Here is a 60,948-nt window from a genome sequence, read left to right on the forward strand (position 1 = left end):
ATACATTTAGGTGAACCTATATTGGGTGCATATATGTTTACCAGGGTTATATCATCTTGTTGGATCGATCCCTTTAGTATTATGTAGTGACCTTTGTTGTCTCCTATGATTGCCTTCATTTTAAAGTCTATTTTGTCAGATATGAGTATTACTACTCCAGCTTTTTTTATTTTTATTTTCCATTTGCATTGAAAAATTTTTTCCATCCCTTCACTTTCATCCTGTGTGTGCCTTTTGTTTTGAGGTGAGTGTCTTGTAGACAGCATATAGTTGGGTCATGTTTTTGTATCCATTCAGCTATGCTATGCCTTTTTATTGGAACATTTAATCCATTTACTCTTAGGGTTATTATTAAGAAGTACTTATTTGTAGCCATTTTAATTCTGTATGGCTAGGTTTCTCTCTCTATTCTTCTCAGCAATTCAGGCTTCTGAATTCTTACTACTAAAAATGATTCCACAATAAAGGGAAAATTCAGTGAATGCATCAGATCATGATCTTTTCCTGTTGGCTAAGCTGGCTTTCTTACCTTGCAACTCTTTTTACCACAAATTTCATTCCCATGTGAGCGTGTTACTTTGCATTGTTCTGTCTTCAGAGTAAAAACCAAGGCTTCTGATCAGTCAGACGAACAGTCTGCCTTTACTTCCATCTCCTGCTACTGCCATATGTCCTTCTATTTTCCTAGTAATCATGACTTCCAATGAGTTCTAGTTAATTGTTTTTCCAACTAAAATAAGTCACATGCTTTAATAGTTCCCTGTACTTCAAAGCACTTACCTTAATTTTTAACTTTATATTTATGAGGTTGTTGGATTAATTTCTATCCTTCTTGCTATACCCTGAGCTCTATATAGTCAGCACCTTTTATCTAGAGAATAGGTCTGTGCCCAGTATATACTAGGTGCTCAATAGGATTCTTTGAGTAAATGAATACTTTTTTCTTTCCAAAACTACTTAGGCTGAAAAAAGGTCGACCCCATTAAAATGAAAAGAAATTTTAGAAATTTATTTTTCAAAACATTGTGTTTGATTTTTGTCAGATCTTAGAAATCTTGACATCCAACTTAAGAAAAGTGAAATTATTGGATTCTGTGACTCAATCAGTACAACAAAGTAATCTTTAAGAACCCCTCCCCAGCAGAAGATATAATCTCAGTCATGCATACAGGGCTCTACTAAAGAAATATTTCTAGATTTCAACTCCTATTTAACATTCCAGACCCTCTTGCTGTGTTCCTGAATTTCAAATTCCTTCCCAGTTGACTCATACCTGGTTAACCCCCAATTCTATCTGATGGATGTTAAAGTCCATTTGGATTAAATCTTCCTGAACTCCCTGCCCCCTTGGACACATCTTTCAAAGGTCTGTCCTCCCTACCTCCACACCCACACATACCTCTAAAATCCTACTGAATTCCAACATCCTGATTGCCAACATATTTAGACACAGCCTCATTCAGCTTTGGGACTCCCCAAACTGGAAACACAGATAAGCAATTGGAATCCAGAATTTTTTTTTATTCCTGCTTTTTGTTATGAAACATTTTAAGGGTAAAGAAAATACAATGATAAACTTTGATACACCCATAATCCAGCTTTATTATCAACTCATGACCAATCTTTTTCCACTCATACCCTCACCAACTTCCCCTCTCCCCTGAATGGATTTCATTATCTCTCTCCAAATGATAAATACTTTAAACAAACACAACTAAAATACATTATCATGATTAAAAATGCTCTGGGAACTCAACTACTAATTTTCAGTTTGAAAGACACTGACCATAAAGCACCATAAGTTAGTCCTTTTCTCCTACTGCCCTTCCCACTGCACAAATGAACAAACATGTGCACTCTCTAAAGTATAGAATGATACATTTCTGATGGCATCCTTTATTGTCCCATGTAAGACATAGTACTAAGAGACTATTATTGGCTTTAATTTTATTTGATATTTTTAAAATATATTTTTTATTGATTTCAGAGAGGAAAAGAAAAAGAGAGATTGAAACATCAATGATGATGATGATCTCTCCCACAGGGCCCCTACTGGGGATTGAGCGCGCAAACTCTGGTATGTGCCCTTGGCTAGAATCAAACCAGGGACCCTTCAGTCCGCAGGCTGGTGCCCTGTCCACTGAACCAAACCAGCTAGGGCTGGCTTTGATTTTATTAATGCTCTTCAGACAAAGATCACCACAAACACCTGTACTTGAACAGGTTTGGGTTTTTAAAGGACTTAGTGAGGGGGAGCCTACTCTATGGGAGAACCATAGAGCATCTCAGTAAAATAGTGTCAGGAAGAAGCTAATAAAGAACTTGGATTTTGTCTGGGTAATTTGGAAGAAAGTAGATTAGAAATTCCAATAAATCTTTTCTGTAGGGGGGGGATAGACTAGAGGGAGGTTAAAGCTGTCATTGGTGAAGAAGTCACAGTCACCCATTCAGTGAGGGAGGGGAGTGTTTGATATTTTGTTTTGCACAGTGACCTTGTTTTTGACTAACTTGATATAGATATTCTATAATATTATTTCTGTACAACAGGAGAACAAAATGACACTGTAAGCATCAGACCAGCTTGTAATAATATTGATGTCTAGAAGAGGGAATAATGGCGGCGGAATAGACAGATGTGTTCCGAGCCTTGTCCAGGAGCAGAAAGAAAGAACAGCTGAGGGTCGCACAAGGAGTGTTTGTTGGCTGGTTGGGAGACAGCTGAATTCCAGAAGGAGGTGGGGGACTGCTGAACGGGGTTCCCCTGACCTGGCAGCACCAACTGTGGCTGGGTCCCCTCCCGGAGCTGCGGGGTTGGACGCGGAGTCTGCGCCATCTTGATCCGGAAAGTGGAGCTTATCTGAAGCCTGAGAATCCACAACGGCGGCACCCTAGGAACAGCTGCGAGCCCCAGAACAACGCTCCCCAACTGGCGCAAGCACACGGGTTCAGAGGAGCTCTACACTCCACCACGGAAAGGTCAGATTTCGCCTGGGATAAGGTGAGGTCTCTGGTCCCAGCGGGAGAGAGGAACGCGCGTTTTGCGGGAGCTGGAGGACCAGGGAAGTCTGTGCCTAGAAAAATCCGTGGCTGTAGGGGCTGGCGTGATCTGTGATTGTGGAAAGGGGTCCTCAGAGCTGCTAAGAGAAGGGCACTCTAAAAAGCAACCCATTTTGATCTGAAGTGCAGGGACACCCTAAGAATTTCAGGCAGTCCAGACTTACGCGCAGCCCCTGCGTTCCCTGGGTGCCTGGGCTTACGCGGAGTCCCGGAGTACGCACAACTGGGCTTTTTCCTCTTGAAATTCTTGCTTCTGATTACTAAGCCCAATACATAGGATCACCCAGTTGGGGACACCCTGGGAGACTGCAGGGGAAGGTTGTTTTTCTGGAACCTGGGGATCAGAGCGGGGAGTGACCATCAGAGAGTCAGCTCTGAGGCAGACCACTCCCACAGGCCGGTGACGAGTGCCACAGAGAAAGAAGGCTCTAACACTGCCTAGAGAGGCCATAGATAGACCCGGAAGTTAATCCAGAAACACTGCCACCCAGGGGCTGAATCACAAATCGACTCTTGTGTAATCAAAAATAAAGGAATACGAGAAATTAAGACACACCGCCTGCTTAAAATCAGGACTGGCTTACAACACCGAAGAGCAGTGGATCGCAGGGAACTGCAATACTGTCTGGACTGAGAAACAGGCGTGCCAAACAGAAAAACAGAGGAAGTGAATGACCTTCACTACTTCACATTTTATTTTTACCTTTTATTTTTTTAATTTTTTTTTATTTTCATTTTTTGCATCTTTTAATCAAGAAACTTTTTTTTTCTTTTTTCATCACTTGATTTTACCTTTTTAATGATTACATTTTTATTTTCAATCCGTATTATTACTACTGCTATTTTATCTTTTTTTTTTTTTTAAAGTGTCATTTTATTTTCTCTTCATTTTATTTTGGGATTAGGGTTCTACATTCTATTTTTATCTTTCCTTTAGCATCGTTTTACTCTATCTCAACTCTACCTTTAGGCCATCACTCTCTTCCTAACCTCCCCCTTTTCAGTGTCCTGTTTATATTACCCTTTTACTGCTTTAGATTTTCCCTATTCTTTCTGTTTACCCCTTGTTAAAATTTCACCCTACTTACATATCTAATCTCCAATCCTCTATTCCAAGTCCACATACACCTCTCCTTTCGCTGTCTGAGCTATCCATAAACTTGTCCTTCTCTCTGTCCTTTTGTTGTTGTTTGCTTGAATGTAGATTATATCCAATTTTTATGCTTTTTTGTCAGATGGTTTTGCTTATTCTTCTTTTGTTTATTTTTTTGTTTGTTTTGTGCTTCAGCTTTCCCTTGACTCACTCCATATTAGTTGGTGTGGTAGTTTGTACTAATCCCCAGGCACTTGTTGCTGGCATTTTCTGGGATTAGTGATTGTTCTATTGGAGTTTTATCCCCAATATATATAGTCTGTTCCCCTTTCTCTCTTAGTCACTTTCTTGTCTCTCTTACTTTTTTTTTTTCTCTTTACTTTCCCTTTTCCCAATTTCATTTTCACACTCCTTTTTTCTTTTTTTCTTTCTTTCTTTCTTTCTTTCTTTCCTTTTTCCTCTTCTTCTTTCTCTCCTATCACCTAATTTGCCTTTCTCTGGTGGTCACCTTTATTGGAGGTTATTAATATCGTGAATACATTCCTGTTCAGTGCCTTGTGAGTTGTACCTGGTAGTGCTGTATTTTGTGCCTTTAAATCAACCCAGGAGAGAGAGAACTACATAACCAGACACCCAGAGAAGAGAGAGCATGGGGAGACAAAGAAGCAGCCCGCATATGAAAGAAAAGCAGGCATCACCAGAAAAGGAAGTAAACGAAATGGAGGCAAGCAACCTTCCAGAAAAAGAATTCAGAGAAATGGTCATAAGGTGGCTGAAAAGAATGGAAGACAAATTCGACAATATGAGCAAGAACCAAGAGGAAATGAAGAAGAACCAAGAAGAAATGAAAAATGACATCGCTGCCATAAAGAACTCAATAGAAAGCATCAAGAGTAGACTAGAAGAAGCAGAGGACCGCATCAGTGAGCTAGAAGACAAGATGGAAAAAAATACCCAAGAAAAGCAACTTCTAGAAAAAAAAATTAAAAGGCAGGAGGAGAGTCTAAGGGAACTTTGGGACAACACGAAACAAAACAACATCCGCATAATAGGGGTTCCAGAAGGAAAGGAAGCTGAGCAAGGAATAGAAAACCTGTTTGAAGAAATAATGACAGAAAATTTCCCAGATATAGGGAAGAAAAAACCCACACAAATCCAAGAAGCTCACAGAGTCCCAAGCAAAATGAACCCCAAAAGACCGACACCAAGGCACATTATAATTAAATTGGCAAACACCAATGACAAAGTAAGAATCTTAAAAGCAGCAAGAGAGAGACATAAAGTTACATACAAAGGAACCCCCATCAGACTAGCAACTGATTTCTCAACAGAAACTCATCAGGCCAGAAGGGAATGGAATGAAATATACAAAGTCATGCAAAGGAAGGGTCTGAATCCAAGAATACTGTACCCAGCAAGGCTGACAATCAAAATTGAAGGTGAAATCAGGAGCTTCACAGACAAAAAAGGACTAAGGGAATTTATTACCACCAAACCAGCAATGCAAGAAATGCTAAAGGGTCTGCTGTAAAAAAAAAGAAAGAAAGAAAGAAAGAAACAGGAAGCAAAGAAGTAACACAGGGGTAAAGAATAGGAATGGCGACAAATAAGTACCTATCAATAATAACTTTAAATGTAAATGGATTAAATGCCCCAATCAAAAGACATAGGGTAACGGATTGGATAAGAAAACACGACCCATATATCTGCTGTCTACAAGAAACCCACCTCAGAAAAAAAGACGCACACAGACTGAGGGTGAAGGGATGGAAAAAGGTTTTCCAGGCAAATGGAACTGAAAAAAAAGCTGGGGTAGCAATACTTATTTCTGACAAATTAGATCTCAAAGTGAAGGACATAACAAGAGATAAGGAAGGCCATTTCATAATACTAAAGGGAGCAATCCAACAAGAAGAAATAACTCTGATAAACATATATGCACCCAATACAGGAGCACCCAAATACATAAAAAAAACTCCTGGAGGATATCAAGGGAGAGATTGACAGCAATACAATCATAGTAGGGGACTTTAATACCCCACTATCACCACTGGACAAATCCTCTAAACAAAACATCAGCAAAGAAACATCAATCCTAAATGACTCACTAGACCAGATGGAATTAATTGACATCTTCAGAACATTTCACCCCAAAGCCACAGAATATACATTCTTCTCAAGTGCACATGGGTCATTTTCAAAGATAGACCATATGTTGGGACATAGGCAAAGTCTCTTCAAATTCAAGAAGATAGAAATCATATCAAGCATCTTCTCAGACTACAGTGGCATAAAACTGGAAATCAACTACAATAAAAACAACCCAAAGAAATCAAACACATGGAGACTAAACAGAATGCTATTAAACCATGACTGGGTTACCAGAGAGATCAAAGAAGAAATAAAAAACATCATGACAACAAATGACAATGAAAACACTACAATCCAAAATCTATGGGACACAGCGAAAGCAGTCCTGAGAGGGAAGTTCATAGCTCTACAAGCCTACTGCAAAAAAAAAGAAACAGGGGTAATAAATTACCTAACCCAACAACTCAAAGAGTTAGAAAAAGAGCAACAAGAAAAGCCCAGTGTAAGCAGAAGGAAGGAAATAATAAAGATCAGAGCACAGATAAACGACATAGAGACCAAAGAAACCATACAAAAGATCAACAAAACCAAGAGCTGGTTCTTTGAAAGGATAAACAAGATTGATGAACCTCTAGCCAGGCTCACCAAGAAGCAAAGAGAGAGGACCCAAATAAACAAGATGAGAAATGAAAGAGGTGAAATAACAACAGATCCCGCCGAAATACAAAGGATTGTTAAAAAATACTACGAACAACTCTATTCCAACAAACTGGACAACCTGGAGGAAATGGACATATTCCTAGAAAAATATAACCTTCCAAAACTCAATCAGGAAGAATCTAAACATCTCAACATGCCAGTAACTATGGAAGAAATTGAAGCAGTCATCAAAGAGCTTCCAGCAAACAAAAGCCCGGGGCCAGATGGCTTCACAGGAGAGTTCTACCAAACATTCAAGGAAGAACTAAAACCTATCCTCCTCAGACTATTCCAAAAAATTCAAGAGGAAGGAACACTTCCAAGCTCCTTCTATGAAGCCAGCATCACCCTAATACCAAAACCAGATAAAGACAACACAATGAAGGAGAATTACAGGCCAATATCCCTCATGAATGTAGATGCCAAAATCCTCAATAAAATTCTAGCAAATAGGATCCAGCAGTACATCAGAAAGATCATACACCATGACCAAGTAGGATTTATCCCAGGAATGCAAGGATGGTTCAATATCCACAAATCAATAAATGTGATACATCACATAAACAAATTGAGAGATAAAAATCACATAGTCATATCAATTGATGCAGAAAAAGCATTTGACAAAATCCAACACCCTTTCTTGATAAAAACTCTCAACAAGGTGGGAATAGAAGGATCATACCTCAACATAATAAAAGCTATATATGATAAACCCACAGCTAACATCATACTCAATGGGCAAAAACTAAAACCATTTCCCCTAAGAACAGGAACAAGACAGGGATGCCCACTCTCACCACTCCTGTTTGACATAGTACTGGAAGTATTAGCCACTGCAATTAGACAAGAAGAAGAAATAAAAGGCATCCAAATTGGAAAAGAAGAAGTAAAGCTGTCCTTATTTGCAGATGACATGATATTGTACATAAAAAACCCGAAAGACTCCATCAAAAAACTAACAGACTTAATAAATGAATTCGGCAATGTAGCAGGATACAAAATTAACACCAAGAAATCTATGGCATTTCTATACACCAACAATGAACTTACAGAAAGAGAGACTAAAAAAGCAATCCCATTTTCCATCGCACCAAAAAAATTAAGATACTTAGGAATAAACTTAACCAAGGATGTAAAAGATCTATACACGGAAAACTACAGGACACTGAAAAAAGAGATAGAGGAAGATGTAAACAGATGGAAGAACATACCATGTTCATGGGTTGGTAGAATCAACATCATTAAAATGTTCATACTACCCAAAGCAATCTATAGATTCAATGCACTCCCCATTAAAATACCAATGGCATAATTCACAGATCTAGAAAGAACTCTCCAAAAATTCATCTGGAATAAAAAAAGACCCTGAATAACCACAGCAATCCTGAGAAAGAAGAATAAAGTAGGAGGAATCTCAGTACCAGATTTCAAGCTGTATTACAAAGCCACTGTTCTCAAAACAGCCTAGTACTGGCACAAGAACAGACATATAGACCAATTGAATAGAATAGAGAATCCAGATATCGACCCAAACCAATATGCGCATTTAATATTTGACAAAGGAGGCATGAGCATACAATGGAGTCAAGACAGTCTCTTTAATAAATGGTGTTGGGAAAATTGGACAGATACATGCAAAAAAATGAAACTAGATCACCAACTTACACCATACACAAAAATAAACTCAAAATGGGTACAGGACTTAAATATAAGACGGGAAACCATAAAAATACTAGAGGAATCCACAGGCAGCAAAATCTCAGACATATGCCAAAAGAACTTTTTCAGTGATACTGCCCCTAGGGCAATGGAAGCCAAAGAGAAAATAAACAAATGTGACTACATCAAAATAAAAAGCTTTTGCACAGCAAAAGAAACCATCAACAAAACAACAAGAAAGACCACTGTATGGGAGAACATATTTGCAAATGGTATCACTGATAAAGGTTTAATTTCCAACATCTACAGGCAGCTTATACAACTTAATAAAAGGAAGATAAAGGATCCAATAAAAAAATGGGCAACGGACCTAAATAGAATCTTTTCGAAAGAAGACAGAAGGAAGGCCAAGAGACACATGAAAACATGCTCAAAGTCACTAATTATCCGAGAGATGCAAATCAAAACAACAATGCGATACCATCTCACACCTGTCAGAATGGCTATCATCAACAAATCAACAAACGACAAGTGTTGGCGAGGATGCGGATAAAAAGGAACCCTCGTGCACTGCTGGTGGGAATGCAGACTGGTGCAGCCACTGTGGAGAACAGTATGGAGTTTCCTCAGAAAACTGAAAATGGAACTCCCATTTGACCCAGTAATCCCACTCCTAGGAATATATCCTAAGAAACCAGAAACACCAATCAGAAAGGATATATGCACCTCTATGTTCATAGCAGCACAATTTACAATAGCTAAGATTTGGAAACAGCCTAGGTGCCCATCAGCAGATGACTGGATCAGAAAACTATGGTACATCTACACAATGGAATACTATGCTGCCGTAAAAAAGAAGGAATTACTACCATTTGTAGGCACTTGGATGGAATTAGAGAACATTATGCTAAGTGAAATAAGCCAGTCAATGAAAGAAAAATACCACATGATCCCACTCATTTGGGGATAATGAAAAACATTATAAACTGATGAACAAAAAGATAGTTACAGAGGCAGTAAAGCATCAAACAGACTGTCAAATTACAGCGGTAAGGTTAGGGAGAGGTGGGGGAAATAAGAGATCAACTGAAGGACTTATATGCATGTATATAAGAGTAACCAACGGATGCAAAACATTGGGGGGTGAGGGCATGTATGGGAGTGGGGTGGGGGTGGGGGGCAATGGTAAGATATGTACACATATAATACCTTAATAAAAATTTGAAAAGAAAAAAAAAATATTGATGTCTAGCTGTGTATATCAATCCCTTCTGGATGTCAGGGGTTTCTTTTCACTTTCTCATTATCTTACCACTTTCTAGGGTATACAATTTTATTGAGTACTGCTATATTTGGTCCTGGCTTTATTTGACTTTCTAAATGTACTTCTCCTTCTAGATCATTTTTATCACTCATTATTACTTACATGTGTGTGTTTTTTCTATTACGTTATATTCAACTGTTTAAAAACTTCCTTAAATCTTTTTTTCTAGAGAAGAAAAATACATTTTCCAATGAATGTTTGAAAATGTAAAACTAATCTTGCTATTTATTCATTGTAAACCACTCCAAAATCAAACTCATTTTAGGTAGACATTCAACAACACTATATTTGCATAGGGCAGTAACCAGGACTGTATTGCAATCAATTCATTCAGTTAACTAGGGCAGTTTTCTCAACTTTTTCTCCCTCCCTGGGATTCTCAACAAGAAGTGTGTTGTACTCACTCAAAAGTGCACCACAAAATACACACCACACATACACCCAACTAAACTCAAAGTTCTATAAAACAATACTTATTCTTAGTAAATGTGATATACCCCAATATTTTCTATTTTATTTCATTAAAAAATTAAATATTGACTTTCTAAATTGATTTCATGACCTCCTAATTAGAGCTCAATTTGCAGTTGAAAAACTGATTTGAAACTAGAAGTTACTTTGCACAAAATAAAATATCTATGAGTACATCATTGAATTGATATTGATTTTGCTGTTGTTTTTAAAAAACCATGGTAGGTGTTTTGTAGCAATCATTTAAAAATCTTTGCTGCCTAAAGTGATGGAAATCATGTTGAATGGCATAGAACATAACAAAAAAAATTGTGGAGAGAAATCATGGCCCTGCCTCTTACTACCTTTTTTACTATTCCCATGCAGAGATAACCTGTGATGGGAGTATGACTCCATTCTGAATCAGAACTCTAATAACTGGATTTTAAATCAAGTCTAGTCCTTAATTATCAGCACAGAAGAACTGCATTCCAGTACTCATCAAGAAGAATTATCTGGGGAGAAACGAAGATGGCGGCATAGGTAAACACCTAAACTGCTGCCTCACACAACAATTTCAAAACTACAACTAAAAGACAAAATGGACATCATCCAGAACCACAGGAAAGCTAACTCAGTGGAAATTCTACAACTAGAAGGAAAGAGAAAAGCACACTGAGACTCCGAGGAGCTGCAGGAGGCAGAGGTACTGAGACACGCGCACGGAGTGGACTGGCAACTGAGTGCGCAGCTGGCTTTCTCAAGCGGGAGGGAGACAAAAGCTCCCAACTGCGCTGAACTCCAGTTCTGGGTGAGACTCTGTGGACCCAGACTCATACGGGGTAAAACTAAACTATCAGGAAAGAGAAAAGCACACTGAGACTCAGAGGAACTGCGGAAGGAAGAGGTACCGAGGCGCGCACGTGGAGAGGGCAGGCAACTGAGTACGCGGCTGGCTTTCTCAAGCGGGAGGGAGACAAAAGCTCCCAACTGCACTGAACTACAGTTCCGGGCGAGACTCTGGGGATCCAGACTCATTCGGGGAGAAACTGGACTGTCTGGCAGCGGGCAAAACTCGAGGGTGGCTTTCTCTCAGAGGTGCTTGCAGCGATTACCATGGGACACTGAGACACAGGGGCCTATTAGGGCAGGGCTGATGGGAAACTAATCCTGTCTGCTCTGCCCTGAGACTTTGCACCATCCAAGCTGAGCACAGAGGCTTTTGCAAGTTTTGTCTCCAGCACAGAAGTTCTCCCAGCGTAGACACAGCTGATCCTCACAGCCAATTGGCTTGGAGGTCAATTCCTCCCAGTGATACCAACAACAATCAAGGCTTAACTACATGTCCTAACCGGTTTGGCTCAGTGGATACAGTGTCGGCCTGCAGACTGAAGGGTCCCAGGTTCGATTCCAGTCAAAGGCATGTGCCTTGGTTGCAGCACATCCCTAGTGGGGCGTGTGCAGGAGGCAGCTGATCGATGTTTCTCTCTCGTCAATGTTTCTAACTCTCTATCCCTCTCCCTTCCTCTCTGTAAAAATCAAATAAAATATATTTTTTTTAAAAAAGGCTTAACTACAACAAGACTGGGCACACAGTCCACAAAGGGGTGCATCAAGAGTGTCCATGTCAGGTAACTGGGGAGGCTAAGCCACTGGGCCCTATAGGACACCTAGCACACAAAGCCACTCTATCAACTCAGGGAAGCAGCCAAAATGCGGAGACAAAGAAAAAGATCACAAATGAAAGAAATGGAGGAAAGCAAACAACTGGATATAGAGTTCAAAACCATGGTTATATGGTTTTTCAAGAATTTTCTAGAAAAGGCTGATAAATTTAGTGAGACTCTCAAGGATATGAAAAAGGACCAACTAAAAATTAAGCATACACTGATTGAAATAAAAAATATTATACAGAGATCTAACAGCAGACTAGGGGATCGCAAGAATCAAGTCAAAGATTTGAAATACAAAGAAGCAAAAAACAGTCAACCATAAAAGCAAAAAGAAAAAAGAATCCAAAAACTTGAAGATAGTGTAGGAATCCTCTGGGACAACTTAAAGCGTACCAACATCCAAATTATGGGGGTGCCAGAAGAAGAGAGAGAGCAATAAACTGAAAACCTATTGGAAGAAATAATGACAGAACACTTCCCCCCCTGGTGAAAGAAATAGACTTACAAGTCCAGGAAGCCCACAGAACCCCAAACAAAAGGAATCCAAAGAGGACCACACCAAGACACATCATAATTAAAATGCCAAGAGCAAAAGTCAAAGAGAGAATATTAAAAGCAGCAAGAGAAAAACAGCTAGTTACCTACAAGGGAGCACCCATACGATTGTCAGCTGATTTCTCAACAGAAACTATGCAGGCCAGACGGGAGTGGCAAGAAATATTCAAAGTGATGAATAGCAAGAACCTACAACCAAGATTACTCTACCCAGCAAAGCTATCATTCAGAATTGAAGGTCAGATAAAGAGCTTCACAGAGAAGAAAAAGCTAAAGGAGTTCATCACCACCAAACCAGTATTATATGAAATGCTGAAAGGTATTTTTTAAGAGGAAGAAGAAGAAAAAAGGTAAAGATAAAAATTATGAACAACAAATACATATCTATCAACAAGTGAATCTAAAAATCAAGTGAATAAAAAAATCTGATGAACAGAATAAACTGTGAATATAATAGAATCAGGGGCATAGAAAGGGAGTGGACTGACAATTCTCAGGGGAAAAGGGGTATGGGGGGTCGGGAAGAGACTGGGCAAAAATCGTACACCTATGGATGAGAGCAGTGGAAGGGGCGGTAAAGGCAGAGGGGGGGTGGGAACCGGGTGGAGGGGAGCTATGCGGGAAAAAATAGGAACAATTGTAATAATCTGAACAATAAAGTTTTATTAAATTAAAAAAAATAAAATTGTAAAATAAAAATAAAAATAAGGACTCTGAAAGAAAAAAAGAATTATCTCTTTTCCACTTTATCAAAAGTTCAGCTGGCAGATGACTGTAGAAGATAACATTTGGAGATATATATCAAACCTGAATCTTTTCTTGGTGACTTCCCATTTCTACCATCATCACTGACAACATCATTCTTTATTGCTTCTTGGCTCTTTCATTTGCCATAAATATGAAAGTATACAAATTTGCCTAGACAGAGTAAATGAGATTCTGAATGGATGTTTTAAACTCACCATCAAAAGCAGCCATAGCCCAACCAGTGTGCTCAGTGGTTGAGCATTGATCTATGAACTAGAAGGTCGAGGTTCAATTCCAGGTTGAACATGCCCGGGGTTGAGAGCTCGATCTCCAGTAGGGGGCGTGCAGGAGGCAGACAATGATTCTTTCTCTTCATTGATGTTTCTATCTCTCTCTCCCTCTCCCTTTATCTCTGCAATCAATAAAAATATATTTTAAAATAAAAAAAAATTTTTAAGCAGCCATAAAGTTGACTTTGACTATCAAGAGCTGGAGAGATCAGGTCAATGGGGAGGAAAGGAGACATATTTAATATTGTAAACAATAAAGAATTTAAATTTTTAAAAAAGGAGTCAAAGGATCAAGACATTTATTCATCAACAATAGATTAGAGCAGGGGTCCTCAAACTACAGCCTGCGGGCCACATGCGGCCCGCTGAGGACATTTATCCAGCCCGCCGGGTGTTTTTGCCAGCGCTGCCTGTCCTGCTTAGCAGCCGACTAGTCCTGGGTCCGCAGTGCGCATGTGTGGAATGTGCGCCGCACTCTCCGACTCCCCTCCTTCTCTCTGTCTCTCGACTCCTCCTCTTAGTCTCAGATGTGATCAGATGAGTCACGAGCTTGCCTGTGCAGAGCCTGCTGCTGCCTGAGGACTGAGGTAAGAACAAGTTAGGATTTTTTTTTTTTGAAGTTAGGAGGTCTATTTTTTTTTTTTTTTTGCAGTTAGTAGGGCCTTTTTTTGTGGTTAAGGGGGCCTTTTTTTTTTTCTGAAGTTAGGAGAGCCTTTTTTTTTAAAGTTGGTTAGTTGGTTGGGGGTGGTTTCTAGGGGGGTTGCATCACAGTGATAACGCAAATAGTCAGCGCTCAGTGCTATTGCAAATTGTCAGTACTCAGAGGTAATGCAAATGGTCAGCGCTCAGAGGTAATGCAAATAGTGCTCAGTGGTAATGACAATTGTAAGTGCTCAGTGTTAATGCAAATGGTCAGTGCTCAGTATTAATGCAAATTGTCAGCAGTCAGTGTTATCACAAATGGTCAGCGGTCAGTGTTACCGCATTGGGGCCCCAAACTGGTAATCTGCCTAGGGCCCCATGGGAACTTAATCCGGCTCTGCAGACAGCAGAGGAGTAGGAAACCCAATTTAATTGACAGTAAGTGCATTTATATTTTGATTGCTATTCAGTTGTGTATGATGTTGTATGTTGTGTGCTGCGTAAGCCCCAGTTCACACTGTTGTGATCTCTGAGCAGTGCGAGTTCAGCCATATGCTTGTATGGCTGAACTCACATTAGATTCGGAAGAAAAAGGGCATACGTGCCTTCTTTTTTCCTGCAGTGGAATCTGATTGCATAGGTCTTCTCACCCATGCGATCAGATTCCTGTGCGAGTTCACAGATCACAGTGCGGTTCGCACAGGGTAGTGTGAACTGGAAAGGTGGTGGAGGAATGGCTCTGTAATCGTGCAGGTTCCCACACTGCACCAGTGTGAGCCTGAGGTAAAAGTGGAGTTCCACCAATATGGGCACTGGTGAAGCTGAAATGATGTGGAATGGCAAGGCTGCATTGATGGACACTGATCAGACTGCATTGATGGGCACTGATCAGACTGCATTGATGGGCAGTGCAGTCTATATGTCTCTGTGTGGGCAAAGTTATTGCTGGTATATTGTTTTTATAACGCTGTATATATATATATTGGTATTTTACTAATAGCAATTTGGAATCCCTAGGAAAAAAATGGTATCAAGAAAGAGAAAAATTGACTCGGAGTGTAGGATATTCAAAGAACAGTGGACTTATGATTAGTTTTTCATGCAGTACAAGGAAAGAGCTGTGTGTTTGATATGCCAGAATATAGTGTCTGTGTTCAAAGAATACAATTTGCGTTGACACTATCAAACTCAACATAAAGATAAATATGATTGTTTGGTCGGAGAAGTGAGAAAAGATAAAATATTAAAACTGAAAAATACATTGACAACTCAGCAAAATACTTTTGTGAAGCAGAAGCAGCTAAATATTTCATCACTGCGAGCAAGTTTTCAAGTTGCCAAGCTAATAGCGTGCACTGGCAGACCATTTGTGGAGGGAGAATTTGTTAAAGAATGCCTTCTTTCTGTTGCCAAAGAGATGTGTCCAGAGAAGGCCGATTTATTTAGTACAGTGAGTCTTTCAGGACCTACAATTACACGAAGGATTGAAGAAATGGGAGACAATTTGCTTCAGCATTTGCAAAACTCCACAAAAAAACTTTCCTATTTTTCCTTGGCACTCGACGAAAGTAATGATGTTCGTGATTCTGCACAACTTCTAATTTTTATTCGTGGGACGAATGACTATTTTGAAGTCACAGAAGAGCTTGCTGCACTGCAAAGCATCAAAGGAACAACTACAAGAGAGGATATCTATAAAAAGATTTGCCAAACTGTGAATGGTTTGGAGCTGGACTGGGCTAAACTAGCCAGTGTGACAACTGATGGTGCTCCTAGCATGATGGGGTCTAAGAAAGGAGTAATTGCTCACATTAACCAAGAGATGGACAAACATAACCATTCTCATCCAATAGCCATACACTGCCTCATCCACCAACAAGCGCTGTGTAGTAAATCACTGAAGTGGGACTCTGTTATGAAAATTGTGGTATTTTGTGTTAACTTCATTAGAGCTAATGCACTAAACCACAGACAATTTCAGGAATTTCTGTCTGAGCTAAATGTTGCCTATGAAGATGTTCTGTACCACACAGAAGTCCGTTGGCTGAGTCAAGGGAGAGTTTTGAAACATTTCTATGACTTACTTCCACAGATTACAGCTTTTCTGCTTTCAAACAACAAAGAAGTACCAGAGCTCAATGATGCAGAATGGAAATGGCACCTTGCCTTTCTGACAGATGTAACAGAGCTACTCAACAGTTTCAGTGTGCAACTTCAAGGAAAGGGGAAGCTCATCTGTGATATGCAATCACATGTGAAAGCATTTGAAGTAAAATTAGGCCTCCTCATCAAACAAGTGAAGGAGGAAAATTTCTGCCATCTCCCACAACTCAAAATCTGTTAACGGAAAAACCATTGGTTGCATTCCCAAACAAAACATGTGTGGATTCACTGGAAAAGTTGCAAAAGGAGTTCCAATTTAGATTTAGAGAGTTTCATCTCCATGAACAAGACATACAGCTTTTCCGTAACCCATTTTCTATTGACACTGAAAATGTGGATACAATTTACCAAATGGAACTGGCTGAACTGCAGAATTGTGACTCTCTGAACGACGCATTCAAGTCAAGCAGCCTTCCTAATTTCTATGCATCTCTCCCCTCTGAGACATATCCTAATCTCAGGAACCATGCACTCAAAATGGCAACCATCTTTGACAGCACTTATGTCTGTGAACAGACTTCTTCCAGAATGAAACATCTGAAATCTCCAACCAGATCTAGACTAACTGATGCACACTTGCATCACTTGTTACGACTAGCAGTGACAAATATGGAACTGGACATTGACCATCTCATTAGCCAAAAGCAGGCCCATAGTTCCCATTGAAATACTGGTAACTTTGTTGATTTAACTTTACTTGTTCTTCATTTTAAATATTGTATTTGTTCCCGTTTTGTTTTTTTACTTCAAAATAAGATATGTGCAGTGTGCATAGGAATTTGTGCATAGTTTTTTTTTAAACTATAGTCTGGCCCACCAACAGTCTGAGGGACAGTGAACTGGCCCCCTGTTTAAAAAGTTTGAGGACCCCTGATTAGAGACTAAAGAAGAACAGAGTAACAGGACCAGCTGAACACTTCAGGATGGATGGCCTGGGGTTGGGGTAAGGGTGGGGGTATAAATATTAACAAAAGAGCAGGTATTACTACACTGGAGGCTAGTGGGAACATGCTTGGGGTTGGGGTGGGGAAGATGAGCAGAAAGAACACCTTGGCAAGAGTGGAGCAAGCATCAAGAGAGCAGTCCTTCACAGGGGCAGATTTCTGAGTTGGTACCCTTGACTGCACATTGCCATTTACTTGAGGAAAACAGTTCAATTTTAGCTAGACATTCTTAATAAGCTCAATTGGTTTAGCTGCTATAAAAATCAAGGGCCCTTTTACAAGGAAAGAAATTGGCAGCCATACACAGCTGGCCCCCATCCGAGAAGCAGCAGCTGCACAGAGCCTGCCCCCATCTGAAAAGCAGCAGCTGCGTGAGCAGTCGACCCCCATATGAGGAGCAGCAGCCTGGGGAGCAACCTGCTCCTGTCCAAGGAGCAGCAGCCCCATGTGCAGCCCTCCCCTGTTTTTTCTACTACCATTTTTCTTGTTTTTTTGAGGTAGGCCTGTAGAGCTATAAACTTCCCTCTCAGGAGTGCTTTCATTGTGTCCCATAGATTTTGGACACGCAGCCTGCCCTGTCCAAGGAGCAGCAGCCCCATGCACAAACCTCCCTCATTCGAGGAGCAGCAGTCCTGTGAGTAGCCTGCCCCTGTTCGAGGAGCAGCAGCCACACAAGCAGCCCGCCCCCATCTGAGGACCAGCAGCTGCGTGAGCAGCCTGCCCCCAACAGCCAGAGGAGCCACCACTGCTGCGAACATCACCTACCAAAGGAGCCACCACCAACTGAGGAGCAGCCGCCGCTGCGACCGCCTGAGAAACAGCCACCGCCTGAGGAGCCACTGCCACCAAGGAGCAGCACCTGCATGACTCGACACCTATATCCTTCAATGGGAGCAAAAATGGGTAGACAAACACACCCCCAAAGGAAAAAAAAGGAGGAAGCTCCAGAAAAGCAGCTAAATGAAATATGCAAGAAAAGGCATGCAATATGTCAGAAAAAGAATTCAAAATAAGGGTCATACAGTTCATAAACTGGGTGAATGAAAAAAGTCAACAACTTATGTAAGAATCAAGAATAAATAAAGAGTGATATAGCTGCAATAAAGAACACCATGGAAAGTATCAACAGTAGACTAGGAGAAGCAGAGGAATGAATTAGCAAATTAGAAGACAGGGAAGCAAAACACACCCAAACTGAACTACAATTGGAGAAAAAAATTAAAAGACAAGAGGAGAGCCTAAGGGAGCTTTGGGACAACATGAAATAAAGTGACATATGAAAAATAGGGGTTCCAGAAGGACAGAAAGAAGAACAAGGGTTAGAAAACCTATTTGAAGAAATAATGTCAGAAAACTTCCCTAATGTGGGGAAGTAAAAAGTCACACAAGCACAGAGTCCAAAACAAGATGAACCTGAATAGACCCACATCGAGACATGTCATAATTACGATGGCAAACGTTCAAGACAAAGAGAGAATATTAAAGGCTGCAAGAGAGAGACAGAAAGTCACATACAAGGGATCTCACATTAGATTATCAAATGATTTCTCAAGAGAAACACATCAGACCAGAAAAGAATGGAAGAAAATTTACAAAGTGATGAAAAGTAAGGGACTGAATCCAAGTATACCCTATATAGCAAGTTTATCATTCAAAATTGAAGGGGAAATAAGGAGCTTCATAGACAAAAAAAAAGGCTAAGGGAGTTTATTGCTACAAAGCCAGCAATGCAAAAAATGCTAAACAGACTGGTGTAAAAAGAAGAAATAAAAAGGGAAGAAGGAACACAGACACAAAAAATAAAAATGGCTACAAAAAAGTACCTTTCAATAATTACTTTAAACGTAAATGGATTAAATGCTCCAATCAAAGGACATCAAGAGGCTGAATGGATAAAAAATCATGACCCTTATATATGCTGTCTACAAGAGAACCACCTCAGAACAAGGGAATCACACATTTCAGGCAAATGGAAATAAAAACAAAAGCTGGGGTAGCAATACTTATATCTGATAAAATAGACCTCAAAATGAAGGCCATAACAAGAGATAAGGAAGGCCCCTTCATAATACTAAAGGGATTGATACAACAAGAGGATATAACCCTGATAAACATATATGCACCCAATGCAGGAACACCCAAATACATTTAAAAAAAAAAAAAATCCTTGAAGATATCAAGGGAGAGATCGACAGCAATATAATCATGGTAGGGGACTTTAATACACCACTGACAACACTGGATAAATCCTCTAAACAACAACAACAAAAAAATCAGTAAAGAAACAGCAATCCTAGCCGAAACCGGTTTGGCTTGGTGGATAGAGCATCAGCCTGCGGACTGAAAGGTCCCAGGTTCGATTCCGGTCAAGGGCACGTACCTTGGTTGCGGGCACATCTCCAGTGGGAAGTGTGCAGGAGGCAGCTGATCAATGTTTCTCTCTCATCGATGTTTCTAACTCTCTATCCCTCTCCCTTCCTCTCTGTAAAAAATCAATAAAAAACATATTTAAGAAAAAAAAAAAGAAACAGCAATCCTAAATGACTCACTAGATCAGATGGACTTAATTGACATCTTCAGAATATTTCACACCAAAGCTACAGAATATACATTCTTCTCAAGTGCACATGAGACATTTTCAAATATAGATTACATATTGGGTCACAGGCAAAGTCAAGAAGAATGAAATCATACCAAGCATCATCTCAGACCACAATAGCATAATATTAGAAATAAACTACAATAAAAACAATCCAAAAATTCAAACACTTGGAAGCGGAATAGCATGCTTAAACAATGATTGGGTTACCAAAGAGATTAAAGAAGAAATTAAAAACATCCTGGAAACTAATGACAATGAAAACAACAATCCAAAATCTATGGGACACAATGAAAGCACTCCTGAGAGGAAAGTTTATAGCTCTACAGGCCTACCTCAAAAAAACAAAAACAAAAAATGGTAGTAAATCATCTAACCCTACAACTTAAAGAATTAGAAAGAGAGCAACAAGAAAAGCAGAAGTAAGGAGATAATAAAGATCAGAGCAGAAATAAATGACATAGAGACCCCCCCCACACACCAAAAAAATACAAAAGATCAACGAAACCAAGACCTGGTTATTTGAAAGGATAAACAAGATTTATGAACCTCTAGCCAGGATTCCAAAATGCAAAGGGAGAGGACCCAAATAAACAAAATCAGAAATGAAAGAGGTGAAATAACAACAGACCCCACAGAAATACAAAGGATTGTTAAAAAATACTATGAACAACTCTATTCCACCAAAGTAGAAACCCTGGAGGAAATGAACATATTCCTAGAAAAATACAACTTTCCAAAACTCAATCAGGAAGAATCTAAAAATCTCAATAGGCTGATAACTATGGAAGAAATTGAAGCAGTCATCAAAAAGCTTCCAGCAAACAAAAGCCTGGGACCAGATGGCTTCACAGGGGAGTTTTACCAAACATTCAAGGAAGAACTAAAACCTATCCACCTCAGACTATTCCAAAAAATTCAAGAGGAAAGTACATTTTGAAGCTCATTCTATGAACCCAGCATTACCCTAATATCAAAACCAGATAAAGACAACACAATGAAAGAGAATTACAAGCCAATATCCCTCATGAACATAGACACCAAAATCCTCAACAAATTTCTAGCAAATAGGATCCAGCATGACATCAGAACGATCATACACCATGATCAAGTAGGATTTATCCTGGGGATGCAAGGTTGTTAAAATATCCACAAATCAATAAACGTGATACATCACATAAACAAATTGAGAGATAAAAATCACAGTCATATCAATTGATGAAGAAAAAGCATCTGACAAAATCCAACACCCTTTCATGATAAAAAAAAAACAACTCTCAGCAAAGGGGGAATAGAGGGATCATACCTCAACATAATAAAAGCCTCATATGACAGACCTTCAGCCAACATCATGCTCAATGGGCAAAAACTAAAACCATTTCACCCAAGAACAGAAAGGAGACAGAGATTCCCACTTTCACCACTCCTGTTTGACATAGTTCTGAAAGTGCTAGCCACAGCAAGTAGACAAGAAGTCAGAAAAGGTATCAAAATTAGAAAAGAAGATGTAAAACTGTCATTTGCAGATGACATGATACTGTACATAGAAAACCCTAAAGACTCCATCAAAAATTACTAGACTTAATAAATGAATTCAGCAATGTAGCAGATTACAAAATTAATGCCAAGAAATCTATGGCATTTCTATATACCTATAGTGAACTTACAGAAAGTGAGACTAAAAAAACAATCCCATTTACCACTGCACCAAAAAAATTAAGATACCTAGGAATAAACTTAAGTAAGGAGGTAAAAGACCTGTACTCAGAAAACTACAAGACACTGAAAAAAATGAAATAGAAGAAGACATAAACAGATGGAAGAACATACCATGTTCATGGATTGGTAGAATCAACATTATTAAAAAGTCCATACTACCCAAAACAATCTATAGACCTAGAACAAATTCTCCAAAAATTCATCTGGAATAAAAAAAGACCCCGAATAACTGCAGCAATCCTGAGAAAGAACAAAGTAGGAGGGATCTCAGTAGCAGATATCAAGGTGTATTACAAAGCCACTGTTCTCAATATTGCCTGGTACTGGCACAAGAACAGACATATTGATCAATGGAATAGAATAGAGAACCCAGAAATCAATCCAAACCACTATGCTGAATTAATATTTGACAAAGGAAGCAAGGACATACAATGGAGTCAAGACAGTCTCTTCAATAAATGGTGTTGGGAAAATTGGACAGACACATGCAAAAAAATGAAACTAGACCACCAATTTACACCATACACAAAAATAAACTCAAAATGGATAAAGGACTTAAACGTAAAAAGGCAAACCACAAAAATACTAGAGGAATCCACAGGCAGCAAAATCTCAGACATATGCCAAAGTAATTTCTTCACCAATACAGCCCCTAAGGCAGTGGTTGGCAAACCGCAGCTCGCGAGCCACATGCGGCTCTTTGGCCCCTTGAGTGTGGCTCTTCCACAAAATACCACGGCCTGGGTGAGTCTATTTTGAAGAAGTGGCATTAGAAGAAGTTTAAGTTTAAAAAATTTGGCTCTCAAAAGAAATTTCAATCATTGTACTGTTGATATTTGGTTCTGTTGACTAATGAGTTTGCCGACCACTGCCCTAAGGCAATGGAAACTAAAGAGAAAATAAATAAATGGAACTACATCAAAATAAAAAGCTTTTGCACAGCAAAAGAAATCATCAACAAAACAACAAGAAATCCCACCTCATGGGAGAACATATTTGCCAATGTTATCACCGATAAGGCTTTAATCTCCAACACTTACAGGTAACTCATACAACTTAACAAAAGGAAGATAAACAACCCAATCAAAAAATGGGCAACAGACCTAAATAGACACTTTTTGAAAGAGGACATACATAAAGCCAAGAGACATATGAAAACATGCTCAAAGTCACTAATCATCCGAGAAATGCAAATCAAAACTACAATGAGATACCATCTCACACCTGTCAGAATGGCTATCATCAGCAAATCAACAAATGACAAGTGCTGGCAAGTATGTGGAGAAAAAGGAACCCTTGTGCACTGCTGGTGGGAATGCAGACTGGTGCAGCACCATGGAGAACAGTATGCAGTTTCTTTTAAAAAAACTAAAAATGGAACTCCCATTTGACCCAGTAATCCCACTTCTAGGAATATATCCCAAGAAATCAGAAACACGAATCAGAAAGGATATATGCACCCCTATGTTCATAGTGGCACAATTTACCATAGCTAAGATTTGGAAAGAGCCTAAGTGCCCCTCAGCAGATGAGTGGATTAAAAAACTCTGGTACATCTACACAATGGAATACTATACTGCAGTAAAAAAGGAGTACTTACCATTTGCAACAGCATGGATGGGACTGGAAAGCATTATGCTAAGCGAAATAAGCCAGTTGGAGAAAGATAAATATCACATGATCTCACTCATTTGTGGAATATAATGAGCAACATAAACTGATGAACAAAAATAGATCCAGAGTCAGAGAAGCATTGATCAGACTGTCAAACCTCAGAGAGAAGGTAGGGGAGGGTGGGGGTAAATGAGAGATCAATCAAAGGACTTGTATACATGCATATAAGCCTAATCAATGGACACAGACACCAGGGGTGTGAAGGTATGAGTGTTGGGGTGGGGGAGCAATGAAGCGATAAGGACACATATGTAATACCTTAAACAATAAAGAAAAAAAATTTAAATAAAAGGAAAGGATAGAAATTTTGACAAATGCTACAACATTAATTAACATTGAAGACATGCTAAGTGAAATTAGCCTGATATAAATGGACAAATATTATCTGATTACAGTTATAGGAGTTGTCTAGAGTGGTCAAATGCATAGAGACAGAAAGTGGAATAGTGGTTATTGGGGTCAGGAAGAAGGGGGGAATTGGGAGTTAGTGTTTAATGGGTACATAGTTTCAGCTGGAAAAGATGAAAAAAGTCTGAGATGATTATGGTGATGGTTGTACAGCAATGTGAATATATTGAATGCCTTTGAACTGTACATTTAAAAATGGCTAAAATGGGGATGATTTTGGTCAAGGTGGTGGAATAGGTAACACTGGGCTTGCATCCTTTCATGACAACATCAAAATTACAACTAAACTACAGAACAAACATCATGCAGATTACTTTGTAGCTCATGCCGAGTAGCCCGGGGAAGAGCACAACCGCCTGAAGCCTAGTTGAACAGAAGTCTATACCTAAGGATAAAAAGAAAAAGCCACATCGAGATTGATAGGAGTGGTGGAGACTCAGAATAGAATAGTTCCAAACCCAGAGGTGGTGGTTAAAAATCAGGAGGGAATACCTTTGCTGCAGAGGTCTGTGGGGGGCTGTTTCTCTGTTTTCCGCGACCCGCACGGAAAAATGACAGGTTCCTGAGCGGAGGAGCTGGGTATTAAGAAATTAAAGAAAAAATGAGACCAGACACAGAAATAGAGACAAGCTGGGATCCGGGTGGGAGGCTGTCACTCTGATGGAGGGACAGTCACACCCACCACAGACAACACAGCGCATTTCTTAGTTTCCAAAAGGGGGATTTAAGGTCAAAGGAGTTTTGGGTGTGCCCAGGTCCTATTCATTCCTCATTCCTGGTACAAGGACGGGATTTAGCATATCAAGTCCTGGGTAAGTCAAGGTCCTATTCATTCCTTATTCCCAGCACATGGATAAAGATAAGAAATCAGTACTGATAACAGTCTCCGACATTTTGGGAGGCTGTCTCTGGGGGAGGACCATGCCAATCACCTCGGACTCAGCTGACATTAATTTAAAGGTCATCCATGTGCACTCCCAGGGGGCCCTCTACAGAGGTCCCTCTGAGGAGTAAGGGGTCCCAGCCCCAAACTAGGCCCCCCAAGCGCAGGGTTCCAGCGCCAGGAAGAGACGTCCCCATAACTTCTGGCTATGAAAACCAGCAGAGATTGTGGCTGAGTGAGATGGACTGCTGCTACAGTCCCAGGCTTTCCTCTTAAAGGGACCATGCATGGACTTACTACTCAGACTCACTCACTCTGAGTTCCAGCATTGGGGCAGGAACTCAAAAGGTGCCAGGGACATACAGGGAGGAGCTAAATTATCTGGCTTCAGGGCCAAAGCTGGAGGGGCAGCTTTCTCCCAGACAGAAGTGCTGGCAAAAGCCATGTACTTTTGATGAGCTCTCCCCCTGCAGGCACCAACCATATCAGAGTCTCCATCAAACTGGCTAAAACTGTTCACCCTGTCCTGGTGATTCTCTGAGACCCCACCCAACCCAAATTACCAGCCCACCCAAGCCCCTTCCAATGGCTTTTCCATACAAATGGCCTGTCTTGTTTTGTGCTTTGAAGTTTCCTAATATCTCTCAAAGGTTCACAATCCACAAATATGCATCATCTTGCCTCAAGAGAGCCCTGTATCTCTTGCTAAACAACTCCAAACCAACAACTATAGGCAGCTGGCCTCAGTTCACAGTTTAGCCCCTCCCTGGCACCTGCAAACCCAGCATAAGCAGCAACCAACTGCAGATTGCTTTGTAGTTCATGCCAAGTAGCCTGGGGAAGAGCATAAGCAGCAGCTGGTTTTGGCCTGCAACATACTCAGTGGCCAGCTTCAGACCACACCAGAGCACCACCCAACCACTTCCACAGTTGATACACCCAAATAGAAGATTTGGCAGACCTTAGAGTCCTACTAAAGTGAATCATGCTCCACAGGATCAGCCCCTGCACAACAGATCCCCACTATAGTCACAACCAGTCAGCCTGAGGATCCATCCCTCCTGTGGAGGGCAGGAAGGGACTAGACCTTGGGGTCTAGAGTCAGAGTAGAAAAATTTAAAACAACCACTTGGAAAGGTCACCCCCCGCAGGCACTATAGAACTCCCCGTTCCATAAATAAAAGAAATAGTTTCTGCCTGACCACCACTCCCCTACCTGCCAGAGGCATTACAGAGCTGTCTCTGTAACAAACAACCCATATAGGGAAAGGTCCGGTGTAGAACTTCCTCACTGCGCAAGCAAACCATATTAGGAAAAGTCCAGGACAAAGGGGTCCCACATTCACGGGTCATTCAAAGGGGCCAATCAGGGAATGCCAGGCCAACGGTTATAGAGGGAAGGGGTATAAAGGAAGGGACTGCCCCTTTCAACTGCGCTCTCGCCACGGCACTTGCCTGCTGCTGTGTCAGCTACAGCGGGGCCCAGATTCGAATCTGCAATAAACTTTTTCCCTGTTTGATCTAATTGGTCTCGGTGGTCTATCTCCGGAGGACGTGCTCCGTTAAACATACTCTGGAAGGCAGCGAGAAGGTACCTTTCCTCAAGGAAGGACGTTCCCCAGGAATTCAACAAAAAGGTGGCCCTCAGCTCGCTTCGAAATTTAAGTTACCATGGTGAAGGCTGGTCTTTGCTCCCAGTATGGAAAGGGTTTTCAGGGCCTCAACTCTGCTGTTTCCCGGATTTCAAAGCCCATAGGCAGGGCTTTCAGAGTCGCAGGTCACTGCAGGGTGAGATGCCACCATGATGGGGAGGATCGTTGATCCCTGGGCTTATGGAGGCCACGGTTGTGTTAAAGGAGTGCTGGCGGCTCCCTGCTTGCCACCCTCCCACCGGGGAAGAGGCAATCTGTGAGCGGAAGGTGACCTGGGGCTGTGAGTGCTGGCCCTTAAGCCAACTTCCAGAGATTGGAAAGACACACCTAGTCTCAGGAGCTAAGTAGCCAGCCAGTGTGGCTCATTAGTGTGGTGAAGAAGGTCCTGGGAAATAGAGGGAAATAGTCACATGAACAACGGTTGGGGCCGGGAACCAGTTTAAAGTGTTCATATCATCAATTGGGAGGGGCCAGGTGGAGAGTCAGAGGTGCTGAGGAGACCAAGGATATGGTCTGGCCCAGGTGAACAGCCGGAAGTGCTCTGGTGGATAAGGGCTTGGGGATCGGGGACTGACAAGGTGTCCTGACGTCATCAAGGGGCAGGGGCTACTTGGACACCCAGAAGTGCTCAAGTGGTTAAGGGTTTGGGGCCCCGGGATTGGCCAGTATTTCTGAAGTCAACAATGGGAGGGGCCACGTGGACAGCCCGAATTGGTGATGAACCCCAGTGGTTTGGCTTGGCCCAGTGAAGTGCTGGAAGTGCTCAGGTGGCTAAGGGCTTGCTCCCAGGTCAACAGGTGGAAGTGGTCAAGTGTAAAGGCTAGTAGAGCCAGGGGAATGCATTGGAGGGTCCCAAGAGGTCGCAAACGCCCCAACTTTTGAGGTTCGTATTCTGAAAGCAAAGGAGAAGGTACCTATCCTCAGGGAAGGGCTTTCCCCTTGAATTAAGCAAAAAGCTGGCCTTCAGGACGCGGGAACTTTAAGTGACCCTGGAGCTTAAGGACTTTTCCTCCAGTATGGAAAGCGATTTCAGGTCCTCAACACTGCTTTTTCTCAGATTTCAAAGTCCATAGGCAGGGCTGTGTGTGGCAGGTCAGTCCAGAATGAGATGCTCCTATGATCTGGAGCATGGGGCTTCACTGTGCTCGTGTACGCCCATGATTGTCTTAAAAGAGTGCTGGCAGCACCCTGCTTGCCACCCTCTTTACCAGGGATAAGGCAATCTTTGAGCATAAGGTGACCTGAAGCTCTGGATGTTAGGCCCTTAAGCCAACTTCCAGAGATTGGAAAGTCACCCCTTTTCTTAGCTGGCCAGTGTGGCTCATTGATCAGGCCAACAAGGGCCTGAGGAACAGCCAGAAATAGTCACCTGAACTAGGGTGGGGCCCGATGACCGGATTAAAGTGTTCATATCATCAATGGGGAGGGGCCAGGTGGAGAGTCGGAATTGCTGAGGTGACCAAGGAAATGGCCTGGCCCAGGTGAACATCAGGAAATGCTCTGGTGTACAAGGGCTTGGGGAACGGGGACCCGGCGGATGTGCTGACATCATCAAGGGGCAGGGGCTACGTGGACAGCCAGAGGTGCTCAGGTGATTAAGGGTTTGGGGCCCCGGAACCAGCAGGGAGTGCTGATGTCATAAAGAAGGAGGGACCTCGTGGACAGGCTGAAGTGCTCAGGTGGTTTTTTTTGAGGGGGCCCTGGGACCTACAGAAACTGCTGATGTCATCCAGGGGGAGAGGCCACGTGGAGACCTGAAGTGGTAAGGAGGCCGAGTGGTTGGGCTTGTCCCAGTGAAGAGCCAGAAATCCTCAGGTATGCCAGGGCTAGCTGTCAGGTCAACAGCTGGAAGTGTTCAAGTGTAAAAGCTGGTATAGCTAGGTGAATGCATTGGAGGATCCCAAGAGGTCAGAAACTCCCCAACTTCCTGGGGTCCATACTGTGGAGGGCAGGAAGGGACTAGACCTTGGGGTCTAGAGTCAGAGTAGAAAAATTTAAAACAACCACTTGGAAAGGTCACCCCCCGCAGGCACTATAGAACTCCCCGTTCCATAAATAAAAGAAATAGTTTCTGCCTGACCACCACTCCCCTACCTGCCAGAGGCATTACAGAGCTGTCTCTGTAACAAACAACCCATATAGGGAAAGGTCCGGTGTAGAACTTCCTCACTGCGCGAGTGAACCATATTAGGAAAAGTCCAGGACAAAGGGGTCCCACATTCACGGGTCATTCAAAGGGGCCAATCAGGGAATGCCAGGCCAACTGTTATAGAGGGAAGGGGTATAAAGGAAAGGACTGCCCCTTTCAATGGCGCTCTCGCCACGGCACTTGCCTGCTGCTGTGTCAGCTACAGCGGGGCCCAGATTCGAATCTGCAATAAACTTTTTCCCTGTTTGATCTAATTGGTCTCGGTGGTCTATCTCCGGGGGAGGCGCTCCGTTACATTTGGAGGCCCCAGCGAGATACCACTGAAGGGGCTTCTCGTTAAGTCCCTTCAAATCTCACCCCGTCCTCTGGAGCTCCACAGCATTCCTGTTCCTGCCTGCACGGCACCGGTAAGTCAGGCCTGTTTCGTTTTCGTTTTCCCTGTCTGGTCTGGTCTGGTAAGTACCTTAGTAGTAAACTAAGGGAGGCGGGACGCCGCAGAACTCCCTGTTCACAGCCAAAGTGGTGACGACCACAGAGGCCCGGTTACAGGTCTATTGAGGAACCTGGTCTGGTTGTATGAATGGTTGATGAAGTGACTGTGCGGCCACGGCTGATTGTGTGGGAAGTGTTGTTTGTCAGCTTCTTGTTTTGTTTTGCTTCTTTGGCTCTTTACAGTGTGTGGAGAATTGGGTCGAGGGCTAAGATGGGTCAGGGAGGCAGTAAAACCGGCCCATTGAGCCCCCTTGAGTGTATGATAAAGAACTTTACTGACTTCAGGAAGAGAGGGGAGAGCTACGGGGTGTCGGTAGATGCTTTCACCCTTCGGAGATTCTGTGAATTAGAATGGCCAACGTTTGGGGTTGATTGGCCTTCAACAGGGACCCTAGACATGGGACCCTGTACTGGAGTCCGGCGCGTAGTTTATGGCAATCCCGGACACCCGAACCAAATTCCTTACATCGACATCTGGATTGATGTCCTGTTTGATAATCCCAAATGGCTGAAGGATTGTGGTTGCCCCCAGTCTAGAGAAAAATTGGGAAAGAGACCCACTAGGTCTATCCTAGTGGCGAAGTCACCTGGGGAAACCACTGCGGGCCCCCTCGGCTCCCCCGATTTTGGACGCCCGGAGGAGGACCTGATCCCGGGACCAAGAGCTCCCCGTTCGCCTCCCTACGTGGCCGCAGCCGACTCAGCCACCACCGCTGGGTCTCGGGAGGAGCCCCGAACCAAGAGAGAGTATCTACCTTTGCCACAGGGAGGTGCGGCTGGACCGGACCTCCCGATGGCGCCCTATTCTTCCACCTTGCAGGGGGAGTCCCACCCCAATGACTTCCCCCTGAGTCCTCCCCATACTAGGTCAGGAGCCCTTTTTGGTGACAACCGACCAGTGGCACAACTCCCCCTGAGAGAGGTAGGAGAGACAGACTCTCGCGGCGTCCACCTAAGGACTTATGTTCCGTTCACCACCTCCGACCTTTATAATTGGAAGAATCAGAACCCCCCCTTTTTTCCCAGAACCCACAAGGGCTGATAACTCTTCTGGAGTCTGTTTTCTATACCCACCAGCCCACATGGGACGATTGCCAACAGCTTTTAAATACCCTCTTCACGTCGGGAGAGAGAGAGAGGATAAAGACAGAAGGAAGGAAGCCAGAACTGGCAAAGTCACCAAGTCTGCCCAGAAAGCTCAAAAACTAAATGAATCTTATTTCTGACACCTGCCGCCACCCAGTCTTAATCAGTGGTGGAGGAATGGTCTCAGAACTGTTTGTCTCAATTGGCCATTTAAGTTTAATATGGTTAATGATTACAATGCATTGTAAAACCTTTAGAAGAAAAGGAAAATATTTTGTGGGCCACTTGGTCCTTTTGTGTGTGGCAACTCTCAAGTTATTGGTTCTAAAATCAGTACTTTTTAATGGAAACACACTCAAGCAGAGGGGCTTTTCAGAGAGGTCAGAAAGTCTGATTGCAGTGTAAGGGTCACCGGTTCCCCACACGCCACCTTCGCGGGCAGGAGGCAAGCGCTTTTCCCAGTGGACTGCAGATGAAAACGCCTTGGTGGGAGCACCTCCATTCGCCACCTGGGACCCGAGCCACGCTCCCTGCCTCCGCCCACCCAGTGCCAGTCCCCTGCAGGGGTTGTTTTGAGTAGCTGGAGGCGGTGGCGAAGAAGGAAATTCCCTTGTGACCCCCTGCGCCCCAATGAGACTCAAGAAACCCCAGCGACTCCTTGGACACTTTTCACCATGTTCTGTTAGGGGGCTTAAAGGCGGCAGCTAGAAATTCCCCCATTCCCCTTTTCAGGCTTATCAGAAACTGAGATCTTTATCTCTAGGAAAAATTCAAGAGGCTAGAGGCCGGGGAACAAGCTGCTGGGCCTGCTCCCTCCTCCTCCCTGCCTTTTCTTTGCTAGACATGTTTAAAAATACTTAATGGAAGGTTTGAGGCATGGTTATGCATTTTTGAAGGACATAGAAAGAAGGTTTGAAGGCTAATTTGAAATTGTGACATCTGTGAAGGTTTGTGTATTTGAGGAGAAGGAAAAGAGAATGTAGAAAGAAAGAAAAGGCCAGTAGCAAACAGGAAGGAATTAGTATGCCTATTGTAGGAAGCAGGGGCACTGAAAGAGAGAATGTCCTGGCAGGTTAGCCAGGGAAGCAAAAGGGGAAACTCAGACTCCAAGGATCTTTAACTTAGAGGAAGAGGACTGTCGGGGCCAGGGCTCCTTTCCATTAAGCCCCCAGGAGCCCAGGGTAACCTTACAAGTGGGGGGCAAACCTATTAGTTTCCTGGTGGATACTGGGGCAGTCTATTCAGTCTTGACAGAGCCGATGGGACCCGTTACCTCTAAGACGACATCAGTCCAGGGAGCCTGCCTGTTTTCCTTGGACATCAAAAAGGACTGTGGACCTCAGAAGGAACACGGTAATGCATTCATTTCTGGTCATGCCAGAATGCCTGTACCCCTGCTTGGACGTGACCTCCTACAGAAGCTACAAGCCACCATATCCTTTGAGGGGGACAGAGCACACCTCACCGTGGATCCAAGGAACCCAGGTCCGGTTACATCCTCCCCCGCCTGTATTCTTTTAACCTGTCCTCTGTCAGAGGAATATATCTTGCAGGAAACGGAAAAAGCGACACCAGGGGAAAAGCATAAGCCCACTACCTACCTGGAGGAGTTACAACGTCTCTATCCCATGATCTGGGCAGAAAACAACCCCCCGGGGTTGGCAAGTCCATTTGCAAGCCACCGCCACTCCAGCCCAGGTAAGGCAATACCCCCTGAGTTTAGAAGCAAAGAAGGGAATTGCTAAACACATTTGTCGACTGCGGAAAGCGGGAATTCTAATTCCCTGCCAGACCCCCTTGCTTCCAGTTTTAAAGCCTGGGACTAAAGACTACAGGCCAGTACAAGACCTAAGGGAGGTGAACAAGAGGGTTGAGACTATACATCCCACGGTCCCGAACCCTTACACTCTGCTAAGTCTTCTGCCTCCAGAGAGACAATTCTACACTGTCTTAGATCTAAAGGATGGCTTCTTCACCATACCCCTGGCCCCAGTTAGCCAGCCTATCTTTGCATTCGAGTGGAATGACCCAGAGGGTGGATTCTCAGGACAATTGACCTGGACTAGACTGCCTCAAGGTTTCAAAAACTCTCCCACCCTTTTTGATAAAGACTTGAGCTCAGACCTACTTGCCTTTAGGCAGGAGCATCCAGAATGCACCCTACTCCAGTATGTAGATGATCTTCTACTGGCAGCAGATACTGAGGAAAATTGCTGACAAGCCACTGAGGGCCTGTTAGGCACCCTACAAGCATTAGGCTACCGGGTGTCAGCCAAGAAGGCACAGTTATGCTCCTCTGATGTCACATACCTAGGGTACAACATTAGCAAAGGCAGACGGACCCTCTCCCTCAGTCGAATAAAGGCAATCTTACGAATCCCCACGCCTACAACCAAGAAGCAGGTTCGGGAATTCCTAGGGGCAGTTGGATACTGCCGCCTGTGGATACCGGGGTTCGCGGAGATTGCGAAACCTCTATACTCAAGTACTGGGGGAACGCAGCCGCTGAACTGGACCGAAGTGGAACAACGGGCCTTTGAGGAACTAAAGAAGGCTCTCGTCTCAGCACCTGCCCTAGCCTTGCCAGACGTCATGAAGCCCTTCCACCTCTATGTGAGTGAGGTAAGGGGCATTGCCAAAGGGGTTCTCACTCAGACTCTAGGTCCCTGGAAGAGACCTGTGGCCTATCTGTTTAAGAGGCTAGAGTACGGCAGCAGGGTGGCCAGCGTGCCTCTGGGCAGTGGCCGCCACATCATTGCTGGTAAAGGAGGCAGATAAGCTGACTCTGGGCCAGGAACTAGCCCTGGCAACACCCCATGCTGTGGAGGCCCTCCTTCGAGCTGCTCCGGAGAGATGGATGTCAAACACCAGGATCACCCAGTGCCAAGCTCTTCTCCTGGACCAGCCCCGTATCCGGTTCCATAAGACACTGGACATCAGCCCTGCCAGCCTGCTTCCAGATGATGATCCGGAGGAACCCATTCATGACTGCATAGAGGTAACAGACGCAGTACAAACGGCTCGCCCAGACCTGACAGATGTCCTGCTATCATCACCAGACAAGGTACTGTTCACGGATGGGAGCAGTTATGTTCAGATGGGATCTGATATGCAGGGGCAGCAGTAGTCACCCTGGACCGCACCATTTGGGTGCAGTCCCTGAAAAGGGGACATCAGTACAAAAACCTAAACTTTTGGCCTTAATCCAGGCCCTTCGATGGAGACACAGTGCCATCCACCGGGAAAGAGGGTTACCAACTTCAGCCGGAAAGGACATTAAAAATAGGGAAGAGATTTTAGCCTTATTAAAGGCCATCTGGCTCCCAAGGGCAGTTGCAATAGTGCACTGCACAGGACATCAGAAAGGGGAGGCAATTGAAGCCAGAGGAAATAGAGCCGCAGACCTAACTGCCAAGGAAGCCGCCCTAAAACCAGTGGGGCCTTTACAAGTCTTAGTAACCCTGCCGGACCTTGACCTACGGCAGACCCATCCTACACCAAACAAGAGGAGGAATTGGCAGAACAGAAGCAAGCCATCAAAGGACCACATGGTTGGTGGACCTTACCAGATGACAGACTGTTGGTCCCAGAGGCTCTAGGTCAGACGTTAGTTGCCCAGTTACACCAGGCTACCCACCTAGGCGACACCAAGACTTCTGGACTTCTGCGAGGCAGGTATTATATACCAAGCTTAGATAAGATAATTAAAAGCATAGTCACTAGAAGTACTGTCTGTGCACAGGTAAATGCTAAGCAAGGTAAGAGGGTCCCCCTGGGAATTCGGGCCTGGGGGAAATTCCCTAGGAGAGCATTGGGAGGTGGATTTCACAGAGATTAAGCCACCAGCTTCAGGGTACAAGTACCTGCTAGTTCTTATAGACACCTTCTCGGGTTGGGTTGAAGCATACCCCACTAAGACCTAGATTTTGGCTACCAGTATCAGATAATGGCCCCGCCTTTGTAGCCAAGGTATCTCAAAGTATAGCTCAAGCCATAGGCATAAATTAGAAACTCCATTGTGCATACTGGCCACAAAGTTCAGGATAGGCATGAGCAGGACTCTTAAAAAAGGAGTTTAACTAAATTTGTCCTAGGAACCGGTGAAAACTGGACCAACCTCCTGCCCTTCACCCTCTTATGGGCCAGGTGTACCCTCTACCGGGAGGGGTTCCCCCCTTTTTTTTGAGATCATGTATAGTAGACCTCCCCGCATCCTTCCCAGGGTCAGGGAGAAATTGAAAACTAGAATTCATAACCATTCCTTGCTCAAGTCCTTACAGGCTCTGCAATATATCCAGAGAGCCACCCATAAGCTTGTTTGAAACACACTGCCAGTGCCCACCGCAGACCCTGTACATCCCTTCCAGCCCGGGGACTCGGTGTGGGTAAAGAAGTTCACTGCCCAAGGACTCACCCCAACCTAAAAGGGACGCTACACTGTTATCCTGAGCACGCCCACGGCTGTTAAAGTAGACGGCATCCAGACCTGGCTACACCACTCCCAGATCCTGCAGCAGGAAACAGCCTGGATCCTGGCAACCAGCAGCCTCACCCGTGAGATCCCTAGCCTGGGCTCCACACAGGCCAGGAGAAGACTTGACGCCTGCAGGAGGGGAACTGGACTTCAGTGAGGACAGTACTGATGGGGACCGTGGTACTAGGGGCCTTGCCCTACAGGAACGATGCTGTTTCTACGCCAACAAGTCAGGGATCGTTCGAGATAAGATCAAGACCCTTCAAGAAGACCTACTCAGGAGGAAAAAAGAACTCCAAGAAAATCCCCTCTGGAGCGGATTTAATGGCTTCCTCCCCTACCTCCTTCCTTTCCTGGGCCCCTTATCTGGGTTACTGTTAGTACTATCAATCGGTCCATGCCTCTTCAGGTCTTTAGTCAACATGATACAGGCTAGGACCCAGGACCTTAAAATTATGGTCCTCCGGTCCCACTATCAAAATCTAACAATAGAAGAGGAAGAGGCAGAGGAATCAAGGATTTGATTCCCCGATAAGACCAGTAGGGAATGTGGAGGGCAGGAAGGGACTAGACCTTGGGGTCTAGAGTCAGAGTAGAAAAATTTAAAACAACCACTTGGAAAGGTCACCCCCCGCAGGCACTATAGAACTCCCCGTTCCATAAATAAAAGAAATAGTTTCTGCCTGACCACCACTCCCCTACCTGCCAGAGGCATTACAGAGCTGTCTCTGTAACAAACAACCCATATAGGGAAAGGTCCGGTGTAGAACTTCCTCACTGCGCAAGCAAACCATATTAGGAAAAGTCCAGGACAAAGGGGTCCCACATTTGCGGGTCATTCAAAGGGGCCAATCAGGGAATGCCAGGCCAATGGTTATAGAGGGAAGGGGTATAAAGGAAGGGACTGCCCCTTTCAACGGCGCTCCCGCCACGGCACTTGCCTGCTGCTGCATCAGCTACGGCGGGGCCCAGATTCCAATCTGCAATAAACTTTTTCCCTGTTTGATCCAATTGGTCTCGGTGGTCTATCTCCGGGGTACGCGCTCCGTTACACCTCCCATTGATGTGCCAACAGAAATCAAGGCTCGACTACAACAATAGGGCACACACCACCCATATAAGGGACACACCTAGAGTAGTCAGCTCTGGTGACCAGAAAGATTGCACCACTGGATCTCATAGGACAACTACTACATTAGGCCACTCTACAAAGATCAGGAAACATAACAGCTCTTCCTAATACATAGAAACAAACACAGGGAAGTAGTCAAAATGACCAGACAAAGAAACATGTAATGCATGAAAAAAAAGGATAAATATCCATTAAAAAAAACACACTAAACTAAATGGAGACAAGCAATCTACCAGATGCAGAGATCAAAACACTATTTATGAGTATGCTCAATGATCTCAGTAAGAACTTCAACAAAAGTATAAAAACGGAGATTTAAAAAAAAAAAAAAAAAACATAAAAAAGAACCAGTCAGAAATGAAGAATGCAATAACAGAAATGGAAACAAATACATTATAGAAAATTAATAATAAAGTAGATGAAGCAGATGATCGAAACAGCAATTTGGAAAATAAGGAAGCAGAAAACACCCACCCAGAACAGCAAAAATTAAAGAGCCCCAAAAATGAGGATAGTTTAAGGGTCCTCTGGTAAAATATCAAATATATCAACATTCCCATCATAGCGGTACCGGAAGTAAAAGAGAAAGAGCAAGAAATTAAAACATTACTTGAAGAAATAATGAAAAACTTCCTTAACCTGGCAAAGGGAATATACATACAAGCCTAAGAAGCACAGAAAGTCCCAAAAAAGATGAACCCAAACAGGCCCACACCAAGACACATCATAATTAAAATGCCAAAGGGTCATTCTCCCCAGGGGGTTAGTACTGAGAGTTCGGAATGTGTGCTCCTGGCTCGGAACACACATTTATTATTTAAAAAACCCCAAAAATCTAAAAAGAACCTTTTAAAAAACCCAAAAAATTTTACAAAAAGTCTGCATCTCCCCTGCCAGAGACTTTTTTTTTCTTCCTTTTTATAAAATAACTCGGTGAAGCAGCCGAGACCGACCCACCTGTGGCCTCGCAGCAGATCCAAGAAGGAACCCAGAGACTGAGGCCTTCTTGCTGCTGGGACCCAACACTGCACCTCACTCCCAGCTGGCAGCCAGCAGCCAGCGGCCAGCGGCAGCTGACCCACCCGTCCTGCAGCTGTTGAGTAGTTCTAGATTCTGCTTGATTTTTGTCCCTCTGCGCTGGCCCCTGCTCCCCTCCCACGGCCCAGCACTTGCTCCCCTCCTCTCATGGAAAAGTTTCAGCCTATGGCCCGCGGGCAGCCGTGCAGAGATGAACCCCAACGCTCCCAGCTACCTTATGGCCTCACTGTACGTGGGGGAGCTCCACCCCGACGTGACCGAGGCGATGCTCTACGAGGAGTTCAGCCCGGCCGGGCCCATCCTCTCCATCCAGGTCTGCAGGGACATGATCACCCGCGGCTCCTTGGGCTACGAGTATGTGAACTTCCAGCAGCCGGCGGACGTGGAACATGCTTTAGACACCATGAATTTTGATGTAATAAAGGGCAAGCCAGTTCGCATCATGAGGTCTCAGCGTGATCCATCACTTTACAAAAGTGGAGTGGGCAACATATTCATTAAAAATTTGGACAAATCCATTGATAATAAAGCACTGTATGAAACGTTTTCTGCTTTTGATAACATCCTTTCATGTAAGGTGGTTTGTGATGAAAATGGTTCCAAGGGTTATGGGTTTGTACATTTTGAGACACAGGAAGCAGCTGAAAGAGCTATTGAAAAAATGAACGGATGCTTCTAAATGATCGTAAAGTATTTGTTGGGCGATTTAAGTCTCGTAAAGAACGAGGAGCAGAACTTGGAGCTAGGGCAAAAGAGTTAACCAATGTTTACATCAAGAATTTTGGAGAAGACATGGTGATGAGCGCCTTAAGGATCTCTTTGGCAAGTTTGGACCTGCCTTAAGTGTGAGAGTAATGACAGATGAAAGTGGGAAATCCAAAGGTTTTGGATTTGTAAGCTTCGAAAGGCATGAAGATGCAAAGAAAGCTGTGGATGAGATGAATGGAAAGGAGCTCAATGGAAAACAAATTTATGTTGGCCGAGCTTAGAAAAATGTGGAACGGCAGATGGAACTTAAGTGCAATTTGAACAGATAAAGCAAGATAGGATCACCAGATACTGGGGTGTTAACCTTTATGTGAAAAATCTTGATGATGGTATTAATGATGAACATCTCCGGAAAGAGTTCCCTCCATTTGGTACAATCACTAGCACAAAGGTTATGATGGAGGGTGGTCGCAGCAAAGGGTTTGGTTTTGTATGTTTCTCCTCCCCAGAAGAAGCCACTAAAGCAGTTACAGAAATTAATGGTAGAATTGTGGCTACCAAACCATTGTACATAGCTTTAGCTCAGCGCAAAGAAGAGCACCAGGCTCACCTCACTAACCAGTATACGCAGAGAATGGCAAGTCTGAGAGCTGTGCCCAACCCTGTAATCAACCCCTACCAGCCAGCACCTCCTTCAAGTTACTTCATGGCAGCTATCCCACAGACTCAGAACCGTGCTGCATACTATCCTCCTAGCCAAATTGCTCAACTAAGACCAAGTCCTCACTGGACTGCTCAGGGTGCCAGGCCTCATCCATTCCAAAATATGCCCGGTGCTATCCGTCCAGCTGCTCCTAGACCACCATTTAGTACTATGAGACCAGCTTCTTCACAAGTTCCACGAGTCATGTCCACACAGCATTTGCTAACACATCAACACAGACAATGGGTCCTCGTCCTGCAGCGGCTGCTGCTGCAGCTACTCCTGCTGTCTGCACCGTTCCACAGTATAAATATGCTGCAGGAGTTCACAATCCTCAACAACATCTTAATGCACAGCCACAAGTTACCATGCAGCAGCCTGCTGTTCATGTACAAGGTCAGGAGCCTTTGACTGTTTCCATATTGGCATCTGCTTCTCCTCAAGAGCAAAAGCAAATGTTGGGTGAATGGCTGTTTCCTCTCATTCAAGCCAGGCAACCTATTCTTGCTGGTAAAATCACTGGCATGTTGTTGGAGATCAATAATTCAGAACTTCTTCATATGCTTGAGTCTCCAGAGTCTCTCTGTTCTAAAGTTGATGGAGCTGTAGGCATATTACAAGCCCACCAAGCTAAAGAGGCTGTCCATAAACCAGTTAACAGTGCCACTGGTGTTCCAACTGTTTAAAATTGATCAGGGACCACAAAAAGAAACTCGTGCTTCACCGAAGAAAAATATCTAAACATCGAAAAACTATATTACAGAAAAAAATAAATATTGCAAAATATAAAATAAATTTAGAAAGTAAAGGAAACTTTGGACCTTACGTACTGAGCAAATGCCAGGTCTAGCAAAAATAATGCTAGTCCTAGATTACTTACTGATTTTAAAACAAAAACAAAAACAAAAAAATAGTAAAATATAAAAACAAATTAATGTTTTTATAGACCCTGGAAAAAAGAATTTTCAGCAAAGTAAAAAAATTTAAAGCATTTCTTTCTTTAATTTTGTAATTCTTTATTGTGGAATAGCTCAGAATGTCACTTCTGTTTTAAATAACAGAATTGCTAACTGAACAAGGAAATGTAATTTGGATTATAAAATTCTTGCTTTCATAAAAATTCCTTAAACAGTACAAAATTAATTAATTAATTAATTAATTAATTAAATGCCAAAGGGTCAGACAAAGAGAGAATCTTAAAAGCAGCAAGAGAAAAGCAGTTAGTTATTGTAAGGGAGCTCCCATAAAACTCTCAGCTGATTTCTCAACAGAAAGTTTGGAGGCCAGAAGGAATTGGCATGAAATATCAAAGTGATAAAAAGCAAAGACCTACAACCAAAATTACTCTACCCAGAAAACCTATCATTTGGAATTGAAGGAAAGATAAGGAGCTTCTCAGGCCAGAGAAACTAAAGGAGTTCATCATCACCAAACCAGTATTATAAAAAATGTTAGATACTTAAAGAAGAAGGAGAAGGAGAAGAAGAAGAAAGATAAAAATATGAATAATAAAATGACAATAACTACAAACCTATCAACAATCACTTTACATGTAAATAGAGTAAATTCACCAATCAAGTAGCATAGAGTGGCTGAATGGATAAGAAAACAAGACACTTACTTATACTATCTACTAGAGGCCCGGCACATGAAATTTGTGCATGGGTACAGTCCCTAGGCCTGGGCCTGCAATCAGAGCCATCTTCCCCAGCTGCCCGCAGCCAGCCCCACCCCCTGCCGCCACCCACCCCTGGTTGCCTGTTCACCATCTGGTGATTGGTGCCTGACAGCTGGGAGAAGGGACCAAGAGGTTGGCTGTTCCCGCCTGCTCGCTGGCCCCACCCCAATCACAGGTGGCTATCAAGTTATCAGAACCTGCTGGCTGGGGAAAGGTACCAAGAGGTGGTCAGTGCACCTCATAGTGACTGGTCCAGTGGTCATTCTGGTCATTCTGCCCTTAGGGTCAATTTGCATATTACCCTTTTATTACATACTAGAGGCCCAGTGCATGAAATTCGTGAACGCAGTGAGGGAGTCCCTCAGCCTGGCCTGCACCCTCTGAAATCTGGGATCCCTCAGGGGGTGTCCAACTGCCAGTTTAGGCCCAATCCCTGCCTGCCAGCCTGATCACTGCTAACTGCCTCTGCCTGCCTGCCTGGTTGCCCCTAACTGCCCTCCCCTGTGGGCCTGGTTGCCCCTAACTGCCCTCCCCTGCTGGCCTGATTGCCCCTAACTGCTCTCCCCTGCCAGCCTGATTGCCCCTAACTGCCTCTTGCCTCAGCCCTGCCACCATGGCTTTGTCTGGAAGGACATCTAGAAGGATGTCTGGAAGATGTCCGGTCTAATTAGCATATTACCCTTTTATTAGTATAGGCTAGTACAGGGGTGGGCAAACTTTTTTACTCGAGGGCCACAATGGGTTCTTAAACTGGACCGGAGGGCCGGAACAAAAGCATGGATGGAGTGTTTGTGTGAACTAATATAAATTCAAAGTAAAGGAGCGGAGGGGAGAGCAAGAGAACCAGATAGAACAGCCGGATCCGGCCCGCTGGCCGCAGTTTGCCCAAGGCTGGGCTAGTAGCATAAAGGCCTGGTGCACAGGTCGAGGCCAACTGGCCTGCCCTGAAGGGGGCCCCGGTTAGGGGTGTGGGGGTCCCCGTTCAGAGGTGAGGCCTGCCTGGGTGAGGGGCTGCTGGGGGTTTGCAGGCCGGCCATGCCCCCATTGGGGTGGGGGTCCCCACTGGGGGGCGGGGCTAGCCTGGGCAAGGGGACATAGGCAGTTTGCAGGCTAGCCCTGCCCCCGGCTTTGTCAGGAAAGACATCCAAATGACATCTGGAAGACATCCAGTCTATCCGGTCTAATTAGCATATTACCCTTTTATTAGTATAGATAAGGGACTCCCTTAAGATCAAAAGACACATACAAACTTAAAGTAAAGGGATGGAAAAGATATTTCATGAAAATGATAACAAACAAACAAAAAGGCTGGGATAGCAATACTCATACCAGACAAAATAGACGTTAAAACAAAGGCTATAACAAGAGACAAAGAAGTACCCAACTGTTCCACTTCTGGGCATTTATCTGAAGAAACCCACAGTACTAATTTGAAAAGACATATGCATTCATATGCTCACTGCAGCATTATTTACAATGGCAAAGATATGGAAGCAATCTAAGTGTCCATCAATAGACAAATGGACAAAGAAGAAGTGGTACATAGTAGTATTTACAATGAAATATTACTTGACCATAAAAAAGCATGAAATCTTACCATTTGTGGAAGCAGGATAGACCTAGAGGGTATTATGGTAAGTGAAATAAGTCAGACAGAGAAAGGCAAATACCATATGATTTTACTTATAAGAGAAATCTAAAAATCAAAATAAGCAAACAAAACAGAAACAAACTCATCGATACACAGAACGTTTTCCTGGTTGGCAGATTGAGGAGGGAATTGGAGGGATGGAGGAAAAGAGGCAAAGGATTAAGAAGTACAAAGTGGTAGCTACAAAATAGTCACGGGGATGTAAAGTACACCATAGGGGGGTATATATTGCAATAACTATGTATGGTGTCAGATTGGTACAAGATTATTGGGATGATCACTAAGTAAATTATATAAATGTCTAATCACTATGTTGTACACCTGAAACTAAAATAGTATTGTATGTCAGCTGTAATTGAAAAAATAAATTATTAGATTGTGATAAAATCAATGGTGTTATATATTTTTAAATAAAATAAAAATTACTAAAATGGTAAATTTTATGTTGTGTATATTTTACTACAAATTTTTAGAGGGCATGGGTCCTCAATATGTAAATATAATATAAATTAAAGTAACCAATAATATTTAAAGCTTTTTTTTTTCTTTTCAAATCCTATGTTCAAGGGAAATCTCCCAGGTGTTCCTCTCTACTTGGGTTCTGCTTGTTCCCACATGCAGTTAGCAAACCTTATTCAATACCTACCTGTATGGCAGGCACCAAGCTTCATTCTCAGAGTACAGTGATGGGGGATTTGATTCTAGGCCTCCAAGATGCTCAGAGTTTCCTAAGGAAGCATCTGCTACTAGAGTCTATGGTCTTCCATTGCCTATACTTCATCCCCTGTGGGTGGGAGTGGGGGAATAAAGAAAACTTTTTCTTCCCTGAGTTATCTTCATGTATAGAGTTATCATAGACACCATTGCTCCAGCCTAAAACCTGGGAAATGTTCTTGGCTTTCTCTTTTCCTGTGTCCTTTCACTTTGTCATGTTTACCTCCAAATCATGTATCAAAACTGCCACTTCTCTGCCACCACCAACTTCAACATAACTCACTTGGGCCACTACTGTGGCCTTCTATCTGGTCTCCTGACTTTTATCTTTGTCTTGCTATAATCCATTCCCACACAGGAAACAAAGGGATCTGAACTAAAAGAAAAATACAAAAAGAATGTGTCACTCTTTAGCTTGGAAACCTTTCAGTGGCCTCCCACTGAACTTGCACTAAAACCCCAGCTTCTAACCATGGCTACAAGACCCCACCTAATCTGGCACTTGTCCTCTCTCTATCTGCAATGCCAGCTTTGCCTTGGCTCATTGCCCTCCATTCACACTGAGACAAGGCTTGCCCACCCCCAGGGTCTCTGGACATTCCGTTCCTTCTGCCTGGAATGACTTTTCCCTGACACTTCAGATCTCATTATAAATGGTCCTGAATATCCCACACCATACACAAAAATAAACTCAAAATGGATAAAGGGCTTAAATGTAAGACAAGAAACCATAAAAATCTTAGAAGAAGCTATAGGCAGCAAAATCGCAGACAATTGTAGTGGCAATATCTTTATCGACACAACTACTAGGGCAATAGAAACTAAGAAGAAAATAAACAAATAGTCTACATCAAAATAAAAAGCTTCTCCACAGCAAAAGAAGCCATCAACAAAACAACAAGAAAGCCGACTGCAAGGGAGAACATATTTTCCAATGTTATCTCCAATAAGGGTTTAATCTCCAAAATTTATAGGGAACTCATACAATTCAACAGAAGGAAGATAAATAATCCAATAAAAAAAAAAAAATGGGCACAGGACCTAAATAGACACTTTTCGAAAGAGGACATACAGAAAGCCAAGAGACATATGGAAACATGTTCAAAGTCACTAATTATCCGAGAGATGCAAATCAAAACTACAATGAGGTACCATCTCACAACTGTCAGAATGGCTATCACCAATAAATCAAAAAATGACAAGTGCTGGAGAGGATACAGAGAAAAAGGAACTCTTTTGCACTGCTGGTGGGAATGCAGACTGATGCAGGCACTGTGGAAAACAGTATGGTGTTTCCTCAAAAAATTAAAAATGGAACTGCCATTTGATCCAGTAATCCCACTTCTAGAAATATATCTCAAGAAAACAGAAACACCAATCAGAAGGGATATATGCACCCCTATGTTCATAGCAGCACAATTTACAATAGCTAAGATTTGAAAACAGCATAAATGCCCATCAGCAGATGAGTGGATTAAAAAACTAGTACATCTACACAATGGAATACTATGCAGCTGTAAAAAAGATGGAATTCTTATCATTTGCAACAACATGGTTGGAACTGGAGAGCATTATGCTAAGCGAAATAAGCCAGTTGGAGAAAAATAAATATCACATCATCTCACTCATTTGTGGAATATAATGAACATCATAAACTGATGAACAAAAATAAATACAGAGACAAAGAAGTATTGAAGAGACTGTCAAACTACAGAGGGAAGGCAGGGGAGGATTTAAGGGTAGATAAGTGATCAACCAAAGGACTTGTATGCATGAATATAAGGATAACCAATGGACATAGACACGGGGGAGGGGGTAAAGTAGGGGAGGCCAGGGGGAGGTCAATGGAGGGGAAAGGAGACATATGTACTACTATTTTTAATACTTTAAAGAATAAAAAAATACAAATATCAGTGATCTGGCAACACTAGACCATCTGTGGTAAAGCCAAAAGGCCTACTCTAATCCTGTAATTTATTTGATGCTTTCTAATTTTATTTTTAAAAAATTTCATGCTAAAAAAATAATAATAATTTTTTAAAAAGGAAAATCTATTTGAAAAAAGGACAGACTACTTCCCTAACTTGGTGAAGGAAGAAGATATACAAGTCCTGGAAGCACAGAGAGCCCAGACAAGATGAACACAAAGAGGCCCACACCAAGACATTTTATAATTAAAATAACAAAAATTAAAGACAAAGAGAGAATCTTAAAAGCAGCAAGAGAAAGGCAATTAGCTTCCTACAAGACTGTCATCTGATTTCTCAACAGAAACTTTGCAGGCCAGAAGGGAATGGCAAGAAATATTCAAAGTGATGAAAAGCAAGGTCCTATAACCAACTTTATTCTATCCTGCAAATCTATCATTTGGAATTGAAAGACAGATAAAGAGCTTCCCAACTAAACAAAGCTAAGGAGTTCATCACCACCAAACCAGTATTATATGAAATGTTAAAGGGTCTTATTTAAGAAGAAAAAAAAGATTAAAAATATGAACAATAATATGGCAATAAGTACATATCTATCAATAATTGAATCAATAAACAATAACTAAGCAGAAAGAAACAGACTCATAGATACAGAGAAGTTTTTGTTGGTTGCTAGATAAGAAGGGGTTGGGGGGTAAGCAAAAAAATGTGAAGATATTAAGAAGTACAAATTAATTGTTACAGAATAGTCATGGGGATGTAAAGTACAGCATAGGGAATATAGTCATTAATATACTAATAACTAGGTGTGGTGCTGGATGGATGCAGGATTTATTGGGATGATCATGTACTAAGATATGTAATATCTGGTCACTGGGGTGGGTACACCTGAAACTAATATAATGATGTATATCAACTGTAATTGAAAATAAAAAATAGGCCTGGCTGGCATGGCTCAGTGGTTGAGTGTTGACCTATGAAACTGAAAGTAACTGTTCCATTCCTGGTCAGGGTACATGACCAGGTTACAGGCTCGATCAGTAGGGCGCATGCAGGAGGCAGCCGATCAATGATTCTCTCTCATTATTGATGTTTCTATCTCTCTCTCCCTCTCCCATCCTCTCTGAAATCAATATAAATATATTTTTTTAAAAGAACAGAAAAGAAAAAATAATTAAAAATTTAAAATATATAAAGTAAAAATTTGGAGGAGAAACCAAGATGGCGGCATAGGTAAGCACCTAAACTGCTGCCTCGCACAACAATTTCAAAACTACAACTAAAAGACAGAACGGACACCATCCAGAACCACAGGAAAGCTGGCTGAGTGAAAATTCTACAACTAGAAGGAAAGAGAAAAGCTCACAGAGAATTGGAGGTATGGCAAAGGGTCTTTGTGCGCGCAGAGAGGAAGGGCGGCTGAGAGCCTGGCTGACTTTCTCTGGCGGAAGGGGGAAGGAAGCCCCCGACTGCACTGAACCTTAGTTCTGACTGCACTGAACCCCAGTTCCAGGCGAGCCCCTGGGGACCCACGCTCTTACGGGGGGAGTCTGGACTCTCGGGCGGAGACTCGGGAGCCAGGGAAGGCGGAGGACTGAAAGTACGCACGCGCCAGTGCGCACAAAGGCTGCGGAGGTTGCCACAGGCTTTCCCTAGTGGAAGGGAGTCGGAGGTTCCTGACTCCACTGGGCCCCAGTTCTAACTGCACTGAACCCCGGTTCCAGGCGAGCCCCTGGGGACCCACGCTCTTGTGGGGGGAGTCTGGACTCTCGGGTGGAGACTCGGGAGCCTGGGAAGGCGGAGGACTGAAAGCGCGCGCGTGCCAGTGCGCACAAAGGCTGCGGAGGTTGCCACAGGCTTTCCCTAGTGGAAGGGAGTCAGAGGTTCCTGACTGCACTGAACCCCGGTTCCAGGCGAGCCCCTGGGGACCCACGCTCTTGTGGGAGGAGTCTGGACTCTCGGGCAGAGACTCAGGAGCCAGGGAAGGTGGAGGTCTGAAGGCGCGCACGTGCGCGCAAGGGTAAGGCTGACAGGAAGCCAAGACTGAGACTCCACCCCATCCAAGCTGAGCACAGAGGCTATTGCAATTTGGCAAGTCTAATCCTATAAGGCTGTCTCCAGCACCGAACTTCTCCCAGCATAGACACAGCTGATCCTTACAGCCAACTGGCCCGGAGGTCAATTCTTCCCAGTGATACCAACAACAATCAAGACTTAATTACAACAAGGCTGTACACACAGTCCACAAAGGGGTGCACCAAGAGTGTCCACCTCAGGTTAACTGGGGAGGCAGACCCACTGGGCCATATTGGAAACCTAGCACACAAATCTACCTTACCAACTCAGGGAAGCAGTGAAATTGCGGCGTCAAAGAATCAGATCACAAACGAAAGAAATGGAGGAAAACAAACGACTGGATATAGAATTCAAAACCACGGTTATAAGGCTTTTTAAGAATATCCTAGAAAAGGCCGATAAATATAACGAGACCCTCGAAGATATGAAAAAGGACCAACTAGAAATTAAACATACACTGACTGAAATAAAAAATATTATACAGAGACCCAAAAACAGACAAGAGGAACACAAAAATCAAGTCAAAGAATTGAAACAGAAAGAAGCAAAAAACACTCAACCGAAAAAGCAAAAAGCAAAAAAAAAAATCCAAAAAGTTGAAGGTAGTGTAAGAAGACTCTGGGACAACTTCAAGCGTACCAACATCAGAATTATGGGGGTACCAGAAGAAGAGAGAGAGCAAGATACTGAAAACCTATTTGAAGAAATAATGACAGAAAACTTCCCCCACCTGGTGAAAGAAATAGACTTACAAGTCCAGGAAGCCCACAGAACCCCAAACAAAAGGAATCCAAAGAGGACCACACCAAGACACATTATAATTAAAATGCCAAGAGCAAAAGACAAAGAGAGAATATTAAAAGCAGCAAGAGAAAAACAGTTAATTACCTACAAGGGAGCACCCATATGACTGTCAGCTGATTTCTCAATCAGCTGACAGAAACTATGCAGGCCAGACGGGAGTGGCAAGAAATTTTCAATGTGATGAATAGCAAGAACCTACAACCAAGATTACTCTACCCAGCAAAGCTATCATTCAGAATGGAAGGTCAGATAAAGAGCTTCACAGATAAGAAAAAGCTAAAGGAGTTCATCACCACCAAACCAGTATTATATGAAATGCTGAAAGGTATTCTTAAAGAAGAGGAAGAAGAAAAAAGTAAGGAGAAAAATTATGAACAACAAATACATATCTATCAACAAGTGAACCTAAAAATCAAGTGAATTAAAAACCTGAGGAACAGAATAATCTGGTGAATATAATAGAATCAGGGGCATAGAAAGGGAGTGGACTGATAATTCTCAGGGGGAAAGGGGTATGGGGGGGTTCATGAAGTGACTGGACAAAAATCATACACCTATGGATGAGGACAGTGGGGGGGGGGAGGTAAGGGCAGAAGGTGGGGTGGGAACTGGGTGGAGGGGAGCTATGGGAGGAAAAAGGAGAAATAATTGTAATAATCTGAATAAAGATTTATTTTTAAAAAAATTAAAAAAAAAATAAAGTAAAAATTTGAAGACATAAGAGCAGTGAGTAGAATAGTGGTCATTAGGGCAGAGGAGTAGGGGTAAATGGAGAGATGTTGGTCAAAGATGTTGGATAAAGTTGAACTTACTAGTATATAGGATGAAAGTCCAGAGATCTAATGTACAACATGATAACTACAGTTCATCATACTATGTTGTAGACTGGACACTTGCTACAGGAGTACATTTCAGGTGCTTTCATGACAAAAGAAAAAGTAATTATGTGAGGAGATAATATGTTAATAAGCTTGACTGCAATAATCATTTCACTATATATATATATATATATATATATATATATATATATATATATATAATCATCATGTTATACATCTTAAATATATGCAATTTTTACTTTTAAAAAAAAGAAATACTATGGTCCAGCCAGGGTGTCTCAGTTGATTGAGCATCATCCTGTGCACCAAAGGTTTGCCAGTTCAGTTTCTGGTCACATACCTGGGATAAAGGTTCAATCCCCAGTTAGGGAATGTACAGGAGGTGACCGGTCAATATTTCTCTCACATTGATGTTCTCTCTCTCTCTATCTCTCTGTCTCTCTCTCTCTCCCTTCTTTTCTATAAGCATGTCCTTGGATGAGGATTTTAAAAAAAGAAGAAGAAATAGTAGGAAGGAAAAAAAGCAAGTATTACATAATTATGAGGTAACTCCAAATATCTTGTTGCTGCATCAGCTTTATTTATAACTAGAGGCCCGGTGCATGAAATTCATGCATGGAGTGGGGTGTGTCCCTCAGCCCAGCCTGCACCCTCTCCAATCTGGGACCCCTTGAGGGATGTCCGACTAACATCAATTTGCATATTACTCTATCAGGCCTCTATCCTATCTAATCCTATCTAATAAAAGAGTAATATGTAAATTGACTGGCCTGCCCTGGCCTACGCATATTACTCTTTTATTAGATAGGATTAGATAGGATAGAGGCCTGATGCACGGGTGGGGACTGGCTGGTTTGTCCTATAGGATCAGGCCTAAACGGACAACCCTCTCACAATCCAGAACTGCTGGCTCCCAACTGCTCGCCTGCCTGCCTTCCTGAATGCCCTTAACCACTTCTGCCTGCCAGCCTGATCACCCCCTAACCACTCCCCTGCCAGCCTGATCACCCCCTAACCACTTCCCTGCCAGCCTGATTGGCCCTAACTGCCCTCCCCTGCAGGCCTGATCCCTTCCCTGCAGGCCTGGGTCCCCCCAAACTGCTCACCCCTGCAGGCCTGGTCACCCCCAACATCCCTCCTCTGCCGGCCTGGTCACCCCTAACTGCCCTCCCCTGCAGGCTTGATCGCCCCCAACTGCCCTCCTTTGCAGGCCGGGTCCCTCCCAACTGCCCTTCCCTGCTGGCCTGATTGCCCCCAACTGCCCTCCCCTGCAGGCCTGGTCACCCCCAACTCCCCTCTTCTGCTGGCCTGATCACCCACAACTGCCATCCCTTGAAGGCCTGGTCCCTCCTAACTGCCCTCCCCTGCTGGATATCTTGTGGTGACCATCTTGTGTCCACATGGGGGCAGCCATCTTGTGTGTTGGAGTGACAGTCAATTTGCATATTACTCTTTTATTAGATAGGATAAAGGCCTGGTGCATGGGTGGAGAGTGGCTGGTTTGCCCTGAAGGGTGTCCCGGATCAGGGTGGGGGTTCCCATGGGGTACGGGGAGGCCTGGGGGAGGGGCCTGTTGAGGTTTACAGGCTGGCCATGCCCCCCGGCAACCCAAGCGGAGGCCCTGGTATCTGGGATTTATTTATCTTCTATAATTGAAACTCTGTAGCCTTGAGTGCAGGCCAAGGCAGGCCAGGAACTTTTGCTTCCTCCATTGCTGGGGAAATCCAAGCCTCCTGCTCACTCTGTGGCCGCAGCCATTTTGGGGGGGATTTATTTATCTTCTATAATTGAAACTTTGTAGCCTTGAGAGGAGGCAGGGCAGGCCAGGGCAGGCGGAAAGCTTGGCTTCCTCCATTGCCGGGAAAAGCCAAGCCTTCTGCTCTCTCCGTGGCTGTAGCCATCTTGGTTGGGTTAATTTGCATACTCGCTCATGATTGGCTGGTGGGCGTGGCTTGTGGGTGCAGCGGAGGTGCGGTCAATTTGCATAATACTCTTTTATTATATAGAATGAGCATCTATTCAGTGTCATGAACATGCAGAAGACAGGCTGTTACAATAGCAACCTAGCAATAGACAGTACTGAGTAGTTACTGATCTGATGCTGGTCAGACTTCTAAGTTCAGTTTATTTAAATTGCAAATAATAAAACTGCAATGAAAATTAAGTTTATTAGAAAGTTTCAGGTTCATCCTGGTATCCGTCATGTTCATTCTATGGAGCCAGTATTTGGCTTGTCATCAGTTTTTGGATGAATATTGATTTTAACACTTGGTCTTTCCACATTTGGTCAAAATAAATACAGCACCCACAGTTACCTAGGCAACACAGCATATGTAATCAACAGAACTGCAATTTCTAATTCCAAGAGTCATATACAGGCTCTGTTACCCTGCACAGTGATTTTGAAAATTTTAATTTAGATTTCAATCATTCTCACCTTGAGATATTTTACATAACTTCCAAGTTCTTTTGTGAGATCTGGAAGTGTAACATCCTTGGTCCCACATTACTTCATGGTAGCTTCAGGTTGGAATTCTCAGATTGTTTGAAGTGATGACTCCCATTAATGCTCCCCACCCCCCCACCCCCCGCCTACAATCTGATTCTGCAGGCCCCTTTTCTGGAGAAGTCTATTTAGAAACTCCTTGCATCTGGGCAGGTCTTATGACTTGCTTTGATCAATAAAATGTAGCAAAATGAGACCTTGCATACATCCAGTCTCTCTCTTGAAATTCTGCCATTGTCAATTAAACAAGCCTAACTGCCTGTGGGAGGACAGAAGACCATCTGGAGGAGAGTCTAGTTGGCCCAGCCTGGATCAGCATGCTCCTAGCCAACCTACCAACTGACCAAAGACAAGTGAGAGGCCCAATAAGAGCAGAAGTACTGTAGATTTATAAACAATTAAAAGTACTTACTGCTTTAGGAGAAACCAAGATGGCGGCATAGGTAAACACCTAAACTGCTGCCTCACACAACAATTTCAAAACTACAACTAAAAGACAAAATGGACACCATCCAGAACCACAGGAAAGCTGGCTGAGTGGAAATTCTACAACTAGAAGGAAAGAGGAAAGCACATTGAGACTCAGAGGAGCTGTAAAAGGCTGAGGTATGGAGATGCACGTGCGCAGAGAGGACGAGCGGCTGAGTGCACGGGTGGCTGAGTGCGTGGCTGGCTTTCCCAAGCGGGAGGGAGATGGAAGCTCCCGACTGCTCTGAATTCCAGTTCCAGGCGAGTTTCTGGGAACCCAGACTCATTTGGGGGGAATCTGGACTGACAGGAAAAGAGAAAGCACACTGAGACTCAGGGGAGCTGCAGAAGGCAGAGGTCCGGAGGCGCGTGCACAGAGAGGACTAACTGCTGAGTGCATGGGCAGCTGAGTGCACAGCTGGCTTTCTAAAGTGGGAGGGAGACAAAAGCTCCTGACTACACTGAACTCCAGTTCCAGGCAAGTTTCTGGGAACCCAGACTCATTCAGGGAGAAACTGGACTGTCCGGCAGTGGGCAAAACTCGAGGGCGGCTTTCTCTCAGAGGTGCTTGCAGTGATTACCAAGGGACACTGAGACCCAGGGGCCTCATAGGGATGCGCTGATGGGAAACCAAGGCTATCTGCTCTTCCCTGAGACTCCACCCCATCCAAGCTGAGCACAGAGGCTTTTGCAAGTCTTGTCTCATAAGGGTGTCTCCAGCACAGAAGTTCTCCCAGCGTAGACACAGCTGATCCTCACAGCCAATTGCCCTGGAGGTCAATTCCTCCCAGTGATACCAACAATAATCAAGACTTAACTACAACAAGGCTTTGCACACAGTCACAAAGGGGTGCACCAAAAGTATCCACCTCAGGTAACTGGGGGAGGCTGAGCCACTGTGCCCTAGAGGACACTTACCACACAAAGCTACTCTACCAACTCAGGGAAGCAGCAAAAATGTGGAGACAAAGAAACAGATCACAAATGAAAGAAATGGAGGAAAGCAAACAACTGGATATAGAGTTCAAAACCACGGTTATAAGGTTTTTCAAGAATTTCCTAGAAAATGCCGATAAATTTAGCGAGACCCTCAAGGATATGAAAAAGGACCAACTAGAAATTAAATATACACTGACTGAAATAAAAAATATTATACAGAGACCTAACAGCAGACTAGAGGACCACAAGAATCAAGTCAAAGAATTGAAACAGAAAGAAGCAAAAACACTCAGCAAGAAAAGCAAAAAGAAAAAAGAATCCAAAAATTTGAAGATAGTGTAAGGAGCCTCTGGGACAACCTCAAGCATACCAACATCAGAATTATGGGGGTGCCAGAAGAAGAGAGAGAGCAAGATACTGAAAACCTATTTGAAGAAATAATGACAGAAAACGTGCCCTACCTGGTGAAAGAAATAGATTTATAAGTCCAGGAAGCACACAGAACCCCAAACAAAAGGAATCCAAAGAGGACCACACCAAGACACATCATAATTAAAATGCCAAGTGCAAAAGACAAAGAGAGAATATTAAAAGCAGCAAGAGAAAAACAGTTAATTACCTGCAAGGAAGCACCCATACGATTGTCAGCTGATTTCTCAACAGAAACTATGCAGGCCAGATGGGAGTGGCAAGAAATATTCAAAGTGATGAATGGCAAGAACCTACAACCAAGATTACTCTACCCAGCAAAGCTATCATTCAGAATTGAAAGGCAGATAAAGAGCTTCACAGATAAGAAAAAGCTAAAGGAGTTCATCACCACCAAACCAGTATTATATGAAATGCTGAAAGGTATTCTTTAAGAAGAAGAAGAAGAAAAAGTAAAGTAAAAATTATGAATAACAAATACATGTCTATCAACAAGTGAATCTAAAAATCAAGTGAATAAAAAATCTGATGAATAGAATAAACTAGTGAATATTATAGAATCGGGGCATAGAAAGGGAGTGAACTGACAATTCTCAGGGGAAAAGGGGTGTGGGAGGTGCGGGAAGAGACTGGACAATAATCGTACACCTATGGATGAGGACAGTGTGGGAGAGGTAAGGGCAGAGAGTGGGGTGGGAACCAGGTGGAGGGGAGCTATGGGGGGGGGGGGGAGGAACAATTGTAATAATCTGAACAATAAAGATTTATTAAATTTTTAAAAAATTTAATTTAATTTAATTTAAAAATAAAAAGACCTGTACTAGGAAAACTACAAAACATTGAAAGAAGAGATAGAGGAAGACATAAAAAAATGGAAGAACTTACCATGTTCATGGATTGGTAAAATCAACATCATTAAAATGTCCATACTATCCAAAGCAATCTACAGATTCAATGTGATCCCTATTAAAATACCAATGGCATATTTCAAAGATCTAGAACAAACTATCCAAAAATTCATCTGGAATAAAAAAAGAGCTTGAATAGCCACAGCCTGAGAAAGAAGAACAAAGTTAGAGGGATCACAATATCAGATATCAAGCTATATTACCAAGCCACGGTTCTCAAAACTGCCTGGCACAAGAACAGACATATAGACCAATGGAACAGAACAGAGAACCCAGAAATCAACCCAAGATTATGCTCAATTAATATTTGACAAAGGAGGCAAGAGCATACAATGGAGTCAAAACAGTCTCTTTAATAAATGGTGCTGGGACATTTGGTCAGATACATGCAAAAACAATGAAACTAGATCACCAACTTACACCATACACAAAAAGAAACTCAAAATGGCTAAAGGACTTGAATGTAGGACGGGAAACCATAAAAATCCTACAAGACTCTAGGTCAATCAGAGGTAGTGTCATCCAGAGGAAGAGATGTATGTGAAAGACAATATTCTCACAAACACATAAAATAGCATACTTATGTCGTAGCAATATCTTTACAGACACAGCTCCTAGGGCAATTGAGACTAAGGAGAAAATAAACAAATGGGACTACATCAAAATAAAAAGCTTCTCCACAGCAAAAGAAACCATAAAAAAAAAAAAAAAAAAAAAACACAAGAAAGCCCACTCCATGAGAGAACATATTTTCCAATGATATCAATGATAAGGGTTTAATCTCCAATATTTACAGAGAACTCATACAACTTAACAAAAGGAAGATAAATGACCCAATCAAAAAATGGGCAAAGGATCTAAATAGACACTTATTGAAAGAGGACATACAGAAGGCCCAGAGACATGAAAACATGCTCAAAGTCACTAATTATCCAAGAGATGCAAATCAAAACAACAATGAGATACCATCTCACACCTGTCAGAATGGCTATCATCAGCAAATCAACAAACAAGTGCTGGCGAGGATGTGGAGAAAAGGGAACCCTCCTGCACTGCTGGTGGGAATGCAGACTGGTGCAGCCACTGTGGAGGACAGTATGGAGTTTCCTCAAAAAGTTAAAAATGGAACTGCCATTTGACCCAGTGATCCCACTCCTAGGACTATATCCCAAGAAACCAGAAACACCAATCAAAAAGGATATATGCACCCCTACGTTCATAGCAGCACAATTGACAGTAGCTAAGAATTGGAAACAGCCTAAGTGCCCATCAGCAGATGAGTGGATTTAAAAACTGTGGTATATTTACACAATGGAATACTATGCCATTATAAAAAAAGAAAGAACTTTTACCATTTGCAACAGCATGGATGGAACTGGGGAGCATTATGCTAAGCAAAATAAGCCAGTCGGAGAAAGATAAATATCACATGATCTCCCTCATATGTGGGATATAATGATCAACATAATTTGATGAACAAGAATAGATCCAGAGACAAATGGTGGTGGGGGCGGGGGGGACGGGTTAGAGAGCAACCAAAGGACTTGTATGCATGCATATAGCATAACCAATGGACACAGAAACTGGAGTAGTGGGGGCTTGCTGGGCTGGGAATGGCTGGGGGGGGGGGGTCAACTGGGGAATAAGGAGAAATATGTAAAACTTTAGACAATAAATAAATTTAAAAAAAATAAAGTAAGGTATTTTTTGTTACCTTTAAAAAATAAATAAAGAAAGAAAAGGCAGTGTCCTAAGCTCTCTGCCCCATGCAGTAGCAAGGAGTCTCACCGTGTCCCTGTACCTGCCACCCACTGAGGGCTGACACTTGCAGAGCATGCACTCAGATGGGCACACCATTCTTTACATGTGTCAGCCCCATTTTGCACCACAACTCTCTGGGGGAGTCGTGCTATTATTATAACCGCATAGGAGAAATGAGGACACTGAGGCACAAAGAGGTTTGGCAAGAAACTCAACGTCACAGAGCTCCCCCAACCCCACCAGCCCTGTCCCCTGAAGACTGTCCCCCTGCCACATGCCAGCTTGGCTGCTTTCCCCTGGTCACGGGACGGAGTCCTTCCCAGTGCCAATCAGACCAGCAGCACGTTCAGTCACACTGTCAGTTACAGAATTCGCTGTATGACAGATGCATGCAGACCCCACAGGAACCCATTCTTCCAATGGCTGCTTGTGCTCATTCTCCAGAAAGCTCCCTGCACCAAGTGCTGAGAAGAGCAGTGGGCTCTGCAGGGTCAGGAGCTGATGTCTGTGGCCTGCAGCTGAAAGTGCCATGGTTTCAGTCACTTTCACACATGTGTGTCAGGAGTGCTCTGGGCTCACTGTTTCAGTGTGTGCTCTGGACCAGGGGAGGGAGGACTGGATGCTGGCTGAGACCATCAGTAACTGTGCAGCTTTGGAAAAGCTTCAGTCTCATGGCCTCATCTCATGCCAGTGAATGACGTGATGGCTCAGGCTGCTGCTGGCTCCTCTCTGAGGCCTCCGTGCTCTAGTGGGGAGGGCCCAGTAGCTGGGTTAGCAATCTGTCCACTGAGCTTAGCTCCTTTGGAGAAACTTCCGAACGCCTATGTCCAGGCCCTGACTGCAGAGACAGTAGATTCATCAAGCCCAGCATCAGTACTTCTTTTTTTCTGCAACTCAGCATGGGGTTCCAATAAGGAATGGGAAGGCAGGTTTGAGAACCAAGACTCTGGAGTGTTCTCAAACTTGAATATTCATCAAAAACACCTGAAGGCTATTCCCACCCCAAACTTTCTGATTCAGTGGGTGAGGGCCGAGGCATTTCTAGTCAGTTCCCAGGAAAGGCTGATACAGAAACTTTAATGTAGATGGTTTTCCATCCTTTCAAATTTTCCAGTTTTGTAACTGTTTTACAATGTAACAATGCAATAGAACAGTCATCATGTATATAATTTATAAATAAAGAAATAAAAAGCAAACATACATGCATCAGTGCTCACTGATGAGACAGCCAGGTGCCTACTCACCAGGGTCCTCACCTGAGAGGCCCCAGAACCCCTTGGCAGTTGCTAAATAAGTGCAGAGTCCCAGCCCTCAGCCTCATTTGGATTCAGGACTCAGAGAAATTCACACTTTACACTCACATCTTAGGATATTCTGAGCAGGGAGCCATTGACTCCACTATGAACCTCCCTCAGAAAAGGCCTTATTTTTCTTTCTCTGTATTTAAAAATAGCCATATTCTCTCACTCAAAAGCCACAGATCTCCCTGGCAATGGATATATATAGGTGAGTGCAAGGAAGGGAGCAAACATATCAGCATTCTGCATGTCTTTTTACCTCCCCTTCCCCTGAAACTCCCCCTATCCCCTAAGCTTCCCTGTCCTCCCCTGAGTGGGGCTCTGCTCACCACACTATGGTGAAGCCCACTGCTGCCCTCTAATGGCCACTCCGCCCAGCAGTCACTCTGCAGATAATTTCTCCCCTTCAAGGAACATTTTCCAAAAGGCCTGTTAATTAGGACATGGCAGGATGAGCAAACAGATCAATCGGAGGTGATGTCATCCAGAGGAAGAGTTGTATGTGAAAGACAATATTCTCACAAACACATTCATTCATTCAACGGAAATTTTGAAAAGATTTGGAACAATGTACTAGGCATTGTTCAAGTTCTTAATATAAAATAACACAAAAATCCCTGGTCCCACAATGCTGACAGCCAATGGGACGAGATAACAAAGAAGTGAATTATCCTCCCTCTTGTATGGAGTGAACTTCTGTGGAGGAAGACGTGGCCGAGAAGAAGTGAGGGAATAGCTCACAAACAGGGAGAACATGAACATTTACCGACCAGCTATGAATTGAATTACTGGGTGTTCTCTATAGGTCACTTCTCTTTATCTTCATTCTCTCATTGTACCCTTCCTTTTATTATAATAGCCAGTCTTACGTGTAAAGAAACTGAAGCCCAAAACATTAGGAAATTTGGCCCAGGTGTTAATTAATAGCTGCATGCACTGAACTTCTCAACTGGTTGTAGGAACAAATGGCAGGGTGGACTTGAAAAGGAGACTGCTCACACCTTCCCCTTCTTACCACTCACACACCTTCCCTGGGACTTGCAATGCTGCCTGCAGTGTGCCCACTCACCTTCCCATTAGTACTCCCCATATCCTCGTTCTCTGAAATGTGTTCCTCTCTGCTCATTCCATGATGCAGTTTATTTCTATAGTGCAAGGGCTTAGTGACAGTTAACCTCTGCTAATCACACAAATAATTTACTCAATTTATAGCCCTACAGTCAAATTGTTACAGAAAACTGGAGAAAAACCAAGCAACGCTTAAAGAAATGGAGTTACACAGCTTTATTATGCCAGCGGACTCAGAGGAGGTTGTCTCTCAAATTCTGAGCAAAGAAATCTGGTGGAAACTTTTCCTTTATATCTTTTTGGCTTCTTTGTCCCCAAAATATGGGGCTTCAGGTCCCTTTTTCAAGTTTTCAAAAGAGCCCTATGTATGCTTAGCAAGTATCTCTCAGGAAGCCTGTAGCCTTGAGAGTACAACACAGTTCAGTAGCCTTGGTAACAGATAACTAAAAGACACCTGGTATGGGGGTAACTAGGGATGGCAGCAGAGTGGCTTGCAAGGTCAGACAGTTGAGCTTATTTTCTTTATCATTAGAGCAAGCATGGTTACAGAAGCCAATGGCAGAATTATTTCACAGAACAAAGAACCTTCTAATAGAGGGAATAATGGCGGCGGAATAGACAGACTTGTTCCGAGCCTTGTCCTGGAGCAGAAAAAAAGAACAGCTGAGGGTCGCACTAGGAGTGTTTGTTGGCAAGTTGGGAGACAGCTGAACTCCAGAAGAAGGTGGGGGACTGCTAGACGGGTTCCCCTGACCAGGCAGCACCAACTGCGGCTGGGTCCCCTCCCGGAGCTGCAGGCTTGGACGCAGAGTCTGCGCCATCTTGAACCGGAAAGTGGAGCTTATCGGAAGCCTAAGGATCCACAACTGCGGCACCCACGGAACAGCTGCAAGCCCCAGAACAATGCTCCCCAATTGGCGCAAACACACGGGTTCAGAGGAGCTCTACACTCCACCACAGAAAGGTCAGATTTCACCTGGGATAAGGTGAGGTCTCTGGTCCCGGTGGGAGAGAGGAAACTGGAGGACCAGGGAAGTCTGTGCCTAGAAAAATCCATGGCTGTTGGGGCTGGCGTGATCTGTGAATGTGGAAAGGGATCCTCAGAGCTGCTAACAGAAGGGCTCTCTAAAAAGCAACCCATTTTGATCTGAAGTGCAGGGACACCCTAAGAATTTCAGGCTGCCTAGACTTACACGCAGCCCCAGAGTTCGCACACTTGGGCTTTTTCCTTTTGAAATTCTTGCTTCTGATTACTAAGCCCAATACATAGGATCACCCAGTTGGAGACACCCTGGGAGACTGCAGGGGAAAGTTGTTTTTCTGGAACCTGGGGATCGGAGAGGGGAGTGACCATCAGAGAGCCAGCTCTGAGGCAGCCTACTCCCACAAACCGGTAGTGAGTGCCACAAGGAAAGAAGGCTCTAACACTGCCTAGAGAGGCCATAGATAGACCCGGAAGTCAATCCAGAAACACTGCCACCCAGGGGCTGAATCACAAATTGACTCTTATATAATCAAAAATAAAGGAATACGAGAAATTAAGACACACCGCCTGATTAAAATCAGGACTGGCTTACAACACTGAAGAGCAGTGGAACACAGGGAACTGCAACACTTTCTGGAATGAGAAACAGGCGTGCCAAACAGAACAACAGAGGAAGTGAATGACCTTCACTACTCCACATTTTATTTTTATTTTTTATTTTTTTATTTTCATTTTTTGCATCTTTTACTCAAGAAACTAACTTTTTTTTTCTTTTTTCATCACTTGATTTTACCGTTTTAATTATTACATTTTTATTTTCAATCCGTATTATTACTACTGCTATTTTATCTTTTTTTTTTTAAGTGTCATTTTATTTTCTCTTCATTTTATTTTGGGATTAGTGTTCTACATTCTATTTTTATCTTTCCTTTAGCATCGTTTTACTCTATCTCAAATCTACCTTTATGCCATCACTCCCTTCCTAACCTTCCCCTTTTAGGTGTCCTGTTTATCTTACCCCTTTCTGCTTTAGATTTTCCCTATTCTTTCTGTTTACCCCTTGTTAAAATTTCACCCTATTTACATATCTAATCTCCAATCCCCTGCTCCAAGTCCATACACACCTCTCTCTTCACTGTCTTAACTATCCAAAAATTATTTTTCTCTCTGTCCTTTTGTTGTTGTTCTCTTGAATGTAGATTATATCGAATTTTTATGCTTTTTTGTGAGATTGTTTTGCTTATTCTCCTTTTGTTTATTTTTTTGTTTGTTTTGTGCTTCAGCTTTCCCTTGCCTCACTCAATATTAGTTGGTGTTGTAGTTTGTATTAATCCCCAAGCACTTGTTGCTGGCATTTGCTGGGATTAGTGATTGTTCTATTGGAGTTTTATCCCCAATACATATAGTCTGTTCCCCTTTCTCTCTTAGTCTCTTTCTTGTCTCTCTTACTTTTTTATTCTTTTTTTTTCTTTCCCTTTTGCCAATTTCATTTTGACACTTTTTTTTCTTCTTTCTTTCTTTTTCCTCTCCTTCTTTCTCTCCTATCCCCTAATTTGCCTTTCTCTGGTGGTCACCTTTATTGGAGGTTATTGATATCGTGAATACATTTCTGTTCAGTGCCTTGTGAGTTGTACCTGGTAGTGCTGTATTTTGTGCCTTGAAATCAACGCAGGAGAGAGAGAACTACATAACCAGAGACCCAGAGAAGAGAGAACATGGGGAGACAAAGAAACAGCCCGCATATGAAAGAAAAGCAGGCATCACCAGAAAAGGAAGTAAACGAAATGGAGGCAAGTAACCTTCCAGAGAAAAAATTCAGAGAAATGGTCATAAGGTGGCTGAAAAGAATGGAAGACAAATTCTACAATATGAGCAAGAACCAAGAGGAAATGAAGAAAAACCAAGAAGAAATGAAAAATGACATCGCTGCTGTAAAGAACTCAATAGAAAGCATCAAGAGTAGACTACAAGAAGCAGAGGACCGCATCAGCGAGCTAGAAGACAAGATGGGAAAAAATACCCAAGTAGAGCAACTTCTAGGAAAAAAATTAAAAGGCAGGAGGAAAGCCTAAGGGAACTTTGGGACAACACGAAACAAAACATCATCCGCATGTTCCAGAAGGAAAGGAAACTGAGCAAGGAATAGAAAACCTATTTGAAGAAATAATGACAGAAAATTTCCCTGATATAGGGAAGAAAAAACCCATACAAATCCAAGAAGCTCACAGAGTCCCAAGCAAAATGAACCCCAAAAGACCGATGCCAAGGCACATTATAATTAAATTGGCAAACACCAAAGACAAAGTAAGAATCTTAAAAGCGGCCAGAGAGAGACAGAAAGTTACATACAAAGGAACCCCCATCAGACTAGCAACTGATTTCTCAACAGAAACTCATCAGGCCAGAAGGGAATGAAATGAAATATACAAAGCCATGCAAACAAAGGGTCTGAATCCAAGAATACTGTACCCAGCAAGGCTGACAATCAAAATTGAAGGTGAAATCAGGAGCTTCACAGACAAAAAAGGACTAAGGGAATTTATTACCACCAAACCAGCAATGCAAGAAATGCTAAAGGGTCTGCTGTAAAAAAAAAAAAAAAAGAAAGAAAGAAATAGGAAGCGAAGAAGGAACACAGTGGTAAAGAATAGGAATGGCAACAAATAAGTACCTATCAATAATAACTTTAAATGTAAATGGATTAAATACCCCAATCAAAAGGCATAGGGTAACAGATTGGATAAGAAAACACGACCCATATATATGCTGTCTACAAGAAAACCACCTCAGAC

At 43.0% G+C, this 60,948-nt stretch overlaps 1 pseudogene across 1 annotated transcript; it reads left to right on the forward strand.

The window, feature by feature from the left end:
- The first annotated feature begins 36,883 nt into the window (after positions 1 to 36,883).
- On the forward strand, positions 36,884 to 38,790 carry LOC308240806 (polyadenylate-binding protein 1-like; annotated as a pseudogene). Its single transcript has one exon. The product of its transcript is annotated as a polyadenylate-binding protein 1-like (transcript).
- Positions 38,791 to 60,948: the final 22,158 nt, after the last annotated feature.

Source organism: Plecotus auritus (genome assembly GCF_963455305.1).
Source record: "Plecotus auritus genome assembly, chromosome: 2".
Lineage (NCBI taxonomy): Eukaryota > Metazoa > Chordata > Mammalia > Chiroptera > Vespertilionidae > Plecotus > Plecotus auritus.